A 72089-nucleotide genomic window follows, 5' to 3' on the forward strand; every position below is an offset into this window, starting at 1 on the left:
TTCCTTGTTTACAGATAAGGATTTCCACCACCATTACTAACATGTAGGTAGTGCGTTCACATATATATATACGGTCCGTTTTCTGTAGCCCAAGCGCCGCCGGCTCAATCTCCCGCTTCGCCTCCTACTCCACAACCACACCGCCGGCCGCCGCTGTCTTCGTCCACAATCACACCTTCACTCCGTCCTGCTGATCCTCGTCCTTTACATGAGTAAGCTGCTGCTCTGTGTCGTCAGCATCTTGGTGGTGCTCCAGGCTGTGCTCACCGGCGAGCACCGGCTGGCCGTCGCTGCTCAGATTGGGGACGAGTTTTTGCATCCAGATCCAATCCGGGGACGGGGCAGTGGCCTCATGCTGAGCCATGTCCACGACGAGCTCATCAGCTCCAGCGTTGCTGCTCCTGCCTTTGCTCGAGAGAAAGACGCCGTCATCGATGGAGAAGAGTTCTCCATTGATGAGTATGCAGGTGACGAAGAAAATGAAGAGGTCGGCGACGGACAACACACACCGGAACCTGACAGATCTGTTGATGAGGAAGAGGTTGTAGAGGGTGAAGACGATTCGTTGCTCAGTCCTCAAGAAGGCGATATTGAATCTAGCAGCAATCCAGAAGAGCATGGAAGCAGCGGCGGGGGCGACGTTGAGTGCCCTGAGTGTGGGAAACACTTCAGGAGCAACAAGTCCATGTTTGGCCACCTCCGGAGCCACCCGGGCCGAGGCTACAAAGGCGCGACCCCGCCACCCATGAAGCCAAAGCGTCGGGCCACACCTTCACAGTCGCCGTCTGTCCACGACCACGACCGCCCTGTGGCCAGGTACAGCCAGCGCGACCCCAATCTGAACGCGTTCGAGATGCTGGTCGCCTACATAATGCTGACGCTCAAGCACCGCGACAGCCGGATCGTGCATGACCAGTCTGTCAAAGTCAAGAGAGAACCTGCAGATGTACCACCTGAAGAGGAAGGTTCAGTAATGAGCAGAGCAGGGGACAGCGCCGCGCTCGGCGACAAAAACGACATTTCAGCTGCTGAGATGGCCCTAGCCGACGCAGAGCTCCGTAGCGGAGACAGCAGTTCAGCTGCAGAGATGGCACGAGACGATCAGCAGGTGCTGCGCAGCGAACAAGTTGTCATAGAGACCCCGGCAAAGAGGGTGAGCATGAAGAGGTCGAAAGAGGCGCACAGGAAGGAGAAGGATGTGAGGAGCGAAGGCAAGTCCAGGCGCCCCTACATCTGCAAGCACTGCCAGGCGGTGTTCCCCACGCACCAGGCGCTGGGCGGACACATGGCTGCCCACAACAAGGACAGGAGGGTCCAGGCCCAGAACGAGCAGGCAGCTGTAGCAGCAGTGGAGGCACACCACCTGGTCAGCCTGAATAGGCAAGGCAGCGAGGAGCAGCGTGGGCAGGGCGGCCTGGCAGCATCCACTAGGGAACTGCTCATGGAGCGCTATACCAGGATGTTCAACCAGGGATGGCAGACCAGGCAGGAGACCGGAGGGTACCGGAGGCAGCACACTGAGAGGGAGGATGGCAACACCCTGCCACCGGTCACTGATGGAGATCAGCTCAGGCTGTTTGGCATTGACCTCAATGTCCAGGCTCCACAACAGGAATAGAAAGAAACACAGATCCTTTCTGTGTTTTAGGAAAGAAATCAGGAATAAATGAAGGCATGCTGCAGCCAAGCAAATTATATTATGTATCTTGAGAGAGAAGATTTTACCTTCGCAACGATGCTATGTACTGTCTCTCCAAAGCTATATATACTTGCTGACAATACCAGAGCAAACTATATCAAGTGAACCCAGGTAAGTTTGGCATGGTTGTAAAGTCAAACATGAGAACTATCCTAAGCTACATATAAGCAAAGTTTTATTTAGCACCCAAAACTTAGTAGGAGTATTATCATCCGAATTAGCGTTTGGTATCAAAGATCTAACAGATAAGTCATGTACACATAAATCGTGCATCAACATAATAGTATTATTTGTGAGTATTAAATTCAAAAGCAAACACATAAACACCATAAAATTCTTATTACAGGACATAACTGATATATACATGGAAACACCAAAAGAAGAAAGCTCTGGACCTGACGCTTCCATTTTTCACGGAAATTTGGTTTGGAAGGTGCTAACATGCTGAATTGACAAGTTTTCTCGTAACATAATGTAATATTCCTCCATGATCATAGTAAGACAGTTCCACCTACAAAATCATGTTTACGTTTAATGAAAAACCCTGAGATTATGCATGCATACTACATGGAGAAATAAAATATAACCAAAATAGTATGAAATCATACAGCTAAACCACTAAATGTGCACATTTCACCAGAAATTGGTCATAGAGAACTCAACAGTGTTCTGTAAATATGTATTCTAAGATATATTATAAATAGGGGAATTTTGAGGATGTTAAATGAATCTCGCAAATATTAAAATTATTTTACTAGCATCCAATTCTCATAAGATATTAGAATTGTATCAAGGATCAAAAGAAAATTCTTGTATTTAAGAAAAAATATGAATAGTATTTTAGACTATTTCAAAGATTTTCCCAAGTTATGTTTATCATCCGATACGGCACAAACAGATGCGGGAAGGGTGGTTTTTAGATGGAAGAAAGTAGATTAATCCTACTGTCAAAACCTCGTATAGAAGAGTTTTTTCAGTACAAGAACAACTACAGAATACCACATATAACTTGGTATTTCCTAGATGCAGAAGCAGCTAACTAGCAAGTCTCCTGAAAGAGAAAATTAGTGTACCGAAAATTAAGGGCTTCTAGGGGATTAGATACTTGGAAACCATATGCCTGTGTTTGTATATATCCAGAAATCATCCGCTACGGCACAAACAGATGCGGGTTCAGATGGAAGAAAGTAGATTAATGCTATTCTCAAAACGTGTAGAAGAGTTTTTTCAGTTAAGAACAACTACAGAATACTAGATATAACTTGGTATTTCCTAGATGCAGAAGCAGCTAACTAGCAAGTGTCCTGAAAGAGAAAATTAGTGTATGGAAAATTAAGGGCTTCTAGGGGATTAAATACTTGGAAACCATATGCCTGTGTTAGTATATCTCCAGAAAAAAGTGCTTTCAAAATATGTAATTTGGTTGCAACATACATACATAAAATATGATAGAAATTTGTGGTTAAAGTTGTGTTTTGGAGATTGCATCAATGTCCAATAGTTTTTTTAAGGAAACAAGAGGGAGCATAATAATACTCCGTAAGTAGATGTTCTAATTACCTCAGTGTCAAAGCGAAGTGTACACATAAACGCTTTTCCTGTGCTTGTGGTAACAACAATGTCCTGGCCAGGTCGCATTTCACGCACACTGCTTGGAAGATGAATCGTGTATTGTTCATGCCCAGTCAGACCAATTGACTCCATATCCTCTCCAGACTTGAAGCACAAAGGAATTATTCCCATCCTGACTAAATTGCTTCGATGGATCCTTTCGAAACTCTTGGCAATTACAGACTTAACTCCCTGCAGTGACATTTCACATTATTCGATGAGTTTGCAGAAGCAAGAAAGTGCAAGACCAGGACTTTTATAACGAACTCCTTACCATCAACATAGTGCCCTTTGCATCCCAGTCTCTGGAACTTCCAGTCCCGTATTCAGAACCCGCCAATACAATTGTGTCTTGCCCATCAGTTTTGTACCGCTATGATTAACACAACGAATAGAAGAAACATAAGTAGCAGAACCGTTCTTTTCCATAAAAAAAAGCAAGTCCAAAAGCATTTATCAGCAAGCGAAATAGCCATTAACTGATTCACGAAAATGAATTACAGTCATTTTCTGCAAGGAAACTAACCATGGCAGCATCGTAGACATAAAGCTTCTCCCCTGTTGGGATGTGAATCGTTTTCAGTCCAGGTTCACCGCCCAAAAGCTTGTTGACAATCCGAATATTGCCGAAGGTTCCCCTCATCATAGCTTCATAGTTCCCACGGCGGCTGCCATACGAATTAAAATCCTTGGGCTTCAACCCATGCTCAACAAAATACTTGGCAGCTGGGCTGTCCTTGTGGATGCTCCCAGCCGGTGAAATGTGATCCGTCGTGACACAGTCGCCGAAGCTCAATAAGCAGTAGGCATCGTTAATACTACGAGGCCCTGGTGGATCCATAGTCATGCCTTTAAAGAAAGGAGGCTCACGGATGTAGGTTGAACTGAGATCCCAGGAGTACACTTCTGCAGTTGGAACTACCAGTTGGTTCCACATGGGATTGCCTTTTGTGATCACCTCATAAGTACTTCTGAACATTTCAAGCAGGACATTGGATTGCACAATCTTTGGTTTCGATCGTCAACAGGAACATTTAGAATCACTGTTGATAAGTTAACACATATAATCTGAAGCACCAATAGTCTAACAGGAGTGCAGGTTTATACCTCTGAAACTTCCTCGCTAGATGGTCAGATGTCCCTAAGGAAAACTGGCCTATCGCCCTTTCCAGTTCCAATCGGCTCCTCTTCAAAATTGATGTCAACCTAAACACAACACGAAACATAAGCATCCATCCCTCGTAGGAAAGAGGATTCACCCTTTCTCTTACTACAGTTTCTGAATGTTTGGCATGATTTAACTATAGGATAACCACTAAGCTTGTCATGGATATTAGATTGGAAGCATTGCTAACATAAATGATCTTAAAAGTATCAATTTATGTCGTTACATTAGATTGAATGCACCACTGTAAACACATTATGGAAATGTTCCCACTTACAGTGCCAGCAAGAGCATACACAATGACTAGAGGAGAAGCGAGATAATTAGCTTGAGTAAATGGATGTATCCGCCCTTCAAAGTTACGGTTTCCAGAAAGAATAGCAGCCGCAGTGATCTCTAATAAACACAGAAATTTGTAGTAATAAGTTTCAACATGATACTCTGTAATAGAATTGACGGAACAGGCAAGGTGGTACCATTTTCTGTAATTGCATCTGCAACGATTTGATCAAGATCAGATGAATTTTCAATACAAGTAGTACATCCATACCCCACTAAACTGAAACCGAGGTCGCTTAAGTATCTCAGCAAACCACTGAAATTATTATAGTTGCATCCATGATATTTATGATAATTTCATGAAACAGCAACAATAAGGGACATATGATGCCTTAAAATACTTCCTAAGATATTTGGTAACAACTCCTGATCCAGGTGCAAGACTTGTTTTAAATCATGGTTTGACCTGCCAAACAAAAGAAGACAGTTAAGTACCCTAGCTAGCCAGCAGAACAGAGAAGGAAAGAAGGAAGATGCACACCTACATTAACTAAAAATGTTGGCTACATTTAAACCAAGTACTGACCTCACGGCCCAACTCGTAAGCTTTCTTAGCAACCAACCCAGAGAAATCATAACTGTGGGGTTTTTTGGTGTTTGTGCAGCTTGTGATAGCAGCTATGACAACAGACCCATGTTTAAGCTTTGCAGTTTTCCCATGAAAATCAAACTTAACAACTCTATCCTGCAAATCTTTTGGGACAGCATAACCCTGAAATAAATAGAACAAATCATCCTTGCTTCTGTCTTCCCAAAAAAACAATTACACTGGTAAAACTAAACACTCAGCATGTTTTATTAACTAAACATAGCACATACGTTAGTCAGCACATGTAACCATCCAGAAAAGGAGCAAAATAATTTTCAAATGTGTAAGGACACACGATTTTTTTAAATTCAATTTTAGAATATATAAAATTTGAGGTCAGAGCGCTGGAGTTAGTGTGCAAAGATAGGAAAAGAGGCACACTTACAACTAACAATCTAACATAAGTGAATCTGATGTACTATGTCAACTACTCAGTTACTTGGGAACAGAACTTCAGTATATCATCTTGTCACCAAGAATCCTTTCAATTCGCATGAATAAACACAGTCACATTATCTGCCGATTTACCATACCTTGAAGCCAATTTTATTTTGCAGACATGCATGCCAGTCTGCCTATATTCTTTCAAGATGACTCGATCATGAGGTCTGCAAGTAGCGCTTGTATTAAAAAAAATCAAGAGAATGAAAGTATACCACAAAGGAACAACATAAATTACCTCTTTGGACCTGAAATACATGGCTCAACATCTCTCAGATCCAGTTCTAAGTACGATGAATATGTCGGTTCTATTATCGGCTAAAATCATAATGGAACAGTCAGTGAACCCTCCTGCATGTTGTTTATCGGCAACAGTGAAGAAAAATATACTTACTTCATTGTAATCCACAAACATTCGCGCAGATATATCTCGATTGTTGATACCTAAATGTTGGAACCATTTAGCATGACTAATTAAGAATGTAATTCTCATTGTAAATTGTTCATCATCAGGACGACATGGATAGCCTAGTTCTAAGATTTTGTACCAAACAGCAGCTGCAAAACATGGTACAGGTATATGTATTGTCGTTCATTTTAACAGAACAGTACTCACTGTTTCATCTTCTCTTCCTGTCATTTTAAGATACTCCAAGGTGATATGGTCAACTGGAAAGAATCCAACAGTTGCTCCATACTCCGGTGCCATATTTGCAATCGTTGCTCTATCAGCCAATGCAAGCTCTTCCATACCTCTGCCTACAATTACATGGTAACAAAGCTAAGTTCTTGACAGCTACTTATTCAGATACACTTTATCGAAAAAACTTATTCAGATACAAATTGACTGTTTGTGACAGGGCAAAGGAAATCTGCCACTGATCTAGAATAAAAAAGTTAATACCATAGAATTCCACGAACTTTCCAACAACACCATGTTTTCGCAACATCTGGGTAACCGTAAGAACTAGATCAGTTGCTGTGACCCCATTCCTTAGTGTTCCATGTAGCTTGAATCCGACAACACCAGGTAACACCATGCTCATGGGCTGCTCACGGAAGCCGGAAGAAGTAAAATAGATTTAAAAAAACGCACTGAGTTTGTGGGGAAAGTTAAGACTATGTCAGGCCCATAAAAGTTTAAGCATGTACCTGACCAAGCATAGCTGCCTCAGCATCAATTCCTCCAACCCCCCAACCAAGAACCCCCAATCCATTGATCATTGTAGTGTGGGAATCAGTCCCCAGAACACTATCGGGATAAAAGAGGCCATTTTTGTTGAAAACAACTCTTCCAAGGTATTCGAGATTTACCTAAATTAGACAACATATGGTAAGATTCAAACAGAAACAATAAATTGAACTGTTGATGTTATTTCCTTTCACCTGATGAACAATACCCGAACCAGGAGGTATGATAAGCATATTGTGAAATGCAGAAGACCCCCATTTAAGAAAGGTGAACCGTTCCTTGTTCCTCTCGAATTGCAGTTCCATATCGGTCTGTAGTGCGTTGTCTGACGTCACCACATTAGCAGTCATCAATTACAAGGTTTGCTGGAACCTAAAAGCAGAAACACAGAACTACTGACAACTGGAAAGAAAATGTGGATGGAAATACTCTGAGGCAATAAATACACTAGAAAAGATTTAATACCATTGGATTGATCTTATCAGGGTCGCCACCTAATTCAGACATTGCACCACGCATGCTAGCAAGGTCAACAAGGACAGGTACGCCGGTAAAATCCTAAACACAGGTATCATTATCAAATCCTAAACTGATGATAGGTGCTTGTACACAAATACCTGAAGAAGCACACGCGAGGGCTTAAACGGAATCTCGACGAGCTGCATGGAGGTCTTCTCCCAGCCCATGATCTTTTCTACATCCTCCTTGGTAATTTGGAACTCGTCACAATTACGCACCGCAGACTCAAGAAGAACACGGATGGTGTATTGCAACTTATCTGGAAAAGGCATTACCAAGCAGTTGGTCAAGTAAGGTCTTAAACCGCTAGGATGAACAAGACATATATGCAACATGGAATTATCTTATTAGTGCACAACAATAACAAAATTACCCACTCTCTTGTACCCCGTAAACTTGCCTCCTAATAAAGATGGGCAGTCCACCCACTTATAAAATGTCTTGTACTTAAGGCTTCCTGATTGCAACTTTGACAACAAGTTTTCCATTAAATATTTACAAGACAATTAAAACTGCGATGTGATTAGTTACCATCACAAAATTCTACTTATTTTTTAATGGGTACGGTTGCTAAAACGAGGCACCAGAAAATAGTAGTACTACCCAGTGTGCCACTGGTATGTAACCAGCCTTGTATTGTTACCGATGGCTTTCTAGTTAATACCTTTTTTTTGCTATGATAGCAGCATAAATTTTACTTCAATTATTAGTTTCGGCTGAACATTTTTTACTGAATACAAAATCATGTCACTGCCCAAGAATGTACATTGGTCCGAGTCTTGCTGAAATTAGTATTTTTAATTTTAGGTGAAATGTTGCTATTTTCAGTTCAGACAAAGGCATCAAAGCATGATTACCTATTCGCTGATCTCCGAGGGTGGGTATGCTGTAGTAGCTGCCGCCGCCTTCGAGGTCCAGGGGGAGACTTCTCAGGGCGAAGCTAAACGTATTGCTGCTGGCAGTAGTGCACAAAATCAGCAAAGAAATGCTTGATTTGATTAATCAAGCAAAAGCTCTTCCCCTAGTCGCCTGATTACTACCTAGATAGATGAAAAATTACAGCACCGAGCCACTATAATTCGATATGCGGTCCAAATTCAAACTGCAGGAATCAGAAAGATGCTGGGGCAGACGAACTTACCCATCGCGGAACCGGTGGAAGAAGAGGGGGGCAATGCGGCGCGCGCGGTCGCGTTCTGGGCATGGCGTTGATGAGGTCTAACTCGACACGTGCTTCCGTAGCCGAGGGAGGAGGGCGGCGGACCTCGTGTCGCCGCGCCGCTTCCCCCATCTGGACGGCGGGACTCGTTGCCACGACGACGGGAAGGAAAGACAGCGGCGGCAGCCTTGAGAGTCGAGACAGGGGACACGGACATGTCCCAGCAAAACGCCGCCAAGGCTGGCTGTTGGCCTGGTAAGCTCATGACGAGCCCACCAAAGAAATAACAAACGCACCCGGCGGCCCTGCTAGCCAAGTTAATGCTGCCTTTTTTCTGTTGTTTTTTGCTTGTATTTCATTATTATAATCTCTCTATGTTTTCCTTTTTTTACTTTTATTTTAAAAGAGTAAAGTCTATTTTAAGCCTCGAGTTCATAGGGGTGGTTGGGATCGAACCCTCAACTTCCAATCTCTGAAATCAGCACCCTAAACTTAGGGATCCCGGTCATTCCATACCTGACGCTCGTTTCCGCGGGATTCGCTGATGTGGCAGCAGTAAACACTGTAAAAGATCAGGTAGAGAGGATCTACTCGGATGATCCGAGCCCTCGTGATACGTTTCCTTATATAGAAGATAACAGAGAGATTACAATAAAGGTAAGGGAGAGGAACCCAGACTCTATGTTCCATATTTAAACATAACACAACTCTATCTCTAACACCCTCCCTTAATCACAACTTTCTCAAGTTGAGATTAAATCTAAACTCCTCAAAGTTTCTTACAGGTAGTGGCTTTGTAAAACCATCAGCAATTTGATCCTTGGAAGGAATGAAACGAATCTCCAATTGCTTCTTCAAAACTCGTTCTCTGACGAAGTGAAAATCTATCTCGATGTGTTTGGCTCTGGCGTGGAAAACTGGATTTGCTGACAAATATGTTGCTCCTAAGTTATCACACCACAAACATGGCGGTTGCTTCAACTTGACTCCAAGCTCCTTAAGTAATGACTGCATCCAAATGACTTCAGCTGTAGCATTTGCTACTGACTTATATTCTGCTTCAGTGTTTGACCTGGAGATAGTTGCTTGTTTCTTGGCACTCCAGAAAATAAGGTTGGGTCCAAGGAACACAGCAAAACCACCACATGTCCAGTACTCCATGCGGATGCAAATGATGCCATTCTAAATAGCCATACATGTCTTGTGCCAACAATTTAACATATCGATCATGACATTGTGGATGGCCATATGCGCTTGTGGTGCGGATGGTCAAACCGGATAGGCATCGCTGCAACATATTCAACTGTGCAAATTCTGTTGTATTCTCTTTTTTAATAAAAAAGAATATGTACAACATAATGTATAGATCTAGTCATGATATCAAGGATGCATAAGTGTTAGCAACACCTAGATAGTAAAAGCGACTCTCCAGCAGCACCACTACTGCAGAAAGGCTTATAGCCGCCGAATGATTAGTGACAGGCAAAATTATGCCTATCATTAGTAAGTGTAACGACAGGCATGTATAAACCTGTCACTGGTACAAATACTAGAGACAGGCGTATTAAAGTGGATGTCACTAGAGCTTTTCGTAAAGGCCGGCCAGAACGAGAAATATGCCAGTAACGAGCACTTTTAAGGGCCTGTCGCTAGCTAACCCATCCGCTCGTCCTCCTTCCAGCGCACGTTTCCCTGGGCCGGCCTCTCCCTATCGTTCCTTCCTTCGCACGCGCGTGAGCACCAGCCCACCTCGACAGCACACTTCACAGCGATCGCACGCCCGAGTCAAACAAGAGGGCAGAGGTGATTTCTTTCGCCGTTGACGCAAATCCTGCAAATCCCCAACCGCCGCCGCCGCAGCCAGCCCGCCTGACACCGCCAACCTGTCCAACGCAGTCGCCCGACTCCAAGTCCAGGACGCCTCCCCCGACGCGAGCGACGCCAAAAACAACGTGCGGCCCTGCATCCCCAACGCCGCCGCCCGACGCAACACGCAAGTACGCCGCCCTGCATCCCCCCGAAGCGACGACGCCACCGCCCTGCACCTTATGTCCAGCGTCGTCCACTGCTCCTCGACGCCGAACTACACCTGAAGGTACTCCCTCTGCCTGAGCTCACACCCTAGTGATAGTTAGTTCTCTTGGTCATTTGGAAGAGTAGAAACAAGTACGCGATCTTCTTTTCCTGTGATCCATTCATCATCTTAGAGCATGTCTAACAGACCCCTTAAAAGGACCAAACCCGTATAATAACCGCCGGAATACGGGTTTCGGCTCTACCCGGCCGTCTAGCAGACAACGTAAAAAACGGCCCCCGTGATGACCCACAAGTATAGGGGATCGCAACAGTCTTCGAAGGAAGTAAAACCCAATTTATTGATGAAGGGATTCGTTGCATAGAAAACAAAAAATTTCCTACCGCGAGAACGCAATCCAAGCCAAGATGCAATCTAGAAGACGGTAGCAACGAGGGGATGATCGAGACTCACCCTTGAAGATTTCCAAAGCCTACAAGATGAGGCTCTTGTTGCTGCGGTAGACGTTCACTTGCCGCTTGCAAAAGCGTGTAGAAGATCTTGATCACGGTGCCACGATCGGGCAGCACCTCCGTACTCGGTCACACGTTCGGTGTTGATGAAGTCGACGTCCACCTCCCCGTTCCAGCGGGCAGCGGAAGTAGTAGCTTCTCCTTGAATCCGGCAGCACGACGGCGTGGTGGCGGTGGTGGTGGAGAACTCCGGCGGAGCTTCGCTAAGCGTGCGGGAGTGGTGGAGGAGAGAGGGGGCGGCTAGGGTTTGGGAGAGGGGGGCGCCGGCCACTAAGGGGTGCGGCCACCTTGTGGTCTTGGGGTGATTGTGGTGGCCGGCCCCCTCCCCTATGCCCCTCATTATATAGGTGGATCCCCAAGTGTTGGACTACAAGTCTTCGAATAAGACCCCAACACAAGAACCTTCCATGTAGTAGGGAAACCTACCCAAGGTGGGATTCCCCCCTTCCATGTGGGGGGTTGGCCGGCCCCCTTTGGTGGAGTCCACCTTGGACTCCACCCTCTAGGGTTGGCCGGCCATGGGGAGGTGGAGTCCCTCCGGGACTCCTCCTTCCTTAGTGATTCCTTCCGGACTTTTCTAGAACCTTCTAGAACCTTCCGCAAAATCACCGGATCACTTTAAATCTTATAAAATGACTTCCTATATATGAATCTTATTCTCCGGACCATTCTGGAACTCCTCGTGATGTCCGGGATCCCATCCGGGACTTCGAACAAAACTTCGAACTCCATTCCATATTTCAAGTTCTACCATTTCAACATCAAACCTTAAGTGTGTCACCCTACGGTTCGCGAACTATGTGGACATGGTTGAGTACTCTCTCCGACCAATAACCAATAGCGGGATCTGGAGATCCATAATGGCTCCCACATATTCAACGATGACTTTAGTGATCGAATGAACCATTCACATACGATACCAATTCCCTTTGTCACGCGATATTTTACTTGTCCGAGGTTTGATCATCGGTATCACTCTATACCTTGTTCAACCTCGTCTCCTGACAAGTACTCTTTACTCGTACCGTGGTATGTGGTCTCTTATGAACTTATTCATATGCTTGCAAGACATTAGACGACATTCCACCGAGAGGGCCCAGAGTATATCTATCCGTCATCGGGATGGACAAATCCTTTGTTGATCCATATGCCTCAACTCATACTTTCCGGATACTTAATCCCACCTTTATAACCACCCATTTACGCAGTGGCGTTTGATGTAATCAAAGTACCTTTCCGGTATAAGTGATTTACATGATCTCATGGTCATAAGGACTAGGTAACTATGTATCGAAAGCTTATAGCAAATAACTTAATGACGTGATCTTATGCTACGCTTAATTGGGTGTGTCCATTACATCATTCATATAATGATATAACCTTGTTATTAATAACATCCAATGTTCATGATTATGAAACTAATCATCCATTAATCAACAAGCTAGTTAAGAGGCATACTAGGGACTCTTTGTTGTTTACATATCACACATGTATCAATGTTTCGGTTAATACAATTATAGCATGGTATATAAACATTTATCATAAACATAAAGATATATAATAACCACTTTTATTATTGCCTCTTGGGCATATCTCCAACAGTCTCCCACTTGCACTAGAGTCAATAATCTAGATTACATTGTAATGTACCTAACACCCATGGCATTCTGGTGTTGGTCATGCTTTGCCCTAGGGAGAGCTTTAGTCAACGGATCTGCTACATTCAGATCAGTGTGTACTTTGCAAATCTTTACTTCTCCATCTTCGATGTACTCGCGAATCGAGTGGTAATGCAGCTTGATATGCTTCAGCCTCTTGTGTGACCTTGGTTCTTGTGCATTGGCGATGGCACCCATGTTGTCACAGTAGATGACTAGTGGGTCCAATGCACTAGGAACCACACCGAGCTCTACAATGAACCTCTTCATCCATACCGCTTCTGATGAAGCCTCTGAAGCCGCTATGTACTACGATCTGTTGAAGACTTCGCCACCGTGCACTGCTTCGAGCTTGCCCAGCTTACTGCAGCACCATTCAATATAAACACGTACCCAGACTGTGACTTAGAGTCATCAGGATCAGTGTTCCAACTTGCATCGGTGTAACCGCTTACAACGAGCTCTTGGTCACCTCCATAACAAAGAAACATATCCTTAGTTCTTTTCAAGTACTTCAGGATATTCTTGATTCTGTTCGATGTTCCATTCCTGGATCACTTTGATATCTGCTAGTCAAACTAACCGGCATGTGCTATATCCGGTCTAGTACATAGCATGGCATACATGATAGATCCATCTTTGCCGAGGCATAGGGGATATTACTCATCCTTTCTCTTTCTTCTGCCGTAGCCGGTCCTTGAGTCTTACTCAAGACCTTGCCTGGTAACATAGGTAAGAACCCTTTCTTACTTTCGTCCATTCTAAACTTCTTTAGAATCTTGTCCAGGTATGTACTCTGTGATAGCCCTATTAGGCGTCTTGATCTATCTCTATAAATCTTGATGCCTAATATATACGATGCTTCACCAAGGTCTTTCATTGAAAAACTATTATTCAAATAACCTTTTACACTGCTTAATAGTTCTATATCATTCCCAATCAATAATATGTCATCTACATATAATATCAGGAATGCTACAGAGCTCCCACTCACTTTCTTGTAAATACAGGCCTCTCCATGACACTGTATAAACCCGAAGTCTTTGATCACCTTACCAAAGCGTCGGTTCCAACTTCTTCATGCTTGCTTCAGTCCATAGATTGAACGCTGAAGTTTGCATACTTTATCAGCATTTTTAGGATCGACAAAACCTTTGGGTTGTACCATATACAACTCTTCCTCAATGTCTCCATTAAGGAACGCCGTTTTGACATCCATCTGCCAAATCTCATAATCGAAAAATGCAGCTATTGCTAATAAAATCCTCACAGATTTTAGCTTCGCTACAGGTGAGAAACTCTCATCGTAGTCAACTCCTTGAATTTGTCAGAAACCCTTTGCGACAAGTCGAGCTTTATAGACAGTAATATTACCATCAGCATCTGTTTTTCTCTTGAAGATCCATTTATTCTCGACAGCCTTGCGGCTATAAGGTAAGTCTACCAAAGTCCACACTTTGTTATCATACATGGATCCCATTTCGGATTTCATGGCTTCTTGCCATTTGTTGGAATCTGGGCTCATCATCGCTTCTTCATACGTCGCAGGGTCCTCATCATTGTTGTCCACAATCATGAAATTTAGAAGGATCATACCAATCAGGAGTGGCACGTTCCCTTGTCGATCTGCGAGGTTCAGTAGTTTTCTCGTTCGAAGTTTCATGATCATTATCATTAGCTTCCTCTGTTACCGGTGTAGGCGGTACAGGAACAGCTTCCGGTACTGCGCTACTCTGATCAACGAGTAAAGATTCATCAATCTCATCGAGTTCTACTTTTCTTCCAGTCACTTCTTTAGTGAGAAATTCTTTCTCAAGAAAGGTTCCGTTCTTAGCAACAAAGATTTTGCCTTCGGATCTGTGATAGAAAGTGTACCCTATAGTTTCCTTAGGGTATCCTATGAAGACGCATTTCTCCGCTTTGGGTTCTAGATTGTCCGGTTGTAACTTCTTTACATAGGCTTCGCAACCCCAAACTTTAAGGAACGACAGCTTAGGTTTCTTATTAAACCATAATTCATACGGTGTCGTTTCTACGGATTTTGATGGTGCTCTATTTAAAGTGAATGCGGCTGTCTCTAATGCATAACTCCAAAATGATAACGGCAAATCAGTAGAGACATCATAGAACGAACCATATCTAAGAGAGTTCGATTACGACGTTCGGACACACCGTTTCGTTGTGGTGTTCCCGGCGGTGTCAATTGTGAAAGTATTCCGCATTTCTTTAAATGCTTGCCAAACTCATAACTTAGATATTCACCTCCGCGATCAGATTGTAGAAATTTAATCTTCTTGTTACGTTGATTTTCTACTTCACTTTGGAATTCCTTAAACTTCTCGAAAGTTTCGGATTTATGTTTCATGAAATAGATATACCCATATCTACTCAGATCATCTGTGAAGGTTAGAACATAACGATAACCACCGCGCGATGCTACACTCATTGGTCCGCACACATCGGTATGTATGATTTCCAATAAGTCAGTAGCTCGCTCCATCATACCAGAAAATGGAGTCTTAGTCATTTTTCCCATCAGACATGCTTCGCATCTATCAAGTGACTCAAAGTCAAGTGATTCAAGTAATCCATCGGTATGGAGTTTCTTCATGCGTTTCACTCCAATATGACCAAGACGACAGTGCCACATATAAGTAGAATTATCATTCAATTTAATTCGCTTAGCATCAATGTTATGTATATGCGTATCACTACTATCGAGATCTAACAGAAATAAGCCATTCTTTTCAGGTGCTCGACCATAAAAGATATTATTCATAAAAATAGAACAACCATTATTCTCAGACTTGAATGAATAACCGTCTTGCATTAAACAAGATACAGATATAATGTTCATGCTCAACGCGGGTACAAAATAACAATTATTTAGGCTTAAAACTAATCCCGAAGGTAGATGTAGAGGAAGTGTGCCGACAGCGATCACATCGACTTTGGATCCGTTTCCAACGCGCATCGTCACTTCATCTTTCAGTAGTCTTCGTTTATTCTTTAGTTCCTATTTCGAGTTACAAATATGAGCAACCGAACCAGTATCAAATACCCAGGTACTAGTACGAGAACCAGTGAGATAAACATCTACAACATATATATCAGATATACCTTCTTTCTTCTTCTTGACAAGGCCGTTCTGCAGATCAGCCAGATACTTGGAGCAATTACGCTTCCAGTGTCCCTTCTCCTTGCAGTAATAGCACTCAGCATCAGGCTTAGGGCCGTTCTTAGGTTTCATAGGAGGCGTGGCAGCTTTCTTGCCACCCTTCTTGAATTTTCCCTTAGACTTGCCCTGTTTCTTGAAACTGGTGGTCATGTTGACTGATGACCCACAAGTATAGGGGGTGTATCGTAGTATCTTCGATAAGTAAGAGTGTCGAACCCAACGAGGAGCAGAAGGTGTTGACAAGCAGTTTCGATGAAGGATTCACTGTAAATGCTCACAGACAAGTATTCAGGGGGTTTTGATGTAACAGGTGAATAAAGTACGAGTAAGTAAAGTGCGAGAGTAACAATTGCAGCGAGTGGCCAAATCCTTTTTAGCACAAAGGACAAGCCGGTTTGTTTACTTATAATGACCAAACGTTCTCGAGGACACACGGGATTTTAGTCTAGTGCTTTCGCTACATACGGCTAATTAATCTTCATTGTTTTGATAAGTGTTGTGTGGGTGAACCTGTGCTAATGTACCGCCCTTCCTAGGACTAATACATACTTGTGATTATACCCCTTGCAAGCATCCGCAACTACAAGAAAGTAATTAAGATAAATCTAACCACAGCCTTAAACTCTGAGATCCTGCTATCCCTCCTGCATCGATATACCAACGGGGGCTTAGGTTTCTGTCACTCCGGCAACCCCGCAACTGGCAAACGAGTACAAGATGCATTCCCCTAGGCCCATAAAGGTGAAGTGTCGTGTAGTCGACGTTCACACGACACCACTAGAAGAATAACACCACAACTTAAATATCATAACATTGAATATTACTCAACCATACTTCACTACTAACATTTAGACTTCACCCATGTCCTCAAGAACTAAACGAACTACTCACGAGACATCATATGGAACATGATCAGAGGTGATATGATGATGAATAACAATCTGAACATAAACCTTGGTTCAACGGTTTCACTCAATAGCATCAATAACAAATAGAAATCAATACCGGGAGAGTTTCCCCTATCAAACAATCAAGATCAAACCCAAATTGCTACGGCGGTGACGATGTCCAGCGGTGGAGACGGCGGTGATGATGGTGAAGACGATGATGATGGTGATGGAGATGATGTCCAGCTCAATGACGGTGACGATGGCGTCGATTTCCCCCTCCCGGAGGGAATTTCCCCGGCGGATCTCAGCCCGCCGAAGAGCTCTTTTCTCTCTGGTCTTCTCCGCCTCGCAGAGGCGGCTGTCACTTTTCGCGAGGTATCCTCTGGGGCTTAGGTCTTCGGGACGAAGGATTTCGCGAAGAAAAGGAGGCGAGAGGGGCTGTGGGCCCCCCTCCTCACAGGGCGGCGCGGCCAGCCCTTGGGCCGCGCCGGCCTATGGGGTGGGCCCACCTCGGGTCCCCTCAGCTCCCCCTTCTGGCTCCCTTCGTCATCTGGAAAAATAGGATTTTTGGTATAATTTCCGTCAACTGTTGATCTTCCGAAATATTGCATTCTGACGGTGCTTTTTCCAGCAGAATCCTGGCTCCGGTGCTTGATCCACCAATAATCATGAAACATGCAAAATAGATGAAATAACATAAGTATTATGTCCAAATATGAAATATATCAATGAATAACAGCAAATTATGATATAAAATAGTGATGCAAATTGGACGTATCAACTCCCCCCAAGCTTAGACTTCGCTTGTCCCCAAGCGAAACTGAACTCGGTAAACAGGACCACATGTTTATGGAGTGAAGAGTCGATAAATAAAATACGGACAAGAAGCATCATATTCATTCACACAAGACATTCTAGTAAACAACTTCCTCATATAACTCAACTTGAAACAAGTATAAGGTAATCACAAATAAAGGTGCATAAGAAATCATAGTTGGTGATGGCAAACTTCGTTCTTGGTCAGAGAACAATTAACAGGTTATTCTTATCTTATTGAGCAGCGCTCTCATGTTAAAGTTTACATGGCACAACTTGCATACTCAATCATAATAGTCTCCTCATGATCATTGATAACTTGCAAAGCTATATTCATTCAGATAAAACTTGTACTAAACAAGGAAAAGTAAAAGACATGATGAAGCAAATCACAATATAATGGTTTGATCACAACTACTCAAATGCTTGCTTGAGATGGAGGGAAATAGGTTTACTGACTCAACATAAAGTAAAAGACAGGCCCTTCGCAGAGGGAAACAGGGATTAAATCATGTGCTAGAGCTTTTTCAGTTTTGAAATCATATAAAGAGAATAAAAGTAACATTTTGAGAGGTGTTTGTTGTTGTCAACGACTGGTAGCGGGTACTCTAACCCCCTTGCCAGACAAGCCTTCAAAGAGCGGCTCCCATTTTATTTTTGTGTGGCACTCCTTCCAACCTTTCTTTCACAAACCATGGCTAACCGAATCCTCGGGTGCCTGCCAACAATCTCATACCATGAAGGAGTGCCTTTTTATTTTAGTTTTATTATGATGACACTCCCCCCAACCTTTGCTTACACAAGCCATGGCTAACCGAATCCTTCGGGTGCCGTCCATCAATCACATACCACGGAGGAGTGTCTATTTAGTTTAGTTAATTTGGGACTGGAAATCCCATTGCCAGCTCTTTTTGCAAAATTATTGGATAAGCGGATGAAGCCACTAGTCCATTGGTGAAAGTTGCCCAACAAGATTGAAAGATAAAACACCACATACTTCCTCATGAGCTATAAAACATTGACACAAATAAGAGATAGTAAATTTTGAATTGTTTAAAGGTAGCACACGAAGTATTTACTTGGAATGGCAGAAAATACCATGTAGTAGGTAGATATGGTGGACACAAATGGCATAGGTTTGGGCTAAGGTTTGGATGCACGAGAAGTATTCCCTCTCAGTACAGGTCTTTGGCTAGCAAGGTTAATTAGCAAGCATAAGAGTTGAAGGAAACAAACAAATATACATGTGATAGAAACAATCATGCATCTTCCTTGTAAGCACAAACAATTTTAACTTCAGAATAATAAGCTATGAGCTAACAAGAAAGAAAGACAATGAAACAACTACATGTATTTCTCTTTTCTACTTAAACCTCAAAGTGTTGTTACTATTGACCATTGCTAAGTTTGCCAAAACCAAATAGATTTATTCAATGCTCCCAAAGTGATACCAATACTAATAACAAGATCAATCATATAGTGGAGATTGCAAACTAAAATAAGATGTGCAATATGTAAATGATAAGACTTCTCATTAATATTCCATAACGATAACTCATACCAAGGGATACATAGACAACCAACTAAAGGAGAGATACTTCCACACTGCAACCCATCTTATATGATAACTTCCCTACTCATGATATGACACTACTTGATAGTAAAAAGTAAAAGGTAGTGATGATGTGATACTGCGGCACTCCCCCAAGCTTGGAACAAACCAAGGGGATGCCAATACCGATGATGAATTACTCCTTCGGCGATGGTGGTGATGAATTCCTGACAAGCTTCTCAACAAGCTCCTGAAGCTCATCAATCTTGTACGTGAGGTTGCGAATCATCTCTGAATTGTGCTCGACGCGGTTAAGAAGTATGTCCGACGGCGAGTCCCAACTCTTGGAGTTATTTCCCCACTCTTCACCCTCAGGCTCCATCCTTCCTGCAGTGTTAGAACGATCTATATCCCAATTGCTAGGCAATGCTGCCCTGGGAGTCCTTTCAATTTGACTATTGAAAATTAGATTACGGAAGGGATGGTGAGTGCCTGAGAAAGATGTCTTCGGAGCTAGGTAATGACGTGGAACCCCTCCCCCGGTGCGAATTCTTGCGCTCTTGTTTGCACTAAAAGGGCTGTCCACCACCTTGATGCTTGCAATGGTAGCACGCGGGCGTGCGCGCGAGTCTTCCTCCTCCTCTTCTTCATCCTCTTCCTTGACGCTCTTGTCCACCTCTTTCCACTCGGGATCTTGAATATCTTCATCCGAAAGCTCCTTGCCCTTGTTCTTGGAGACCATGGTGCTTCTAGACTGAAAACAGATCCTGGCAGAAACAGCTCGAAACAAAACACGTCGAGAAAACGATATACGGACCTCCAGGGGTCCGGGGGATTATATAGCAAAAAATTTCACGACAAAAGGAATGTACCAGGTCGAACCAGAGTCGGAAAGGGGCGACGAGGTGGCCAGCTCATAGGGCGGCGCGGGCCAAGGCCAGGCCGCGCCGGCCTATGGGGGCACGCCCTCGTGCGTCTCCTCCACTCCGTTTCGATCTCGTAATTTTTCATATTTTCCAAAAACAGCAAAAATATTGTTCGGAAAGTAAATTGCGAACTTTTCATTACCAGTACTGTTACCTATTCAAAGTCGAGTTCTGGCGGACTATCAATTTGTCCTTTGATGAAGGCCTCCGGTGTTTCCACTCGAATAATATCAACATCTACATTGTAAGAATCACCCGAGATATAATGCTTGAGTCTTTGTACATTCACCACTTGCGTGGCATTGCCTTGGAGAGAGCTAATTTTAATTGCTCCTGAACGATACACCTCCTCAACAACATATGGTCCTTCCCATTTCGAGAGTAATTTCCCTGCAAAGAATCTGAGACGAGACCGATACAATAGGACTTTATCCCCAATATTAAATTCTCTTTTGATGATCCTTCTATCATGCCATTTTTTAACTTTCTCTTTAAAGAGTTTAGCATTTTCATAAGCTTCACTTCTCCATTCATCTAGAGAACTCAATTGTAGCAACCTCTTATTACCGGCAAGTTTAGGATCTTTATTTAATTCTCTAACTGCCCAATAAGCTTTGTGCTCTAGTTCTAAAGGTAAATGACAAGCTTTCCCATAAACCATTTTATAAGGTGACATTCCCATGGGATTTTTATAAGCAGTTCTATAAGCCCATAGTGCATCCTTCAATTTACTAGCCCAATTCTTTCTAGTTTTATTAACAGTCTTTTGCAAGATAGATTTAATCTCTCTATTTGATAATTCTACTTGCCCACTAGTTTGAGGATGATAAGCGGAAGCAATTCTATGATTAATACCATATTTAGCAAGAGTTTTTCTAAAACCACCATGAATAAAATGAGAACCTCCATCAGTCATAATATATCTAGGAACTCCAAATCTAGGAAAAATAATATCTAAAAGCATTCTTAAAGAGGTCTCACCATCAGCACTTTTTGTAGGTATGGCTTCCACCCATTTAGTAACATAATCAACAGCAACAAGTATATGAGTGTTACCTTCTGAAGAGGGAAAAGGTCCCATGAAGTCAAATCCCCAACAATCGAACGGTTCAATAATAAGAGTATAATTCATAGGCATTTCATTGCGTCTAGAGATATTACCAACCCTTTGACATTCATCACAAGATAAGATAAACTTCCTGGCATCTTTGAAGAGAGTTGGCCAATAAAAACCTGATTGTAGAACCTTTTGCGCGGTTCTATCTCCGGCGTGATGTCCTCCATAAGCACTACCATGACATTTACTTAATATCTCTTGTTGTTCATATTCGGGAACACATCTTCGCAGAATACCATCCACTCCTTCTTTATATAAGTGTGGGTCATCCCAGAAATAATGCCTCAAGTCATAAAAGAATTTCATCCTTTGCTGAGCTGAAAAGGTAGGAGGCAAGTACTTGGAAACAATAAAGTTAGCATAATCAGCATACCAAGGACTGTCTCGCGAGCTCACCTTTATTACAGCCAATTGTTCATTTGGAAAACTATCATTAACAGGAACAGGATCATAAGCAATATTTTCCAATCTAGACAAATTATCAGCAACAGGATTATCAGCACCTTTCCTATCTACAATATGTAAATCAAATTCTTGCAACAGAAGTACCCATCTAATAAGCCTTGGCTTAGCATCTTTCTTTTGCATAAGATATCTGATTGCAGCATGATCAGTATGTATAGTAACTTTTGAATCAACAATATAAGATCTAAACTTATCACAAGCAAAGACTACAGCTAACAATTCTTTTTCAGTAGTAGCATAATTTCTTTGAGCAGCATCAAGAGTTTTACTAGCATAATGAATAACATTCAATTTTTTGTTTACTCGCTGTCCAAGAACAGCGCCTACAGCAAAATCACTAGCATCACACATAATTTCAAATGGTAAGTTCCAATCAGGAGGTTCAACTATAGGAGCAGTTGTGAAGGCTTTCTTTAGAGTTTCAAAAGCTTCCTTACAATCATCATCAAAAACAAAAGGTACATCTTTTTGAAGAAGATTAGTAAGAGGCTTTGAAATCTTGGAGAAATCTTTAATAAACCTCCTATAAAACCCAGCATGAGCAAGAACACTACGAATACCTTTAACATCCCTAGGATAGGGCATCTTCTCAATTGCTTCGACTTTAGCTCTATCAACTTCAATACCTCTCTCGGAAATTTTATGTCCCAATACAATTCCTTCATTAACCATAAAGTGGCATTTCTCCCAATTAAGAACAAGGTTAGTTTCTTCACATCTCTGCAAAACTTTATCAAGGTTCCGCAAGCAATTATCAAAAGAATTCCCATAGACAGAAAAATCATCCATGAATACCTCTACAATACTCTCGCAAAAGCCATGAAAAATAGCAGACATGCATCTTTGAAAAGTAGCAGGAGCATTACATAAACCAAAAGGCATACGTCTATAAGCATAAGTTCCATAGGGTCAAGTGAAAGTGGTTTTCTCTTGATCCTTAGTTTTAACAGCAATTTGTGAAAACCCAGAATAACCATCAAGAAAGCAAAAATGAGTATTTTTAGATAACCTTTCTAACATTTGATCAATAAAAGGCAAAGGGTAATGATCTTTTTTAGTAACCTTATTAACTTTACGATAATCAATGCACATTCTATACCCTACAACTACTCTTTGAGGTATGAGCTCATCATCATCATTAGGCACAACAGTCATTCCTCCTTTCTTAGGAACACAATGTACAGGACTAACCCATCTACTATCAGCAATAGGATATATAATACCAGCTTCAAGAAGTCTTAATACCTCATTTCTTACCACATCTTTCATCTTAGGAATTAGACGACGCTGAGTTTAACAACAGGCTTCGCATCATCTTCCATATTAATGGCGTGTTGGCAAATAGAGGGAGAAATCCCCTTCAAGTCATCAAGAGTGTAGCCAATAGCACCTCGGTGTTTCTTCAATATTTCCAATAACCTTTCTTCTTCAAACTCTGAAAGTTTAGAACTAATAATAACAGGATATATTTTCTTATCATCAATATGAGCATATTTAAGATTATCAGGCAAAGGTTTTAAATCGAAGACAGGATCTTCCTTTGGTGGCGGTGTTGTACCCAGATCTTCCACCGGTAAATCATGCTTAAGAATAGGTTGGCGAAGAAAAATTTCATCAAGCTCATCTCTTTCTTTCCTAAAAACTTCACTCTCGCTATTCTCCAAATGTTGCTGCAAAGGATTATTAGGAACAAGAACAATAGATGCACACTGTTCCATTTTAAAATCATCATTAGGAGGATCAATTTTATAAGGAGTTTTGGTAAATTTAGAGAAGTTAAACTCATAAGATTCACCAGCAAATTTAGTCAAAATTTTCTCTTTCTTGCAATCTATAATAGCTCCACAAGTATTTAGAAAAGGTCTACCAAAAATGATAGGACAATATTCACTAGCAGCAGAACCAAGTACCAAAACGTCAGCAGGATATTTAATCTTACCACATAGAACTTCCACATCTCGAACAATACCAATTGGAGAAATAGTTTCTCTATTAGCCAGCTGAATAACCACATCAATATCTTCAAGTTCACAAGAACCAATTTCGTGCATAATCTCCATGTAAAGTTCATAAGGAATAGCACTAATACTTGCACCCATATCACATAAACCATAATAACAATGATCACCAATTCTAACAGATAGCATAGGAACACTAGCTTGTTTGGATTTATTAGGATGTGAAACAATATTAGAAGCATCTTCACAGAAAATAATATGACCATCCTCCACATTTTCAGTCACAAGATCTTTAACTATTGCAACATCAGGTTCAACTTTAATTTGTTCTTCAGGTTCTATAGGTTTCTTTTCACTTTTATGAACCGCACTATTTATAACAGAGTACTCCTTCATTTTAGCAGGGAAAGGAGTTTTTTCAATATAAGCTTCAGGAATAACATGATCAACAGTTTCAACTACAACGCATTTATTAATAGATGAATCAATTTTATCTTTATATGGTTCATGATACTTGTCAAAATTCTTCTTAGGAAATTCATAATGAGAGGCAAAAGCTTTATAAAGATTTGCAGCAACTTGAGAATCAAGACCATAAGTAGCACTCATATTACGAAATTTATCAGTATCCATAAAAGTTTCAATGCATTTATAATCATAATTTATACCTGATTCTCTATCTTTGTCGTTCTCCCATCCTTCAGTATTTTCCTGGATCCGATTAATAAGGTCCCTTTTAAACTCTTCCTTGTTGCGCGTGAATGATCCAGAACAAGAAGTATCCAGCAAGGTCTTGTCTTCAAAAGAAAGTCTTGCATAGAAATTATCAATAATAACATTACCAGGAAGCTCATGAATGGGGCATTTGAGCATTAAAGACTTCAATCTCCCCCACGCTTGGGCAATACTCTCTCCATCATGAGGCCAAAAATTATATATGCGGTTCCGATCCTTGTGAATTTCACTTGGAGGATAGAACTTAGAATAAAACCGGGGCACAATATCATTCCATTCAAGAGAATTCCCATTATCCAGTAATTTATACCAATGCGCCGCTTTACCAGACAGCGATATAGAGAATAGTTTCTTCCTTACTTCATCCATAGCAATACCTGCACACTTGAATAAACCGCATAATTCATGCAAGAACAGTAAATGATCTCCAGGGTGGATAGTTCCATCCCATGTATAACAGTTACCCACTACGCGTTCAATAATTTTCATAGGTATTTTGTATGGTATCTCTTCCTCACCTGGCGCCTCATCCACTACCTTTGCAGTAGTAGTAGATTTCCCAAATAAACATTCAAAAGGAGATCTCTCCATAATGAATTATGGCAGCAGGCAGAAATAAAATCAGCACAAACAGTAGAAGTTTCCCTTACCAATTCCACTTACCAATAGCGCTTCACTCCCCGGCAACGGCGCCAGAAAATAGTCTTGATGACCCACAAGTATAGGGGGTGTATCGTAGTATCTTCGATAAGTAAGAGTGTTGAACCCAACGAGGAGCAGAAGGTGTTGACAAGCAGTTTCGATGAAGGATTCACTGTAAATGCTCACAGACAAGTATTCAGGGGGTTTTGATGTAACAGGTGAATAAAGTACGAGTAAGTAAAGTGCGAGAGTAACAATTGCAGCGAGTGGCCCAATCCTTTTTAGCGCAAAGGACAAGCCGGTTTGTTTACTTATAATGACCAAACGTTCTCGAGGACACACGGGATTTTAGTCTAGTGCTTTCGCTACATACGGCTAATTAATCTTCATTGTTTTGATAAGTGTTGTGTGGGTGAACCTGTGCTAATGTACCGCCCTTCCTAGGACTAATACATACATGTGATTATACCCCTTGCAAGCATCCGCAACTACAAGAAAGTAATTAAGATAAATCTAACCACAACCTTAAACTCTGAGATCCTGCTATCCCTCCTGCATCGATATACCAACGGGGGCTTAGGTTTCTGTCACTCCGGCAACCCCGCAATTGGCAAACGAGTACAAGATGCATTCCCCTAGGCCCATAAAGGTGAAGTGTCGTGTAGTCGACGTTCACACGACACCACTAGAAGAATAACACCACAACTTAAATATCATAACATTGAATATTACTCAACCATACTTCACTACTAACATTTAGACTTCACCCATGTCCTCAAGAACTAAACGAACTACTCACGAGACATCATATGGAACATGGTCAGAGGTGATATGATGATGAATAACAATCTGAACATAAACCTTGGTTCAACGGTTTCACTCAATAGCATCAATAACAAATACAAATCAATACCGGGAGAGTTTCCCCTATCAAACAATCAAGATCAAACCCAAATTACTACGGCGGTGACGATGTCCAGCGGTGGAGACGGCGGTGATGATGGTGAAGATGATGATGATGGTGATGGAGATGATGTCCAGCTCGATGACGGTGACGATGGCGTCGATTTCCCCCTCCCGGAGGGAATTTCCCCGGCGGATCTCAGCCTGCCGGAGAGCTCTTTTCTCTCTGGTCTTCTCCGCCTCGCAGAGGCGGCTGTCACTTTTCGCGAGGTATCCTCTTGGGCTTAGGTCTTCGGGACGAAGGATTTCGCGAAGAAAAGGAGGCGAGAGGGGCTGTGGGCCCCCTCCTCACAGGGCGGCGCGGCCAGCCCTTGGGCCGCGCCGGCCTATGGGGTGGGCCCACCTCGGGTCCCCTCAGCTCCCCCTTCTGGCTCCCTTCGTGTGATCACTAATTTCCGTCAACTGTTGATCTTCCGAAATATTGCATTCTGACGGTGCTTTTTCCAGCAGAATCCTGGCTCCGGTGCTTGATCCACCAATAATCATGAAACATGCAAAATAGATGAAATAACATAAGTATTATGTCCAAATATGAATTATATCAATGAATAACAGCAAATTATGATATAAAATAGTGATGCAAATTGGACGTATCATTGACCATCAACACTTGGTGCTCTTTCTTGATCTCAATCTCAACAGCTTTTAGCATGCCAAAGAGTTCAGGTAACTCTTTGTTCATGTTCTGCATATTGTAGTTCATTACAAAGTTCTTGTAACTTGGTGGCAGTGATTGAAGGACACGATTAATCCCCAGTCTATTAGGAATCACTATTCCCAAGTCACTGAGTTTCTTCGCATGCCCGGTCATAACGAGCATGTGCTCACTAACGGAGCTGCCTTCTTCCATTATACAGCTGAAGAAGTGTTTCGATGCTTCATAGCATTCCACGGCCGTATGAGTCTCAAATATAGCTTTCAGCTCATTGACCAACTCATGAGGATCGTGGTGCTCAAAACGTTTTTGAAGATCTGACTCCGTGCATCGCACAGATGGCACACTGTACTTGAGAGTACCGAGCTTTCCGAGTTGCGTAAACATTCTTTACTTCCTCGGTTTCAGTTTCTGCAGGAGGGTCACCTAGCGGTGCATCAAGCACATATTGCAGATTTCCGCCAGCGAGGAAGATCCTCACATGACGGAACCAGTCGGTGAAGTTGCTACCATTGCTCTTAAGCTTTTTTTTCTCTAGGAACTGGTTAAAATTGATTGGGGACGCCATCTCTACAACATATATTTGCAAAAGTTTAGACTAAGTTTATGACAAATTGAGTTCAAGTTTTAATTCAACATAATTAAAAATCTAGGTGAACTCCCACTCAAAACAATATCCCTCGCATTGTCTTAGTGATCACACAAACCAAATCCATCACACCTAAGTCCGATCATCACGAGACAAGGTGTAATTTCAATGGCGAACATTCAAAGTGTTTATCATATCAACCATATGATTCATGTTCTACCTTTCGGTATCACGTGTTCTGAGACCATGTCTGTACATGCTAGGCTCGTCAAGGCCACCTTAGTATCCGCATGTGCAAAACTGTCTTGCACCCGTTGTATGCACTTGTTGATTCTATCACACCCGATCATCACGAGATGCTTCGAAACGACAAGTCTTGGCAACGGTGCTACTAAGGATGAACACTTTATTATCTTGATATAGTGAGGGATCATCTTATAATGCTACCGTCGCGATCTAAGCAAAATAAGATGCATAAAAGGATTAACATCACATGCAGTTCATATGTGATATGATATGGCCCTTTTGTCTTTGCGCCTTTGATCTTCATCTCCAAAGCACGGACATGATCTCCATCATCTCCGGGCATGATCTCCATCATAGTCGGCGTAGCGTCAAGGTCAATGGCGCCGTCTTCATGATTGTTCACCTCATGTAGCAACTATTACACCTACTTTGAAATACTACTCAACATGAAATTTAAAGACAACCATAAGGCTCCTGCCGATTGCCAAAATACAATAATGATCATCTCATACATATTCATCATCACATTATGGCCATATCACATCACCAAACCCTGCAAAAACAAGTTAGACGTCTCTAATTTGGTTTGCATATTTTACGTGGTTTAGGGTTTTCGAGAGAGATCTAATCTACCTACGAACATGAACCACAACGGTGATACTAATGTTGTCAATAGAAGAGTAAATTGAATCTTCACTATAGTAGGAGAGACAGACACCCGCAAAGCCTCTTATGCAATACAAGTTGCATGTCGAACGAGGAACAAGTCTCATGAACGCGGTCATGTAAAGTTAGTCCGAGCCGCTTCATCCCACTATGCCACAAAGATGCAAAGTACTCAAACTAAAGACAACAAGAGCATCAACGCCCACAAAACCATTGTGTTCTACTCGTGCAACCATCTATGCATAGACACGGCTCTGATACCACTGAAGGGATTCGTTGCATAGGAAACAAAAATTTTCCTACCGCGAGAACGCAATCCAAGCCAAGATGCAATCTAGAAGACGGTAGCAACGAGGGGATGATCGAGACTCACCCTTGAAGATTTCCAAAGCCTACAAGATGAGGCTCTTGTTGCTGCGGTAGATGTTCACTTGCCGCTTGCAAAAGCGCGTAGAAGATCTTGATCACGGTGCCACGATCGGGCAGCACCTCCGTACTCGGTCACACGTTCGGTGTTGATGAAGTCGACGTCCACCTCCCCGTTCCAGCGGGCAGCGGAAGTAGTAGCTTCTCCTTGAATCCGGCAGCACGACGGCGTGGTGGCGGTGGTGGTGGAGAACTCCGACGGAGCTTCGCTAAGCGTGCGGGAGTGGTGGAGGAGAGAGGGGGCGGCTAGGGTTTGGGAGAGGGGGGCGCCGGCCACTAAGGGGTGCGGCCACCTTGTGGTCTTGGGGTGATTGTGGTGGCCGGCCCCCTCCCCTATGCCCCTCATTATATAGGTGGATCCCCAAGTGTTGGACTACAAGTCTTCGAATAAGACCCCAACACAAGAACCTTCCATGTAGTAGGGAAACCTACCCAAGGTGGGAATCCCACTTGAGGTGGGATTCCCCCCTTCCATGTGGGGGGGTGGCCGGCCCCCTTTGGTGGAGTCCACCTTGGACTCCACCCTCTAGGGTTGTCCGGCCATGGGGAGGTGGAGTCCCTCCGGGACTCCTCCTTCCTTATTGATTCCTTCCGGACTTTTCTAGAACCTTCTAGAACCTTCCGCAAAATCACCGGATCACTTTAAATCTTATAAAATGACTTCCTATATATGAATCTTATTCTCCGGACCATTCCGGAACTCCTCGTGATGTCCGGGATCCCATCTGGGACTTCGAACAAAACTTCGAACTCCATTCCATATTTCAAGTTCTACCATTTCAACATCAAACCTTAAGTGTGTCACCCTACGGTTCGCGAACTATGTGGACATGGTTGAGTACTCTCTCCGACCAATAACCAATAGCGGGATCTGGAGATCCATAATGGCCCCCACATATTCAACGATGACTTTAGTGATCGAATGAACCATTCACATACGATACCAATTCCCTTTGTCACGCGATATTTTACTTGTCCGAGGTTTGATCATCGGTATCACTCTATACCTTGTTCAACCTCGTCTCCTGACAAGTACTCTTTACTCGTACCGTGGTATGTGGTCTCTTATGAACTTATTCATATGCTTGCAAGACATTAGACGACATTCCACCGAGAGGGCCCAGAGTATATCTATCCGTCATCGGGATGGACAAATCCCACTGTTGATCCATATGCCTCAACTCATACTTTCCGGATACTTAATCCCACCTTTATAACCACCCATTTACGCAGTGGCGTTTGATGTAATCAAAGTACCTTTCCGGTATAAGTGATTTACATGATCTCATGGTCATAAGGACTAGGTAACTATGTATCGAAAGCTTATAGCAAATAACTTAATGACGTGATCTTATGCTACGCTTAATTGGGTGTGCCCATTACATCATTCATATAATGATATAACCTTGTTATTAATAACATCCAATGTTCATGATTATGAAACTAATCATCCATTAATCAACAAGCTAGTTAAGAGGCATACTAGGGACTCTTTGTTGTTTACATATCACACATGTATCAATGTTTCGGTTAATACAATTATAGCATGGTATATAAACATTTATCATAAACATAAAGATATATAATAACCACTTTTATTATTGCCTCTTGGGCATATCTCCAACAATTGATTCGACACAAGGGGAGTCAAAGAATATTTGTAAGCCTTAACAGCGGAGTTGTCAATTCAGCTGCACCTGGAAACAGACTTGCTCGCAAGAGTTTATCAGTAGCGACAGTTTTATAGCAGTAGCAGTAGTGAAATATCAGCAACAGTGTAAAAAAGACAGCAGTAGTGATTATAGTAAACAACAGGATTAAAATACTTTAGGCACAGGGATAGATGAACGGGCGCTGCATGGATGAGAGAAACTCATGTAACAATCAAGGTAGGGCATTTGCAGATAGTAATAAAATAGTATCCAAGTACTAAACAATCCATAGGCATGTGTTCCGTATATAGTCGTACGTGCTCGCAATGAGAAACTTGCACAACATCTTTTGTCCTACCAGCCGGTGGCAGCCGGGCCTCTAGGGAATCTACTGGAAATTAAGGTACTCCTTTTAATAGAGCACCGGAGCAAAGCATTAACACTCCGTGAACACATGTGATCCTCATATCACCGCCTTCCCCTCCGGTTGTCCCAATTTCTGTCACTTTGGGGCCTCGGGTTCCGGACAGCAATACGTGCATACAACTTGCAGGTAAGATCATAAAGCAATGAATATCATCATGAATTGATAACATGTTCAGATCTGAGATCATGGCACTCGGGCCCTAGTGACAAGCATTAAGCATAACAAGTTGCAACAATATCATAAAAGTACCAATTACGGATACTAGGCACTATGCCCTAACAATCTTATGCTATTACATGACCAATCTCATCCAATCCCTACCATCCCCTTCAGCCTACAGCGGGGGAATTACTCACACATGGATGGGGGAAACATGGCTGGTCGATGGAGAGGTGTCGGTGGTGATGATGGCGATGATCTCCTCCAATTCCCCGTCCCGGCGGAGTGCCAGAACGGAGTTTCTGGTCCCGAGACCGCGATGGCGGCGGTGTTCTGGATGTCTTCTGGCGATTTCGTCTAACCCCCGTGCGTTTTTAGGTCGAAACCCTTAAGTAGTCGAAAGGGGGCGTCAGAGGCTGGCCGAGGCGCCGCCACCATAGGCCGGCGCGGCCCAGGGGCCTGCCGCGCCGCCTGGTGGGGTGGGCGCCTCGTGGCCCCCCTCCTTCTAGTCTTCTGGCTCCGTCCCTCTTCTATGAAAATAGGCCCATTGGAATTAATCCCAGGGATTTTCCTGAAAGTTGAGTTTCTGCACAAAAACAAGACACCAGGGCAATTCTGCTGAAAACAACGTTAGTCCGTGTTAGTTGTATCCAAAATACACAAATTAGAGGCAAAACAATAGCAAAAGTGTTCGGAAAAGTAGATACGTTTTGGACGTATCAACTCCCCCCAAGCTTAGCTTATTCCTTGTCCTCAAGCAATTCAGTTAACAACTGAGTGCGATAAAAGAACTTTCACGAACACATTTGTTCATATGATGTAAATATTCTCATGATATGGGCAAGTACTTAAGCAATTCATAATAAGATACATGCAAATAAAGTCATCGAATAGCTATGTCAATCATGGAAAAGGTACCAACGAATTAATAATAAGCATCATGAATCATGTCTATCATCAAGATTGTAATGTTCATAAAAGGATACGATAAAGTGGTATCTCGCTTGCCCGTATTTGCACAACAAAACATAAATGCTCAGGCACCTTTGAAGTTCATGGAAAGACTGGAAGTAGAGATTATCAAAGATAAAACCATCAAAGTTATACCACAGTTAATCACATTTTGGGACAAGCATATTATACTAAGAATGACAGTTGTGCTCTGAAGAGAGTGCTTAAAGAAAGGATGGTGACTCAATGTAAAGGTAAAAGATTTACCCTTCGCAGAGGGAAAGCAGGGATTAACATGCGCTAGAGCTTTTTATTTTTAAAACAGAAGTAAAATTATTATGAGAGGTGTTTGTTGTTGCCAACGAATGGTAGTGGGCACTCCAACTACCTCATCAACCAGACTTTCAAGAGCGGCTCCCATGAAGGACGTTATCTCTACCAGCAAGGTAAATCATCCCTCTTCTCTTTTGTTTACACACGTAATTTAGTTTCATTATGGATGACACTCCCCCCAACCTTTGCTTACACAAGCCATGGCTAACCGAATCCTCGGGTGTCTTCCAACATTCTCATACCATGGAGGAGTGTCTATTTGCAAATTAAGTTGCTTACTGATAAATCAGGGCAAAACATGTGAAGAGAATTATTGATGAAAGTTAATTAATTGGGGCTGGGAACCCCGTTGCCAGCTCTTATTGCAAAATTATTGGATAAGCAGATGTGCCACTAGTCCATTGATGAAAGTCTGTCAGGAGTAAATGACAAGGTTGAAAGATAAACACCACATACTTCCTCATGAGCTATAAAACATCGACACAAATTGAGAAGCATTTTGAAGGTTTAAAGGTAGCGCATGAGAATTTACTTGGAATGGTTTGAAATGCCATGCATAGGTATTTATGGTGGACACTTTGGAATAACTTGGTTTTCAGGGGTTTGGAAGCACAAGCAGCGTTCCCGCTCAGTACAAGTGAAGGCTAGCAATAGACTGGGAAGCAACAATCAAGAGAGCAATAACTGTCATAATCATGCTTGCAGCAAAATAAATTAACGGAGGCATAAAAGTGATACAAGAACTCTGAGGCAAAGTAAATCATCGAGGCTTAATTGACTTTTGTTCAGTCATATGCATGCGTGAGCATGTGCCAAGTCGATTCAAGTGAATTATTCAGAGGAGGATACCACAATGTCATACCTATTTATGAATAAAACAATGCAAGCAAATATCTATGACATGCTACTCATATTAATAAATTGGAGCTGAAGATGAGAGATCATGAACTACTAGACTTACTTAAATGACATATACCTCACATGAACCAACTAAGCATGCTCACATGGATGAGTATATGTACAAAAATGAAAACAAATAGAGTTCATACCAGCCTCTCACCACAGTCGAATTGTCGTAGATCGTCATTATTGCCTTTCACTTCTGTAGCTTGAATAATATGGAATGAAAACCAAGCTCCAGCCACTGAAGACCGCTGAACTCCATAATGAATTTTACAAAACCAAAGAAGAACAACAAATATTTTTGATATTTTCGAATTGGAAACAAGAACAAAAGGAAACAAGCAAACAAAGCAAAATCTTTTTGGATTTTCTCATAGCAAACCAACGATAGCAAATAAAGCAAAATAGGAGCAAGAAACCAAAATAAACAAATGGTAAAGAGAAACAACAGAAATATTTTTGGTCTTTTTGTGTTTTAGGAAAGAAACAAGGCAAAAACAAAAGAATGAAAACTAAAAGAGTCACATAAACACAAAGTAGCAGAAATTCGTCAAACTTGACAGCAGTACAGTAATCGATTTTTACGAAAATCTTCCGCTGCTCAACTCGAAAAGTGCTCAACTAATGAAAGTTATATAATAACCTGGGAAACATGCAAAAAAATTGGCTTCGCAAAATAACGTTCTGGCTGTTTTTGAGAATTTTTTTGGTATCAGTCCAGAATCTGTTTTCAAACAGCACTTCCCCAAATATCATCTCCCTCTTATTAGAAACCACCTTAAGAAGCTAAACAAGTATGTACAAGTATCCAGCAATTGTAATATGCAATGAATGAGTGATGCCGACATACCTCCCCCCAAGCTTAGGCTTTTGGCCTAAGTGGAGATCAATTCCATGGTGCCCACGAAGTGGCACCTCCGTAGTATGACGAAGAAGGATCCTGTTCTGGGTATGTGCTGGAAGACGCACCAGGATACGTGACGGTGTACCCGTAGGAGGGCTCGGCGTCCTAGGAGTCATGCTGCTGGTGGAAACCATGTATCCTCAGCTGCTCATCCACTTCCTCCTTAGAGCGCGATCACGGTCTCCTGTGAACACTGAACAAATCGGTCTGCGGCAAAGGGATTTCCCTCTCATCCCCGTTAATAAACAACATTTTATAGACAATATTTTCTAAACTAGAGTCGGTTGTAACAAATTGGCGACTCTTCATAGCAGCAATATCAAGCCTTATAGGAGTTAATTTCTCATCACTCGGATCAAGAGGAAGATCTAGATATGTAATAATACGTAAGGCGACAATTCCTCCAAAAATGGGTCCTTTATTAGCTAAGCGACGAGCAACAAGAGCACCAAGATGATAATGTGTCTTTCCAGTAAGTGTAGCAACTAGAAAAGCAAGATGATAACTAGAAATGTTGCTAGTGTTCTCCCTACCAAGAATGCTAGTAGCAAGATAGTAAGCGAAATATCTAATGGCAGGGAGTTGAATGTTTCTTATCTTGCCGCGCTGAATGGTGCGGCTATCATCATTGGTAACTTCTCGATAGAGCTCCGTCAAAGCCTTGGGACTTTTCTAAATCTTCTTCGCTATACCTACAGGAGCAATATCCAATGCAGCACAAAAATCGTTCAACTTCATAGTAATAGGCCTATCATAAATCCTGAATGTGACTGATGGTTGGAAGTGTGTGTTGTTGAACTGAAAGCTTTCAACAAAGATTTTAGTTAGCGTGTAGTATTGACTCCTCTCATATTCCATATAGGTAGATAAGCCCACATTATTGATGAGGAATAAGAAGTCATCAAGCAGCCCTGCATTACGCAAAAAGTCATAACATGGAAAGGATGAAGCATTAGGAACTCCATTATCCTCTTCAACTTCAAAGCTCGGTGCTATGACATCCTCATTATAGGATCGTCTAATTCGAGTGGCTGCCCTTGAGGGCCTCCCCGTGCTTGTCGTCTCTGTTTCGAACATTTCTCCAAAGGTATGGTTATCCATCTTCCTTTTCTGAATTTTTTCAACAAACATTATAAAAGTTGATTTGGAGACATATAATCGAGGGAAACTACTATAGGAACTTGGTAGAGTACTAAACATGCATCAAAACCAATTTTTACAACTTAGAACAAGCATGCAAGCTCACTTAACATGTTACCTACAGCATCAAAATATTCAAGATATACTCAACCAAACAAAATTCTATTTGGATAATCGGAGGAGTCACATACCGGAGAGAAAATGTGCCAAATTTCAGACAGAAATCTGGGCTGAGCAAAGAGATCGAGAAATCCTGAGCTCTTGAGCAAGAACGCGAGTGAGAGAAAGTTGGTACGAGTTTTTTCGGGAGAGAGAGTGAGATGGGAGGAAGAGATGACTTAGTGGGGCAAGGAGGGGCCCACACCACAGGGTGGCGCGCCCCCTCCTTGGCCGCACCGGCACATGGGGGGCAGCCCTGGGGTGCCCCACTGGTCAGCCCCAGGCACTCCCAGGTAGCTCTTCGAAAAATAATACCAACGGTATAATTTTTGTAAATTTTTGAAAACTTTGAAAAATTCACATTTCTGGGTGTTAAAATTATTATTACTGGGCAGAAAAAGATTTTCAAACCTCTAAACAATTAAAGAACCTTGCAAAACAAGTAGTGCTACAGCGAGTAAAACAAGTGGAGGAAGAAAGAAATGTTGTTTAGTTCCTCTATGCATATAAAATGTACTTGTTAACAAGGTTGATCAAGTCTTGCCACCAAATAAATTTTACATAACATAAGAATAAAGAAACTTCAAATCAATCATGTTACCTTGTATTGAATTGATATGGATCCAATCATAATATTTTGATATCCTTCTTTAGGCTCATATATAGGACAATCAATAACTCCCACTTTGATAGTTCTCACATTAGAAATTGTATTAACTCCACATACTTTATCAATCCGCTTGAGAAAATAAATAGTATGCTCCTTGTCATCAACATTGAAAGTAACTTTTCCTTTATTGCAATCAATAACAGCCCCTACTGTGTTAATAAAAGGTCTTCCAAGAATAATAGACATATTATCATCTTCAGGCATTTCCAACACAACAAAATCAGTTAATATTAAGCAGTTATTAGTAACTTGAACAGGAACATCCTCACATATACCAACAGGAATAGCAGTAGATTTATCAGCCATTTGCAAAGATATATCAGTTGGTATCAACTTATCTAAATAGAGTCTTTTATAAAGAGAAAAATGCATAACACTAACACCTGCTCCCAAATCACATAGAGCAGTTCTAACATAATTATTCTTGATGGAACAAGGAATAGTCGGTATACCTGGGTTGCCCAGCTTCTTTGGAACTTTGCCATTGAAAGAGTAATTAGCAAGCATAGTGGAAATCTCCTCATTAGGAATTTTCCTTTTATTAGAGACAATATCTTTCATATACTTTGAATAAGGAGGCAATTTAATAGCATCAGTCAAAGGGATTTGCAAGAACAAAGGTTTCATCCAATCACAAAATTTATTATAGTGTTCTTCTTCCTTTGATTTTAGTTTGTTAGCAGGAAAAGGCATTTGCTTTTGAACCCAAGGTTCCCTTTCATTACCATGTTTTTTAGCAATAAAATCTTCTTTAGTATACTTTTTTATTTTTAGCATGCTTTTCAGGTTCATCTTCAACCTCTTCTTTATCAGAAGCATCATTCTTATCATTATCTTTATCATGTTCATTACCACTTTCAGTTTCAGCATCAGAAATAGAAATACTATTAGGATCATTAACAGGCTCAGAGGATTCTACAACAGTTTTATGTTTCTTCTTCTTTTTCTTAGAAGGAGCACTAGGTTCAGTTCGTTGAGAATCTTGTTCAACTCTTTTGGGATGCCCCTCAGGATATAGAGGATCCTGAGTAGAAACACCGCCTCTTGTTGTTACTTCATAAGCATGTTTTTCTTTAGAACTATTTTTAACAAGTCATTTTGCACTTTAGTGAGTTGATCAATTTGAGTTTGAATCATATGAAAATGTTTAACAAGCATCTTAACATCATTGGAGGTTCTCTCCACAATATCATGCAATTCACTAATAGCTCGAGAATTTTCCATTAAATGATTCTCTACTCTCATATTAAAATTATCTTGCTTAACAACATAATTATCAAACTCATCTAAGCATTGAGCAGGAGGTTTTGAATAAGGAATATCTTCCCTAGTAAAGCGTTGAAGAGAGTGTACCTCAATCATGGATGAAGGGGGAGTTGTCTTACATAAATCTTCTATGGGAGGTAAATTCTTCACATCTTCAGATTTAATACCTTTCTCCTTAAGAGATTTCTTGGCTTCCCTCATATCTTCATCATTTAATTTAATCAAATCCCTCTTCTTCAATATTGGCGTTGGGGTTGGTTCAGGTGTAGTCCAATCATCATGATTTCGGCCTATTCTAGCCAATAATTCTTTAGCTTCGTCCGGAGTTCTTTTCCTGAAAACACAACCAGCACAACTATCCAGGTATGCCCTAGACTCAATGGTTAGTCCACTATAAAATATATCAAGTAAATCATGCTTTTCCAAATCATGTCCAGGTCGAGCTCTGATAAGAGAACAGAACCTTGCCCAAGCTTCAGGCAATTTCTCTCCATCTTCCTGGTCAAAACTATAAATTTTCTGCAAAGCAATGTGTTGGGCACTAGCAGGAAAGTATTTCTGAAAGAAAACATCAAGCAAACCACTTGGACTATCAATAGAATCAGGAGGCAAACTATTATACCAAGTTTTAGCATCATCCTTTAATGAGAAAGGAAAAATTTTAGCAACAAAATAAGTACGCTTCTTGATATCATCAGAAAACAAGCTACTCAAAGTAGACAGCTCAATCATGTGTTCTACAGCACTTTCTTTTTCCGTACCACAAAAAGGTGTTTTCTCAATAATAGATATATGAGAAAAATCAAGAGAAAAATCATAATCCTTATCCTTAATCTTTATAGGAGATGTGGCAAATTTAGGATCAGGAGATAGTTTATATCTAACAGTATGTTGTGCAAGAAGCTTTTTAATATTACTTGTACTAGTAGTAGCATTGCATTTAACAATAAAATCATCATCAAGTTCCACATAATCTTCATCAAGATCATCACTAGAGTATTCAACAGACTCAGGTGAATTAACAGGTGTAACAGTATTTTCATTAGGAGTTTCAGTATTTCAATTTGTCTAGACCTAGCAATTGTAGTATCTAGAAAAGATCCTAACGAACTACTATCATCAAGCACAGCAGAAGCATCATCAAAATTATAAAAAAATTCAGATTCAGCAGAAGTACCAGCATGTGAAGTTTGTGGTGGTGAAACAAGTTGACTTATCACAGATGGTGAATCAGGAGCAGCAGAGGTACTCAGAGTTGTACCTTTTCTTGTAGTGGATGGTAATATGGCGACTTTAGTATCGCGAGGTTTACCCATGATGGAGAATTTGTAGCGAACAATATCAATCCAAGTGAACTTGCAAATAAAGCTATGCTCCCCGGCAACGGCGCCAAAAAATAGTCTTGATGACCCACAAGTATAGGGGATCGTAACAGTCTTCGAGGGAAGTAAAACCCAATTTATTGATTCGACACAAGGGGAGCCAAAGAATATTTGTAAGCCTTAACAGCGGAGTTGTCAATTCATCTGCACCTGGAAACAGACTTGCTCGCAAGAGTTTATCAGTAGCGACAATTTTATAGCAGTAGCAGTAGTGAAATATCAGCAGCAGTGTAACAAAGACAGCAGTAGTGATTATAGTAAACAGCAGGATTAAAATACTGTAGGCACAGGGATAGATGAACGGGCGCTGCATGGATGAAGGAAACTCATGTAACAATCAAGGTAGGGAATTTGCAGATAGTAATAAAACAGTATCCAAGTACTAAATAATCCATAAGCATGTGTTCCGTATATAGTCGTACGTGCTCGCAATGAGAAACTTGCACAACATCTTTTGTCCTACCAGCCGGTGGCAGCCGAGCCTCTAGGGAATCTACTATAAATTAAGGTACTTTGGGGCCTCGGGTTCCGGACAACAATACGTGTATACAACTTGCAGGTAAGATCATAAAGCAATGAATATCATCATGAATTGATAACATGTTCAGATCTGAGATCATGGCACTCGGGCCCTAGTGACAAGCATTAAGCATAACAAGTTGCAACAATATCATAAAAGTACCAATTACGGATACTAGGCACTATGCCCTAACAATATTATGCTATTACATGACCAATCTCATCCAATCCCTACCATCCCCTTCAGCCTACAGCGGGGGAATTACTCACACATGGATGGGGAAAACATGGCTGGTCGATGGAGAGGCGTCGGTGGTGATGATGGCGATGATCTCCTCCAATTCCCCGTCCCGGCGGAGTGCCAGAACGGAGTTTCTGGTCCCGAGACGGAGTTTCGCGATGGCGGCGGTGTTCTGGATGTCTTCTGGCGATTTCGTCTAACCCCCGTGCGTTTTTAGGTCGAAACCCTTAAGTAGTCGAAAGGGGGGCATCAGAGGCTGGCCGAGGCGCCGCCACCATAGGCCGGCGCGGCCCAGGGGCCTGCCGCGCCGCCTGGTGGGGTGGGCGCCTCGTGGCCCCCTCCTTCTGGTCTTCTGGCCCCGTCCCTCTTCTATGAAAATAGGCCCATTGGAATTAATCCCGGGGAATTTCCTGAAAGTTGAGTTTCTGCACAAAAACGAGACACCAGGGCAATTCTGCTGAAAACAACGTTATTCCGTGTTAGTTGTATCCAAAATACACAAATTAGAGGCAAAACAATAGCAAAAGTGTTCGGGAAAGTAGATACATTTTGGACGTATCACCCCGCTCCGATTTTTGCTGTTTTCGATTACGGGGCGGGTCTTCACCCCTTACTTGTACGAGGCGGGAGGCTGAATACAGGGCCAACCCCCCACTCGTGGCGCGCTGAATTTTCAGAAAATCGCGACGGTTGGAGCAGCCAGGCGCGTGTGCAGCCGATGGCGCCGGAGCCAGCACGCGCGGGGAGCGCGCAAGGCGCGGCGCGGTGCAAGCGGCAGCTGCGGGTGCGTCCAAGCCGGAGATGCAGGCGCGCGGGCGTGGTCAACGCGGACGGAGCGATGGCGGGTGGGGGCGGGCGGGCGGGAGCGTGGTCGATGAGGAAGGAGCAGTGGCGGGCGGGCGCGGGCGGGGTCGGGGCGGGCGTGGGCGTGGTCGGTGCGGGCGGGGTCGCGTGGACGGAGCCGTGGCGGGGACGGGGGGGCGCGGGCGTGGTCGGGGCGGGCGGGGCGGGCGGGCGGACGGGGCGGGTGGGCGGACGGGGCGGCCGGCCCATGGCCGATGGCGGCGGGCAGGGGCGGCGGCGGGGGGCGGCGGCCGGCCGAGGCGGGCAGGGCCTGGGGCAGGGGGTGGCTGGAGGTGGAAGAAGGAGAGGAGGAAGAAGAGGAAAAAAAGAAAAAAAATTTGATTTGACATATTCTAGGAATATACCCTTTTACAGTTTAGGGATACAGAGTCTGCTAGCTCGGACGAGTTTTCGGCCGATCAAAATCGAATACAGGGCCCTCTACTCGTGTTATACGGGGCATAAATTTAGGGGGTCTGTTAGACATGCTCTTAGTCAATATCCTGAAACTCAAGCGCAGCCTTGGCATCCCTTTTCATTGCCTTTCCTTTTTAAGTTGTACATCACAAACACAAGATCAATCATCTTATCTTGGTGCAGTCGGTTTCTTCTTTTGGTGTGTACCTTTATAATAAAATAGTTAATTCTTAGTTCGTATGGAAATTATCAAAGCTGGCTGGTTATAATTAGATAAGAAAGGATACAAATGTTATTACCAACTGAAAGGCGCTCCAATTCCTTCCGTATCCTGACGAGCTGCATGTTAAACTCAAGCCTCTAATGTCAAACTTTTTCAGTTCTGGGCATTCATCTCCATACGAATCCCACCAATCAGCTAGTACATTGACACGTATAATTAGAAAACTGAAAACTGCAGTATATTGAAGAGATAGTTGCTTGTGTGCAAATATTAACCTGATGATTTCTTTGATCTAGTCATAACTGCATACTCCATTCCGAAAAGACCCCTGACATTTTTGAATATATCAAGCTGCAAGTCTAATTTTACCCTTTCAGGCCTATAACGGAAATGTGGATTCAGATAATATGCTGCCGAACGAAGAGGCCTTTTAGGAGCTGTGTTTCCCATCTTTCATTAATAATATTCCATACTGGATTATAGCTGGAAAATAAGGTATCCGAATATATTATTAACAAAATTGAATGAAACAAAAATGTTGTGTTACAAATGTAAGTCTTATGTTACTCTGACGTACCTTTTCTCCACTTTGTTTAAATTACCCTTTATCATCTCCTTTGCATGTCCATCGCAGCATAAATAAATGGCAATCAACTTCCTTGAAAAGTTTTCCTCCTTGTCACAAAATGAGCAATCACTTTCTGTTTGCACTTCTGTGATTCCAGCTCTTGATTGTGTGAGGTATGTGCTTCTCCTTCTTCTATAGCAATCACTTTTCTCCTCTTAGCATCATTTGCTTCTACTTGGTGTCCAAGCAGTTTCAACGACTTTTCTCTAACCTCAGTTGGAACTTGAGTACAAGGCTCAACATGGAATCTGGTGCCTGCCAAATGATGCTTAAATCTGTATATGCTGCCGGCCTTACTTAAATTGAAAAACGTTGCATTTCACTGTTTTTGCGCGTGGACAAATCTCCTCACGGTACTGCCAACCTGGGTCAGTACGGTTACCTACCGCATTCTTTCACTTGGGTTTACTAGCAGTTCTACTAATGTTGTTTGGCATGCATGACCCTAGAAATTAATAAAATGAACATATCAGTTTTGAGCTGTAATATAGTACCAGCAAAAATGCTTATCAGTAAAACTTCTGGACTTATAGTTTACAACAAAATATATAGCAAGAAACTTCAAAGAATTAGTTTCTCAGTTTTCCCTGTTAAGCAATATATGTCTCTTGCAGTCTGATATGTTGTAATATTGCTTATAAATTCTTAGTTTCTTTTGCTGTGTACTTTTTGTGCAGCAAGCAGAACAACAAGGTCTTGATTACATATATTGCTTAACAGGGAATAGCAATGAGAAATAAGTGAATGGATGTTTCACGCACAAAGGCGGCTGCAATCCAATTGATCAAGCATGCATGATCATCGGATGAGGTATGGGGCATTTTATTCATCATATATTTCGTCAGCTTGAAATGCATATTTTTTCTTCCTGACTAGTAAGCATGTACGTGCAAATAAGGCACACCTGATGAAAAAATAGTACCTTTACATACACATTGCAGATTACATGTGGTAAAATGCTAGCAATAAGCAAGCTACAACAAAATAAGTCTTTGGCAAACAATGAATAGATAATGTTATAACAACGAACAACTTGATGGATGAAATGCATAAGTGCATAACTGAAATAAGAGAGAAGGAGGTATTCTTCTTTAAGAAGCATATGATTAGCTCAACTATATGAAATATAGCAAAGAAACCTGTATTAATGAAACCTCTTCTCTCAACATATCTAAATTCTGACTCAATTTTACCTCAAGAGCATGGGAAATCTGATAAGGAAGTATAATCGAAGAAACAACGATCCAACTCTGTAGATTTCGTTTCACTGCAAAAGGTTCCACGGTAACATAAGGAAACATGTACTTGTAAACAAAAAAGAGACAAGATGCAGGCAGTGTATCAAAACTGCATACAGACCTATACAGACCTGGACCCAGAATCTACTTGCTTATCGTGACTACCTGCAAAGCTTCAAAATAATTTGCTACTCCGTACTGAAGTAGAAAAGATACACTGCTGTAGTCAATTACCCGGTTACTCTTTCTTCTAGTTGTTGTGAGTTGTGACTACACTAATCTATTTAATCAATTCACATGGGACTGTCTAATTAACAACACACTTTTCTTACCGCCATGTGATCACACAATTCTAGAGTGCAGATTCTCCTTTTCTAACTTATAACTTTGGTACAACCTACCGATTGGCTGAATTAAAGTTGTAAGAGTTTGTAGCCTTATAACCTAGAACTGCATGCAGGGTGAAAAAACTCAAATCAAGATGAGATGGCTATAAGCCTATAAGAAAACTAAAAAACAGCACAACCAAGGAAAACGACCCCGAGTAACAGGAAGAAGAAATCAAACTTGCAGCTTTCATATGGTTGTTTCAAAAGTGCATCCTGTTAGTGAAATGAAGAAATACATTATACACCAAATGTTTTTTTCATTTTTTTTCATTTTCTGCAGATTTCATACCTTCTAGTATTCTGGATACCAATGCTCATGTGTTGCTAGCTATACTCTGTCTAAGCTATTACGGACCCCCTTAATTCCTTAATTTTTCATTATCTATGATGCTTATGTTCCCTTTTGGCATTACAAGACTGGTTAGGATTCATAAGAAGTATGACAAGAGAAACTCGGGCCCTTATCCATCTCCCCTTAATTCAGAATGTGCTGCTTCATGTACCAGCTTGTGAAGGAGTACAAGGCCATGCTCGACTAGCTCCTACCATTGAAGAAACCATCAGTATCAAATGAATATGGAAAAGAAGATATCAACACTGAGACAAGCCTTTGAAGCGCAGTTCTTCCTTGGATAGTAGCGGATGCATTCTAGATCTTGATGATTGAGTTCATGGAGAGCATGTACATGAAGAGCTTTATGAGATAGATTGCAACTTCTGTGCAAATGTTATGTCATATTGGGTGATGTATATGTATCATTGGTGCAACATCTTATTGTGCAATCTGAAATATTCATCGAAAATGCATTTTAATTTTTAACATATTATTGTGCTATCTGGATTATTTGTGGAAAAGCATTTTTTTTATCATCAACATTCAAACCAGTGACAGACAGGTAACAGACCTGTCACTACAACACCTCAACCGCCGCATTCCATTGCAACAAATGACAGGCATCTCCTTTTGCCTATCATTAGTATGCACACACTGGTGATAGGCATCTCTTTTTGCTTGTCATTGGTACGCACACTAGTGACGGGCACTTTGCCTGTCACTAGTAACCTAACACCAGTGACTAGTAATTAGTGACATGCGCTTTGCTTGTCACTAACAACCATTTTGTGCCTTGCCTATAACTAACAACCCTTTTGTGCCTGTCACTAGAGACCTTTTATGCAGTAGTGAGCGACACTTTATGAAGGAAACAATGCCCTAGTGCTATTGTTGCTCGATGTATCCACCATAGAGCATTGGTTTTCATCATGGACAAAGTTGGAGTAATCTCGATATAGTGGCTTCAACAAAGAAGTAGTTAAAAGTCCTCTATTGATAGGTACAACAGATGAAGGTCAGGTCTAACCCTGGAAATCGAGACTGGGTACTTGAAGAGGACCAAGAAAAACGAATTCACCATGATGCTGCCCCACTTGCCGATATTCTCTGTTGTAATGTACCGATCGCCAGGCTCATAATCTCCATGCAACCGGGATTGTGCTCGCATGACAAACCGCGAAGAATCTCTTTGACCTCATTTCACACACCGTGAAGTATCTCTTCAAACTCATTTTCTTGTGCAAGTAAAAGACATCATTGTGGATTGGATGTCCTTGATCTGCTCCAACCGGAAGTGACGTGGAGCAAGATTCATAAAGCAGATGCGGCATGAAAAATTAGAGATTAATTGTCCATCATAGGGGAGTGCTATACATCCCTCGGGGGACCAAACCCCCCGAACCCCGTGTCTTGAGGATGACATGTCCCTCTTTTGCTTCCATGAAGCACAAATGTAGCACAAAAAAAAAACGTTTTGTTCAGGGCAAAAAAATATTGTGCTATTTTAGAAAAAAATCATTCTCACCTTAATCCCACAAATGCTTCCATGAAGCCATCTCTTTCTTCTAAGGGAGCAAAAGCAGTTCGAGAAAAAACAAAATAAAAAGATACCTTGGATATCGTCCTCGCCAGAGACATTGATGGAGATCTTGCCGAACACCTCGTAGCAAAAAAAAGTACTATTCTGGACATCAAAGGAAAAAACATTCCACTATTGTAGGGAAACCACATAATTTTTGTAACAAGAAAATTATGCTATTGTAGCAACGTTGCAGCATTGAGAACGAAATCACAATATATGTCGAGAATCTTTGAAGCATATTTCTCGCGTATTCTCCGCAAAAGAGCAACTTTATAACATTTAATAAATGCCAATGTAGCATCAAAAAATTCGCAAGAACAAAGGATACACAACACAAATTGTGGTAGCATCAGGCACTCTTGATCATTGCAAAAGACATACACACTTGTAGCATTCTAGAAACAGACTTACACCATTAACAAATCATGAAAAAATGGCTTGTACACTAGCACTGACTTCGCCGGAGTCTATTAGGCGCTAGGTCTAGGCATCAAGGACTCGTCCACTTGATATGCGTATCCATCCTCCCAGAGGCACAACTCCTTGAGCGTCCATTGCAACCATGACCTATCATTCCCCTAGGCAAAGATGACGAGCTCGAGACAGTTCGAGCTTGACCTCGACGCCATCCTGAGGGGAATGCAGTAGTGTGCGAGGGAGGTGAGGATCATCACGAGAGAATCTACGATAGAGCACAACGCCAGTCACCATCTACAACCATAGGGATGGCGAGATGCATGCGGCATGTGCCAACGGAGATGACAAGCCCGATCTGGTGGGAGCTTGTCCTCATAGCCGTCTTGAAGGGAAGGAAGTAGGACAGGAGGGAGGTGAGGATACGATGTAGGGAAACCGCCCACAAGAGCATGATGCCATCCATCGATAAAGAGCATAGGGAGGCGCGAAATGTGACGCGACGGGGATTTGGCACCGGCAGCGGGATAAGAGGCGGTCGCGAGCTGACACCGTGAAGGGGACACCGTCAGCTACGCCTATGAATCTTCGGTCACTAGATGGAAGGCCCGAGAGGAGAGACGTGAGGCTCTAGGTGAGGAGGGTGTCTAATTACATGCTCTAGCCAGTTCAACCAACCGACTGGTCTAATGGAAGTGGCTAGGCAATTATATTCAATACCTCCCCTCACATCTAGGGCGGTGGGCCTTTCTTTAGACCTCTCACTGGCCTTAGACATTGTCTATTTAATTTGTTTGAGAGAGCCCACATTTTAATATTGCGTTGGCAAGGATTTAAACCCATGATCTTTTAGGTATGATACCATGTGGAAATTACATACTCTAGCCAGTTTAACAAAACAACCGATCTTATACAAGATACTAAGAAATTATATTCAATAGAAACGACACATTAGAACATGGGTGGCCCCCATACGTTCAGTCGTTTCAGCCTCCACGAAGGCGGAGGAAGGAAATTGTACGATCCCCGGGTTCCCATTTGAATTACTTGCTCTACTACAGGTTTATTTCTTTTGTAGTCATTATAGATAGGCAGTGGCCTCCTTAATTTTTTTTGAGTCGGCTTAATTTTATACTAGGAATGTTCGCGCGGCGGCACACCTGCTCCTGTGGTGTTGACTTCTTGGTGTATATAGTTAGTTTATGATCAATAAAAGAAGATATGAGCCATGCAATAAAAGAAGATAGTAACATTTTCTTGAATAAAAGAGAAGAAGAATGGCGGAGAATCCCCATACAATGATCATAAGGATTAAAAAGAGAAGGTAATAATATTTTTTCCAGATAAAAGAGGCAGCGAATGATCCAATGACGTGACCATAGTAATATTTTCCCGAATAAAAGATGCGACGGATAATGGAGCATCTTTTTATGAAAGGTACGATCCCCCGGTGAACATCAGAGTTTATGAAACATACGATCCCCGAGTAAACATCAGAGTTCTCCTTTTTTTTTTTATAAAAAGAAGGCAATAGTATTCCTGTACAGTGATCGTGAGGCGGAAAATGATTGTTGTGAATTTAGCATCGAAGAATTATGCACCGTCAAATAATTACGGTGGGAAATTGATGCGCGCTGAAGCTATAATTAATGTTTAATACTGTTCACAGTCACTGTTCATGTGCGTGTATTGTTCATGTGCTACTGTTCATATGAATGAACATTGTCCGGAGCATTGTGGTGCCTCTGTTTGGTGCAGCTTAATTTAGTATATATAGATAGATCACGGCCATGTAAAAAAGATGAGGTATAAATATGTTCCTTTAGCTGAATTACACACGTGTAGGCCTACTTGAAACGATCCGTTGGTTGCATCGTGGTCTCTTTTGTAGCCATCGTCCCCGGCCAAGTTTCTGCTCGGCTAGCCCAAGTTGCAGCTCCCTTGCACGCACCGCCATTTGTTCTACATTTTGTGGAACCTGCTTTACCAATCATCCTATATAAGCATCCGAATTACCAAGACCGGCCTAATCATTATAAGACAACCAAATTACTTTGAGCTGGCAAATGGCGTCGTTGTCAGCGGTGCACTGCTTGGTGGTGTTTGTTCTTCTCTGTGGCGGTGCTCTGGCAGCGTCCCCACGGCGCTACCTCTCCGTCACAGTTGACAACCTCATCAGCTCCAAGGCACAAGCCCAAGTCAACTGCTATGATCCCGACAGAACGATGCCAGCTGGTAATTAATTATTTGTTACCATCTTTTTGATGAGGAGAAAGGTTAAATTTGTAGTTATATACACCCTCCGTTCTAAAATAGGATGCACATAGTTTTGATTAAAGACAATTTGTAGGAGTAGTGCATAGGTTCGACCATGTAGAATTTAATGTTGGACTAAAATCTGTAAGGCGTCAACTTTTTGTTGAAGAAACATATTGTAAAACATAATTCTAAAACACCAAAAATAACAATTTCCATTTAGTATACTAAATAAACTTATAGTAACTAAAAGGAAAATAAAATTATCTCTGTTTATAATTACTCTATGTTCTGGGGTTTCTTAGGCAATTCATAAAAAACCAGAGTTCTGCAAAAATATATATGAAAACATGTCAACACGTATAGTACTAGTATATAATTAGAATCATCATAAATATATTTTTATAATATATATATATAATATATATACACACACACATATGCATTTGATATTATGGATGTTGATATCATTTTTAAACTTCAAAAGTTTAACTTTTTCTAACGCAGAATACAATAACGCAGAATTCTTGACTATGAGAAGGTAGAAGAGATTTATGTTAATATACACTGTTGGATGTACAATTAAGAAGCGGAATTAAAGATTGCAGATGTTTCATAGTGTTTACAATTTTTACAATTTTTTGTTAGAAAAGATACTTTTTAAATAAAATTATAAGACACATAGTATATGTTGAAAATTGGTTTTTAGGTGAATCCACCTGCAGATGGAACTATTTTAAATTTGGAAATTGGTATTTCCCAGTATAAGTTGCAGACGAAACTATTTTAAATTTGTAACTCTATGGTGCATTTTATGATTGCTTGACCAGATAGAGTACTCCATAATACTAGTAGTAGATGCATACATGATTATTAACCGATGACATTAATTTAAATGATGATCCGCAGCTGCAACTTCCGGCAACAGGCTTGCCATCCACACTTCTTGCGGCCGCAGGCCCGAGCAATCGATGAGCCAGCGCGACATACTCGTCCACGACAGAACCCGGCTGAGCGCTGTCCTCGAGAGGTCGGCCGCCTCAGGTGCTATGCCTCCGGTTCCAGCTATCTCCTTCCCTCCTATTTCGCTCGCACCTGTTCCAGGGCCGGCAGCGCCACCGTCCGCGACAATCCCCGACCGCCCTGACCTCGAAACGGTGGAGTTCGTCGTCGTTGTCGGCTTCGGCACCCCTGCCCAGCCATCCACCCTCATGTTCGACACCGGCAGCGACGTGTCGTGGACTCAGTGCCAGCCATGCACGGGCCACTGCTACAAGCAGGAGGGTCCTCTCTTCGACCCATCCAAGTCCTCCACCTACGGCGTCGTGCCCTGCGGCGCGGGGGCGTGCAAATTTGCCGGCGGCAGGTGCAACGGCACCACCTGCCTCTACAGCGTCCACTACGGCGACGGCTCGTCCACCGCCGGCGCTCTCTCCGAGGAGACGCTGACGTTCACCTCCTCACGCGCTTTCTCCAGCTTCGTGTTCGGATGCGGCACCACAAACCTCGGCGACTTCGGCGAAGTCGACGGGTTACTCGGCCTCGGCCGCGGCATGCTCTCGTTGCCCTCACAAACCACTGAATCATTCGGAGGCTCATTCTCGTACTGCCTGCCGTCTTTCAACAGCACGCCCGGGTACCTCAGCATCGGCACGACGCCGGTGAAGGGCCAGGTCCAATATACTGCAATGATCAAGAAGGCAATGTACCCGTCTTTCTACTTTGTCGAGCTCACATCCATCAACATCGGAGGCTATGTTCTGCCGGTGCCATCCACCGTGTTCACCAAGACGGGCACCCTGCTCGACTCCGGCACAAGCCTCACGTACATCCCCGCAAAGGCCTACGCCTTGCTCCGCGACAGATTCAAGTACACCATGCAGGGGAACAAGCCCGCGCCGGGATTCGACGAACTCGACACCTGCTATGACTTCTCCGGCCAGAGCGCCATAGTCATACCGGCGGTGTCCCTCATATTCAGCGACGGCGCCATTTTCGACCTCAACTTCTACGGGATCATGATATTCCCCGACCAGACGCAGCCGGCCGTCGGCTGCCTCGCCTTCGTTGGGAGTCCCGCGGGGATGCCCTTCTCCGTCATCGGCAACACGCAGCAGCGTTCCACCGAGGTCATCTACAACGTTGGAGGGCAGAGGATTGGTTTTGTTCCCAACAGTTGCTAATTCAAGTCAGCAAAGTATAGTACTACTCTACTGTATCTTCTTGATTACATGTGTGAGTATATTTGTAATAAAGGTTGAGACCGTGTGTGTAGTTTCAATTTTATCATTTTTTGTTCCTTTCTTTTTTTCATATCTCTCAAACTATATAAAATACGAATTTGATACACTGCATCAACAACCATCCACCTTCTTCTCCTCGCCGACGACAACACCGTGTCTTCTCATCCATGTCGCTCCACCGAGCGACGATCGCACGCCCTGAGGCGCTAGTACAAGTCACCTCCCTGGAGCAAGTAGCTTCAAATCTTCAACCTCGCTCTGATATCAATTATTGGGTTTCGCCATGAATCAATCACATCAAACTAGACGAATACACGTGAATACAAAATTTATCGCCAAGGGTGCGTGTCACACCCTCTAATTTTTGTATCTTTATTTATTTTCTGTATACAATTTTATATAACAAAGTACAGCCTCGACGCGGCTAGCCGAACCGATCAAGAAGAGCTAAACTTACGAACTGGACTCCAACTTAGGCCTCGTTCGGTGCCAGTCTATTTTTGTGTTTTGAGGAGTGTTTTGTGGAGTGTTTTGGGTGAAAACACTAACCACCCAAAACACTACCTAAACCACTACAAAACCCCTTTCACCTAAAACAGCTGTCAAAACACTTGTTTGGAACACTGGTTTTACAAACTAGTGTTTTCAGGTATATTTAACACAAATAGATAAAAAAGACAATTTTTTTGACAGTAGATGTGAATCACAAATAAAAATCAAATATTTGTAGCACACTAGAAGATCATATCTTGCAATCAGTACATAAATGCATTACAACAACAATAGCATCTCTTCATCACAGCTCCATAGCTCCATGGTACAGTTAGCTCATGGCATAAATCTCATAATCTACTTTTCGGAGACATGAAACAAATAGAGAAATTTAAAGTGGATAGGCACATGGTTCTGAGCAAGTACTGAAACTACAAGATGTTGAATAAAGCACCAACTAGGCCCGGGATAGTTCTCTTAAAAACATGGTTGTTCCCTCCAATATTATGTGAAGAAAATCAGTCCAAACGACTTGTTTCCTGCCAACAAACAAGATGTAAACCAACAAATACTAATATACATCCATGCAGGCGCGTCCATAATCCAAGAATTGCAATGCATCAATCCTCAGTAGCCAACAATATAGCAACATTGTTAGAAAAAAAAATGACTACAGTACTTTGGCAGTAGAGGTGCGTACAGATGATCGTTAGCTTGTCTTGGTACTCTATAGCAACAGCGCATCTCCAGCATAAAGTAAGCAACAACGCATCTCAGGTCAGAGATGGGATAAAACACATTCAGTTTTGACATTTGCTTTAGAAAACAGACTGATAATGACTTACAAACGTAGCAATGCAATCAAGAGTTTTGTGATCAAAAAACTGAGGACGTACACGCGATTGATATCATGGACTGCTAACCAGGGATCAAAAGAATTGGTTCCACAGAAATGCCAAATCAACCAGCGATCAAAATCAGCTAACAAGCTACAGGTTATTTTCTGACAAAAACTGTTACAAAATCACTCCTAGGCTCCATGTTGGTTTGAAAAACGGTGTCAAACCAACGAGATCCAAATCAGCTAACAACTACAGATTGGTTATTTTCTGAAATAGTTGGGTTTGAAATTTTTTACTGCTATATACAGGGAATGGTTCACTTCTCGCAAGTGTCAGGAAAAATCACACATTTCAAATGGCTCATACAGATAGTTTCAAATGACCACGACCATAGGTTGATTCCTACAGTACAAGCACAAGGTTGATCAGGCCATGAATGCCAGAAGAACATTGTAGGTATCAGTTCTGTAATAGCGGCTGGATCATTGTAGGTATCAATTCAGAGCGTTGAACTTTTTAGGCAGCATAGTTTAATCTTTTATAACTGTGTACTTCTATATGAGATTAAACCATGTCAAAACCTAGGGAAAAACAAAACAGAACTAAACCTGAACTTCTCAAGAACATACAACAACTATACAAAACTGAACAGGACAAAACAGGACAAAATTGGCAACATTGATAGTGAAAACTGAACTTCTCAAGTTCCTGATGATGATGCAGTTGGCGACATTGATAGTGAAAAGAATAAACTGATTGACAGGCTCAGAGACAGAAAAAGTGCTAACGGTGTTGTCGCCATCCTCGGGGCTAGTGGAATGGGAAAAACTATTTTGGCATGGAAAATACATGATGATCACCGCACAAGAATCCCAGAGGAGAAAAAGACAGGATGAAGCTTGAGGCCATCTTGGCTGCTATGCTTATAGGTAAGAGATTCTTACTGGTGCTTGATGGCCTGTGTGGTCATCATATTTTTGAGCATTCCCTTGATGCTCACTGGCATGTTTTCGTTCACGGAAACCGGATTTTGATCACCACTCAGGATTAAAGTGTTGTGACAAAAGTGAAGCCGGCCTACATCCACCAGGTCAAGGTATTGACATTTCAGGATTGTTGGTCCTTACTTTGCCGTAGTGCACATCTCGGCGAGAGCCGTCATGGGAACAATTTAAGGAATATAGGAATAATGATTATCCAAAAGTGTAACAAGATTCCAATGGCTATTAAGATCGTAGGCGCTATCCTAAGAACGAAGGAGCAAACCAAGCACTGTTCCCTGAAGGCTCTGTCATTAGGCAGCAGTTTGTTGGTCAACTGTGGGTTCAGAGGGAATCATTGAGGAACAAGATAGCTGCAATGTTGAAAAGACTGCAGATGAGTATTACAGGGAGTTGGTATCAAGAAAACTTATGCAACCTGAAATTGGAAACCATAACATAACAAGATGCACTATGCATAAACAGATCAGATCATTTTTACAGTTCTTTTCGAAAGATGAAATATTCTCTGGCAACCTGAAGCCTAATATCAATGGGACTTCCATTGAAGGGCTGCGTCATGTGTGGTTTAGAAGAAATGAGCCAGCTACAAACTTGGAAGAAATAGTAGCTCTATCCAGGTTGAAGACAGTTATTCTGTACAAGAACCCAGTGGGCAATCATGGTTTAGATAAGCTGTTCCAGGGAGTCAAATATTTGCAAGTGTTGGACCTGGTGATACTGAAATTAAGTACATTCAGTCCACATGTTCTAGGTCATAATAGGGCTGAGACCTAGCAAGAAGCAGGTTCTCGTCACCTCGACATGCATTCAATTTTGCTAGTAACTGCAATTCACATACATGGCTAACAATAATAACTATGATAGCAATTGGATTCCAAGCACTGCGACAAGCATGGTATACACTCCAGTTCGGGAAATCAAGAACCCTAGAATTCAACAAGGAACTCAAGAACCCTAAAAATCAAAAAAAGGAGGAGAATCTAGAAGCACATGGAGAGGATGCGGTGGGGTGGATGGTACTCACAATTAGCTCGCAAAAAAACTCCAGCTTCGACGCAGAGGAGGGGCGGCGGCGGCAGAAGCGTCGGCGGTGAGTCAGAGGGAGCGGCAGCCTTGTTCTTGCGGCGAGTCAGAGGGAGCGTCGGCGGCGGCGTCAGCTCGGAATGGCGGCGGCGGCTTCGGCTTGGAACGGCGGCGGCAGCGGCGGCTTCCTCCCTCGTCGTTTGACTACAACCTTTCCAACTAGGACTGCAAACGCGTAGCTACAGTTTTCAGTACTGTCGTTGCACACCCTAACCCCGCCAGAGACATATTCATCGGCCCCATCAGAAGAAAACACAAGGTCGACACCATGTTTGACAACTGGTTCTGATCCAACATGCTATGTTGCCTCAAGGACCTCACATTCGAAGGTGCAACACCAACGCGCTCGCCGCCACTGTCCGCGATCCTTTGTGCAGCCACGCATGGGCATTCCAGCATTATGTCCTACGATTAACCCAATATTGATGTTGCCTCCACGCTTCTTTTGCAGTAACTCAAGGTGCTGAGACTCTAAAACATTTACACACCGAAGGTGGTGAACATCCACACCCCCACTCAACGACGGTATTGGGCACGAGAGAGTTCAGGAGCCTCAGCATTGCCACGCCAGATCTCCCTATGATTGTTGTGGCTAGATTTTGTAAGGATCGTGCTACAAATCCTCCGGAGGATTATTACCCCGCAACCTCCGACTCCAGAAGTCGCCACGTGTCCCATCACCCATGTGTAGCTCCCTGGTCCCCGCACACAAAAAAACAAGAGAAAAATCCTCCGCTGGTATCTCCCGTCGTGGTCTCGCCCTGAGCCTGACCTCCTCAGTTGTCGCCGGCGTTGGAGAAGTCGCCGACGGTGACGCCCCTTGCAGCAGTCGCCGGCATCGGAGAAGTCGCCGGCGGCAGCGCCCCTTGCAGTAGTCACCGGCCTCGCAGCTCGGGCGGGGGGCCTTTGCAGCTCCCAGAGACACTGCTTGCAGCTCGAACGGAAGCCATTTGCAGCTCCCGGCGACACCCCTTGAAGCTTGTGCGGCGGCCCTTCGCAGCTCCCGTCACGGCCCTTTGCAGCTCGAACGGAAGCCCTTTGCAGCTCCCGGCGACACCCCTTGAAGCTCGTGCGGCGTCCCTTCGCAGCTCCCGTCGCGGCCCTTTGCAGCTCCCAATGCGGCCCTTTGCAGCTCGTGCAGTGGCCCTTTGCAGCACCCCGCCGGAAAAGCTTGCAGCTCCGGCCGCCCATGGCAACAGAGCCGGCCAAGCGTGGAGCAGCCCCGCCCGCCCATTGAAGCAGCTCCGGCAGCCCATGGAAGCAGCGTCAGCCGCCCATGGAAGCAACCGCCGCCCGCCCAAGCGAGCAGGTCCGGCCGCCCATCGGAGCAGTGTTGGCCGCCTATGGAAGCACCACGCCAGAACTATGGCGGCAGCACCGTCGTGCCATAGAAGCACCACGCCATTATTATGGCAGCACCGCCACTCACCCCTCGTAGCACCGTCGGCCGCCGTCGAGGTACGAACATAGCCGGTGAGGAAGTCCCTTGCAGCACCACCACCTGCCCTAGCAGCAGCGCCGAGGTGGATGTAGGAGGTGACTTGCATGGCCGGCGAGCAGGAGGTGGAGGGGAGGCTTCCGATGAGGTCGCTGGGCGGCACCCGTCGAGGTGGAGGCGGGTGTCGGCGCTCCCGGTGAGGTGGAAGAGGGTGTCGAGCAGAGGAGCGGCTGCAGCCACGTCGCCGGCCGAGACCAACACCGGCGCTCGGCGGGATCCGGCGGGTAGCGCGGCGGGTGCCATGGGCAGGGGCGCGCAGCAGGGCAGGGACTACGGCGGCTGCGCTACGTCTCTCTTTGGCGGAGATGCAAATCGATGGGATGAGGAAGAGATAAGGTATGTGCTAGGGTCCACCAGGCTATCGTTCACACGTTTCCTACACCACCGACAGGACACGCGTCACTAGTAGAAGCCGGAGGCACGCGCGCGTTCCAGCCTCCGGAGGAAACCAAGCATTTTCCACTTTGTAAGCACAACTCACATATTTTGTTACAGGAGATGGTCATATTGGATGCATCTTGCCTCGAGAGAATGATCATATTTGCGCGAGAGGGTTGACCATCAATCAGGGCCATCAACGCACCAAAATTGATGGTGTTGAGATTTGTCCCGTATCATGACTCCTAACTTGTTATTGGACCCTTAACCTTTCAGATAGAATAGTCTTCTTGTTTAAATAACTCACATCTTTGTTATTTTTCTTGATATGTGTACCGCTGTCTCTAGAGAAAGATCCCGGCAAGTTATAACATGTTGTCTGCGCAGCAGTAGTTGGATTCCTTCAATGCTATGCATGCCCAAAGAAGCTATACATTGAGGTTAAAATTCGGTATTGTTAAATTTTAACCACTTCAATGAAAACTGTAGAGTTACATGGACTTAACCTATTGTGAGCCTGGATCCACAATGGTGTTATATTATTTTGGTAACTTTCTCCACTTTTACAATGACAATAATAGTTGTCAATTCATACATGATGCAACTCACCTGATGTTGATTAGTTGATACCTATTAAGCTCTTTTTTTGTTCTTGTACCCTCTATACTTAATTTTTTCTCTTATTTCAAATTTTCATGTCAGTGTGGATATGAATAATGTGTTGCATTATAACTCGCTCTCTCCCAATAAATGCCTTGATCTCCATCTCAACGAAATTAGGACGAACGCTTACTGAGGCTGGAAACAAGATGTCAAACTAATGAGGTTTGGCATAAAATTGTCACAATAAGATATGGTTGCCTACTGAGCTGAAGCGGCTACAGCTGAATAGCATTGCTTCTTGAGATGTTCACTTTTTTAGTTTGGACGGTGTTAACAGGGACGATGTACATGATTTGTTGGTGGTTGTTCGCTTTGCTAGAGTGTTAGATTGGAGGACATCCCAGCGTTTTTTATGTTACACTAGGAAGTATTGGCACGGTGGCACGCTGTGTCCGTAGGGCTATCATGAGGAGATTAACAAAAAATAGTAACATTTGTTTCGTCAATAAAAGAGGTGATGGATAATGTAATTTTTTTGAAATAGATGTAGAAGAAGGTATTTGTATTCTCATAAGGCAATCGTGAGGCGATTAACAGAAAGTATTAATATCATTGTCAAATAGAAAACGCGATAAATAGTGGAGTATTTTGTTAGTCACAACTACCATAGCAGAACCCTGAATATACTATAGAAGAAGGCAAATTATTGCAAAATATTGCTGCTCATGCACATTTGGAAATTACCGATGAAGGCTGCTTCATGTGCACATTTCGAAAGTGTGATAGCGTGTATACACATGTCCGTTGGGATCCCAAGAGGAAGGTGTGATGCGTATAGAAGCAAGTTTTCCCTCAGTAAGAAACCAAGGTTATCGAACCAGTAGGAGCCAAGAAGCACGTTGAAGGTTGATGGCGGCGGAGTGTAGTGCGGCGCAACACCAGGGATTCCAGCGCCAACGTGGAACCTGCACAACACAACCAAATTACTTTGCCCCAACGTAACAGTGAGGTTGTCAATCTCACTGGCTTGCTGTAACAAAGGATTAGATGTATAGTGTGGAAGATGATGTTTGCAGAAAACAGTAAAGCGAGTATTGCAGTAGATTGTATTCGATGTAAAAGAATGGACCGGGGTCCACAGTTCACTAGATGTGTCTCTCCCATAAGAAATAGCATATTGGGTAAACAAATTACAGTTGGGCAATTGACAAATAAAGAGAGCATAACAATGCACATACATGTTATGATGAGTAGTGTGAGATTTAATTGGGCATTACGACAAAGTACATAGACCGCTATCCAGCATGCATCTATGCCTAAAAAGTCCACCTTCAGGTTATCATGCGAACCCCCTCCAGTATTAAGTTGCAAACAACAGACAATTGCATTAAGTATGGTGCGTAATGTAATCAATAAATACATCCTTAGATATAGAATTGATGTTTTATCCCTAGTGGCAACAGCACATCCACAACCTTAGAGGTTGCTGTCACTCCCTGCATTCAATGGAGGCATGAACCCACTATCGAGCATAAATACTCCCTCTTGGAGTTACAAGCAATGACTTGGCCAGAGCCTCTACTAGCAACGGAGAGCATGCAAGATCATAAACAACACATAGATAGATTGATAATCAACATAGCATAGTATTCATTATTCATCGGATCCCAACAAACGCACATGTAGCTTTACAGATAGATGATCTTGATCATGATAGGCAGCTCACAAGATCAGACAATGATAGCACAATGAGGAGAAGACGACCATCTAGCTACTGCTATGGACCCATGGTCCAGGGGTGAACTACTCACACATCAATCCGGAGGCGACCATGGCGGCGTAGAGTCCTCCGGGAGATGATTCCCCTCTCCGGCAGGGTGCCGGAGGCGATCTCCTGAATCCCCCGAGATGGGATTGGCGCGGCGGCGTCTCTGGAAGGTTTTTTCGTATCGTGGCTCTCGGTACTGGGGATATTATCGACGAAGGCTTAAGTAGGCGAAGAGGTAGGTCAGGGGGCGTCACGAGGGGTCCAGACGCCAGGGCCGCGCGGCCAGGGTCCAGGCCGCGCCGCCCTGTTGTCTGGCCGCCTCTTGGCCCCACTTTGTCTCTCCCTCGGTCTTCTGGAAGCTTCGTGGAAAAATAGGACCCTGGGCGTTGATTTCGTCCAATTCCGAGAATATTTCCTTACTAGGATTTCTGAAACCAAAAACAGCAGAAACAAAGAATCGGCTCTTCGGCATCTCGTTAATAGGTTAGTGCCGGAAAATGCATAATAATGACATATAATGTGTATAAAACATGTGAGTATCATCATAAAAGTAGCATGGAACATAAGAAATTATAGATACGTTTGAGACGTATCAAGCATCCCCAAGCTTAGTTCCTACTCGTCCCGAGTAGGTAAACGATAACAAAGATAATTTCTTAAGTGACATGCTATCATAATCTTGATCAATACTATTGTAAGCACATGTAATGAATGCAGCGATTCGAAGCAATGGTTAATGTAATGAGTAAACAACTGAATCATATAGCAAAGACTTTTCATGAATAGTACTTTCAAGACAAGCATCAATAAGTCTTGCATAAGAGTTAACTCATAAAGCAGTAGTTTCATAGTAAAGACATTGAAGCAACACAAAGGAAGATTAAGTTTCAGCGGTTGCTTTCAACTTGTGACATGTATATCTCATGGATATTGTCAACATAAAGTAATATAACAAGTGCAATATGCAAGTATGTAGGAATCAATGCACAGTTAACACAAGTGTTTGCTTTTAAGATAGAAGGAAATAGGTAAACTGACTCAACAATAAAAGTAGAAGAAAGGCCCTTCGCAGAGGGAAGCATGGATTGCTATATTTGTGCTAGAGCTTTTATTTTGAAAACAAGAAACAATTTTGTCAACGGTAGTAATAAAGCATATGTATCATGTAAATTATATCCTACAAGTTGCAAGCCTCATGCATAGTATACCAATAGTGCCCGCACCTTGTCCTAATTAGCTCGGATTACCTGGATTATCATCGCAATACATATGTTTTAACCAAGTGTCACAATGGGGTACCTCTATGCCGCCTGTACAAAGGTCTAAGGAGAAAGTTCGCATTGGATTTCTCGCTTTTGATTATTCTCAACTTAGACATCCATACCGGGACAACATAGACAACAGATAATGCACTCCTCTTTAATGCATAAGCATTAGCAACAAATAATGTTCTCATAAGAGATTGAGGTTTGTTGTCCAAACTGAAACTTCCACCATGAATCATGGCTTTAGTTAGCGGCCCAATGTTCTTCTCTAGCAATATGCATACTCAAACCATTCAACTCATGGTAAATCGCCCTTACTTCAGACAAGACGAACATGCATAACAACTCACATGATATTCAACAAAGAAATAGTTGATGGCGTCCCCAGGAACATGGTTATCGCACAACAAGCAACTTATAAGAGATAAGATGCATAATTACATATTCAATACCACAATAGTTTTTAGGCTATTTGTCCCATGAGCTATATATTGCAAAGATAAAGAATGGAAATTTTAAAGGTAGCACTCAAGCAATTTACTTTGGAATGGTGGAGAAATACCATGTAGTAGGTAGGTATGGTGGACACAAGTGGCATAGTGTTTGGCTCAAGGATTTTGGATGCATGAGAAGTATTCCCTCTCGATACAAGGTTTAGGCTAGCAAGGTTGTTTAAAGCAAACACAAGTATGAACCGGTACAGCAAAACTCACATAAAAGACATATTGTAAGCATTATAAGACTCTATACCGTCTTCCTTGTTGTTCGACCTTCACAAGAAAATATCTAGACCTTAGAGAGACCAATTATGCAAACCAAATTTTAGCAAGCTCTATGTATTTCTTCATTAATAGGTGCAAAGTATTGAAGGAGATATGCCCTAGAGGCAATAATAAAGTGGTTATTATTTATATCTTTATGTTTATGATAAATGTTTATATATCATGCTATAATTGTATTAACCGAAACATTAGTACATGTGTGATATGTAGACAACAAGAAGTCCCTAGTATGCCTATTAAACTAGCTTGTTGATTAATGGATGATTAGTTTCATAATCATGAACATTGGATGTTATTAATAACAAGGTTATATCATTATATGAATGATGTAATGGACACACCCAATTAAGCGTAGCATAAGATCTCGTCATTAAGTTATTTGCTATAAGCTTTCAATACATAGTTACCTAGTCCTTATGACCATGAGATCATGTAAATCACTTATACCGGAAAGGTACTTTGATTACACCAAACACCACTGCGTAAATGGGTGGCTATAAAGGTGGGATTAAGTATCCGGAAAGTATGAGTTGAGGCATATGGATCAACAGTGGGATTTGTCCATCCCGATAACGGATAGATATACTCTGGGCCCTCTCGGTGGAATGTCGTCTAATGTCTTGCAAGCATATGAATGAGTTCATAAGAGACCACATACCACGGTACGAGTAAAGAGTACTTGTCAGGAGACGAGGTTGAACAAGGTATAGAGTGATACCGAAGATCAAACCTCGGACAAGTAAAATATCGCGTGACAAAGGGAATTGGTATTATATGTGTATGGTTCATTCGATCACTAAAGTCATCGTTGAATATGTGGGAGCCATTATGGATCTCCAGATCCCGCTATTGGTTATTGGTCGGAGTAAGTACTCAACCATGTCCGCATAGTTCACGAACCGTAGGGTGACACACTTAAAGTTGGATGTTGAAATGGTAGTACTTGAATATGGAATGGAGTTCGAATATTTGTTCGGAGTCCCGGATGAGATCCCGGACATCACGAGGAGTTCCGGAATGGTCCGGAGAATAAGATTCATATATAGGATGTCATTTTATGTGAATTAAAATGTCGCGGAAGGTTCTATGGAAGGTTCTAGAAGGTTCTAGAAAAGTCCGGAAGAAACCACCAAGGAAGGTGGAGTCCACATGGGACTCCACCTCCATGGCCGGCCAACCCTAGTGGGGGAGGAGTCCCAAGTGGACTCCCCCTTAGGGGGCCGGCCACCCCCCCAAATGGGAGGTGGAACTCCCACCTCTAGTGGGAGTCCTAGCTTGGCTAGGTTTCCCCTCCATATGGAAGGTTTTGGTTTCGGGTCTTATTCGAAGACTTGGAGTCCAACACTTGGGGTTCCACCTATATAATGAGGGGCAAGGGAGGGGGCCGGCCACCCTAAGACCACAAGCTGGCCACCCCATTGAAGTGGCCGGCCACCCCCTCCCAAACCCTAGCCGCCCCCCTCTCCTCCATATCTTCCGCGTAGCTTTAGCGAAGCTCCGCCAGAGTTCTCCACCGCCACCGACACCACGCCGTCGTGCTGTCGGATTCAAGAGGAGCTACTACTTCCGCTGCCCGCTGGAACGGGAGGTGGACGTCGTCTTCATCAACAACCGAACGTGTGACCGAGTACGGAGGTGCTGCCCTTTCGTGGCGCCGGAACCGATCGTGATCAAGATCTTCTACGCGCTTTTGCAAGCGGCAAGTGAACGTCTACCGCAGCAACAAGAGCCTCCTCTTGTAGGCTTTGGAATCTCTTCAAGGGTGAGACTCGATACCCCCTCGTTGCTACCGTCTTCTAGATTGCATCTTGGCTTGGATTGCGTGTTCGCGGTAGGAAATTTTTTGTTTTCTATGCAACGTTATCCTATAGTGGTATCAGAGCCGTGTCTATGCATAGATGGTTGCACGAGTAGAACACAATGGTTTTGTGGGCGTTGATGCTCTTGTTATCTTTAGTTTGAGTACTTTGCATCTTTGTGGCATAGTGGGATGAAGCGGCTCGGACTAACTTTACATGACCGCGTTCATGAGACTTGTTCCTCGTTCGACATGCAACTTGTATTGCATAAGAGGCTTTGCGGGTGTCTGTCTCTCCTACTATAGTGAAGATTCAATTTACTCTTCTATTGAAAACATTAGTATCAACGTTGTGGTTCATGTTCGTAGGTAGATTAGATCTCTCTCGAAAACCCTAAACCACGTAAAATATGCAAACCAAATTAGAGACGTCTAACTTGTTTTTGCAGGGTTTGGTGATGTGATATGGCCATAATGTGATGATGAATATGTATGAGATGATCATTATTGTATTGTGGCAACCGGCAGGAGCCTTATGGTTGTCTTTAAATTTCATGTTGAGTAGTATTTCAAAGTAGTTGTAATAGTTGCTACATGGAGGACAATCATGAAGACGGTGCCATTGACCTTGACGCTACGCCGACGATGATGGAGATCATGCCCGAAGATGATGGAGATCATGTCCGTGCTTTGGAGATGAAGATCAAAGGCGCAAAGACAAAAGGGCCATATCATATCACATATGAACTGCATGTGATGTTAATCCTTTTATGCATCTTATTTTGCTTAGATCGCGATGGTAGCATTATAAGATGATCCCTCACTAAAATCTCAAGATAATAAAGTGTTCATCCTTAGTAGCACCGTTGCCAAGACTTGTCATTTCGAAGCATCTCGTGATGATCGGGTGTGATAGAATCAACAAGTGCATACAACGGGTGCAAGACAGTTTTGCACATGCGGATACTAAGGTGGCCTTGACGAGCCTAGCATGTACAGACATGGTCTCGGAACACGTGATACCGAAAGGTAGAGCATGAATCATATGGTTGATATGATGAACACTTTGAGTGTTCGCCATTGAAATCACACCTTGTCTCGTGATGATCGGACATAGGTGCGGTGGATTTGGTCCGTGTGATCACTAAGACAATGCGAGGGATATTGTTTTGAGTGGGAGTTCACCTAGATTTTTAATTATGTTGAATTAAAATTTGAACTCAATTTGTCATAAACTTAGTCTAAACTTTTGCAAATATATGTTGTAGAGATGGCGTCCCCAATCAATTTTAATCAGTTCCTAGAGAAAGAGAAACTTAAGAGCAATGGTAGCAACTTCACCGACTGGTTCCGTCATGTGAGGATCTTCCTCTCTGGCGGAAATCTGCAATATGTGCTTGATGCACCGCTAGGTGACCCTCCTGCAGAAACTGAAACCGATGAAGTAAAAGCTGTTTACGAGACTCGGAAAATTCGGTACTCTCAAGTTCAGTGTGCCATCCTGTGCAGTCTGGAATCCGATCTTCAAAAACGTTTTGAGCACCACGATCCTCATGAGTTGATGAAAGAGCTGAAAGCTATTTTTGAGACTCATGCGGCCGTGGAATGCTGTGAAGCATCGAAACAATTCTTCAGCTGCATGATGGAAGAAGGCAGCTCCGTTAGTGAGCACATGCTCGCCATGACCGGACATGCGAAGAAACTCAGTGACTTGGGAATAGTGATTCCTAACAGACTGGGGATTAATCGTGTCCTTCAATCACTGCCACCAAGTTACAAGAACTTTGTGATGAACTACAATATGCAGAACATGAACAAGGAGTTACCTGAACTCTTTGGCATGCTAAAAGCTGCTGAGATTGAGATCAAGAAAGAGCACCAAGTGTTGATGGTCAACAAGACCACCAGTTTCAAGAAACAGGGCAAGTCTAAGGGAAAATTCAAGAAGGGTGGCAAGAAAGCTGCCACGCCTCCTATGAAACCTAAGAACGGCCCTAAGCCTGATGCTGAGTGCTATTACTGCAAGGAGAAGGGACACTGGAAGCGTAATTGCTCCAAGTATCTGGCTGATCTAAAGAGCGGCATTGTCAAGAAGAAGAAAGAAGGTATATCTGATATACATGTTATAGATGTTTATCTCACTGGTTCTCGTTCTAGTACCTGGGTATTTGATATACTGGTTCGGTTGCTCATATCTGTAACTCGAAACAGGAACTAAAGAATAAACGAAGACTACTGAAAGATGAAGTGACGATGCGCGTTGGAAATGGATCCAAAGTCGATGTGATCGCTGTCGGCACACTTCCTCTACATCTACCTTCGGGATTAGTTTTAAGCCTAAATAATTGTTATTTTGTACCCGCGTTGAGCATGAACATTATATTTGGATCTTGTTTAATGCAAGACGGTTATTCATTCAAGTCTGAGAATAATGGTTGTTCTATTTTTATGAATAATATCTTTTATGGTCGAGCACCACAAAAGAATGGCTTATTTCTGTTAGATCTCGATAGTAGTGATACGCATATACATAACATTGATGCTAAGCGAATTAAATTGAATGATAATTCTACTTATATGTGACAACATCGCTGCCTTGGTCATATTGGAGTGAAACGCATGAAGAAACTCCATACTGATGGATTACTTGAATCACTTGACTTTGAGTCACTTGATAGATGCGAAGCATGTCTAATGGGAAAAATGACAAAGACTCCATTTTCTGGTATGATGGAGCGAGCTACTGACTTATTGGAAATCATACATACCGATGTATGTGGACCAATGAGCGTAGCATCGCGCGGTGGTTATCATTATGTTCTAACCTTCACAGATGATCTGAGTAGATATGGGTATATCTATTTCATGAAACATAAATCCGAAACTTTCGAGAAGTTTAAGGAATTCCAAAGTGAAGTAGAAAATCAACGTAACAAGAAGATCAAATTTCTACGATCTGATCGTGGAGGTGAATATCTGAGTTATGAGTTTAGCATGCATTTAAAGAAATGCGGAATACTTTCACAATTGACACCGCCGGGAACACCTCAACGAAACGGTGTGTCCGAACGTCGTAATCGAACTCTCTTAGATATGGTTCGTTCTATGATGTCTCTTACTGATTTGCCGTTATCATTTTGGAGTTATGCATTAGAGACAGCCGCATTCACTTTAAATAGAGCACCATCAAAATCCGTAGAAACGACACCGTATGAATTATGGTTTAATAAGAAACCTAAGCTGTCGTTCTGAAAGTTTGGGGTTGCGAAGCCTATGTAAAGAAGTTACAACCGGACAAGCTAGAACCCAAAGCGGAGAAATGCGTCTTCATAGGATACCCTAAGGAAACTATAGGGTATACTTTCTATCACAAATCCGAAGGCAAAATCTTTGTTGCTAAGAACGGAACCTTTCTTGAGAAAGAATTTCTCACTAAAGAAGTGACTGGAAGAAAAGTAGAACTCGATGAGATTGATGAATCTATACTCGTTGATCGAGTAGCGCGATCGGGAAGTTGTACCAAGATCGCCTACACCGTAATGAGAGGAAGCTAATGATAATGATCATGAAATTTCGAACGAGGAAACCATCGAACCTCGCAGATCGACAAGGGAACGTACCACTCCTGATTGGTATGATCCTTGTCTAAATGTCATGATTGTGGATAACAATGATGAGGACCCTGCGACGTATGAAGAAGCGATGATGAGCCCAGATTCCAACAAATGGCAAGAAGCCATGAAATCCGAAATGGGATACATGTATGATATCAAATTATGGACTTTGGTAGACTTACATGATATCAGAAAGGCTTTCGAGAATATATTGATCTTCAAGAGAAAAACAGATGCTGATGGTAATATTACTGTCTATAAAGCTCGACTTGTCGTAAAGGGTTTCCGACAAATTCAAGGAGTTGACTACGATGAGACTTTCTCACCTGTAGCGAAGCTAAAATCTGTAAGGATTTTGTTAGCAATAGCTGCATTTTTCGATTATGAGATTTGGCAGATGGATGTCAAAACGGCGTTCCTTAATGGAGACATTGAGGAAGAGTTGTATATGGTACAACCCAAAGGTTTTGTCGATCCTAAAAATGCTGACAAAGTATGCAAACTTCAGCGTTCAATCTATGGACTGAAGCAAGCATCAAGAAGTTGGAACCGACGCTTTGATAAGGTGATCAAAGACTTCGGGTTTATACAGTGTCATGGAGAGGCCTGTATTTACAAGAAAGTGAGTGGGAGCTACGTAGCATTCCTGATATTATATGTAGATGACATATTATTGATCGGGAATGATATAGAACTATTAAGCAGTGTTAAAGGTTATTTGAATAATAGTTTTTCAATGAAAGACCTTGGTGAAACATCGTATATATTAGGCATCAAGATTTATAGAGATAGATCAAGACGCCTAATAGGGCTATCACAGAGTACATATCTGGACAAGATTCTAAAGAAGTTTAGAATGGACGAAAGTAAGAAAGGGTTCTTACCTATGTTACCAGGCAAAGTCTTGAGTAAGACTCAAGGACCGGCTACGGCAGAAGAAAGAGAAAGGATGAGTAAAATCCCCTATGCCTCGGCAGTAGGATCTATCATGTATGCCATGCTATGTACTAGACCGGATATAGCACATGCTGTTAGTTTGACTAGCAGATATCAAAGTGATCCAGGAATGGAACACTGGACAGCGGTCAAGAATATCCTGAAGTACTTGAAAAGAACTAAGGATATGTTTCTTTGTTATGGAGGTGACCAAGAGCTCGTTGTAAGTGGTTACACCAATGCAAGTTGGAACACTGATCCTGATGACTCTAAGTCACAATCTGGGTACGTGTTTATATTGAATGGTGCTGTAGTAAGCTGGGCAAGCTCGAAGCAGTGCACGGTGGCGAAGTCTTCAACAGAATCAGAGTACATAGCGGCTTCAGAGGCTTCATCAGAAGCTGTATGGATGAAGAGGTTCATTGTAGAGCTCGGTGTGGTTCCTAGTGCATTGGACCCATTAATCATTTCTTTGTGATAACATGGGTGCCATCGCCAATGCACAAGAGCCAAGGTCACACAAGAGGCTGAAGCATATCAAGCTGCGTTACCACTCGATTCGCGAATACATCGAAGATGGAGAAGTAAAGATTTGCAAAGTACACACTGATCTGAATGTAGCAGATCCGTTGACTAAAGCTCTCCCTAGGGCAAAGCATGACCAACACCAGAATGCCATGGGTGTTAGGTATATTACAATGTAATCTAGATTATTGACTCTAGTGCAAGTGGGAGACTGAAGGACATATGCCCTAGAGGCAATAATAAAGTGGTTATTATTTATATCTTTATGTTTATGATAAATGTTTATATATCATGCTATAATTGTATTAACCGAAACATTAGTACATGTGTGATATGTAGACAACAAGAAGTCCCTAGTATGCCTATTAAACTAGCTTGTTGATTAATGGATGATTAGTTTCATAATCATGAACATTGGATGTTATTAATAACAAGGTTATATCATTATATGAATGATGTAATGGACACACCCAATTAAGCGTAGCATAAGATCTCGTCATTAAGTTATTTGCTATAAGCTTTCAATACATAGTTACCTAGTCCTTATGACCATGAGATCATGTAAATCACTTATACCGGAAAGGTACTTTGATTACACCAAACACCACTGCGTAAATGGGTGGCTATAAAGGTGGGATTAAGTATCCGGAAAGTATGAGTTGAGGCATATGGATCAACAGTGGGATTTGTCCATCCCGATGACGGATAGATATACTCTGGGCCCTCTCGGTGGAATATCGTCTAATGTCTTGCAAGCATATGAATGAGTTCATAAGAGACCACATACCACGGTACGAGTAAAGAGTACTTGTCAGGAGACGAGGTTGAACAAGGTATAGAGTGATACCGAAGATCAAACCTCGGACAAGTAAAATATCGCGTGACAAAGGGAATTGGTATTATATGTGTATGGTTCATTCGATCACTAAAGTCATCGTTGAATATGTGGGAGCCATTATGGATCTCCAGATCCCGCTATTGGTTATTGGTCGGAGTAAGTACTCAACCATGTCCGCATAGTTCACGAACCGTAGGGTGACACACTTAAAGTTGGATGTTGAAATGGTAGTACTTGAATATGGAATGGAGTTCGAATATTTGTTCGGAGTCCCGGATGAGATCCCGGACATCACGAGGAGTTCCGGAATGGTCCAGAGAATAAGATTCATATATAGGATGTCATTTTATGTGAATTAAAATGTCGCGGAAGGTTCTATGGAAGGTTCTAGAAGGTTCTAGAAAAGTCCGGAAGAAACCACCAAGGAAGGTGGAGTCCACATGGGACTCCACCTCCATGGCCGGCCAACCCTAGTGGGGGAGGAGTCCCAAGTGGACTCCCCCTTAGGGGGCCGGCCACCCCCCCATATGGGAGGTGGAACTCCCACCTCTAGTGGGAGTCCTAGCTTGGCTAGGTTTCCCCTCCATATGGAAGGTTTTGGTTTCGGGTCTTATTCGAAGACTTGGAGTCCAACACTTGGGGTTCCACCTATATAATGAGGGGCCAAGGGAGGGGGCCGGCCACCCTAAGACCACAAGCTGGCCGCCCCATTGAAGTGGCCGGCCACCCCCTCCCAAACCCTAGCCGCCCCCCTCTCCTCCATATCTTCCGCGTAGCTTTAGCGAAGCTCCGCCGGAGTTCTCCACCGCCACCGACACCACGCCGTCGTGCTGTCGGATTCAAGAGGAGCTACTACTTCCGCTGCCCGCTGGAACGGGAGGTGGACGTCGTCTTCATCAACAACCGAACGTGTGACCGAGTACGGAGGTGCTGCCCGTTCGTGGCGCCGGAACCGATCGTGATCAAGATCTTCTACGCGCTTTTGCAAGCGGCAAGTGAACGTCTACCGCAGCAACAAGAGCCTCCTCTTGTAGGCTTTGGAATCTCTTCAAGGGTGAGACTCGATACCCCCTCGTTGCTACCGTCTTCTAGATTGCATCTTGGCTTGGATTGCGTGTTCGCGGTAGGAAATTTTTTGTTTTCTATGCAACGTTATCCTGCAAGTATATGATGCAAGAGCTTAAACATGAGCACAACAATTGCCAAGTATCACATTATTCAAGATGTTATACCAATTACCACATGTAGCATTTCCCGTTTCCAACCATATAACGATTTAACGAAGCAGTTCAACCTTCGCCATGAATATTATGAGTAAAGCCTAAGGACATATGTGTCCATATGCAACAGCGGAGCGTGTCTCTCTCCCACACAATGAATGCTAGGATCTAACTTTATTCAAACAAAACAAAAACAAAAACATAAAGATGCTCCAAGTAAAGCACATAAGATGTGATGGAATAAAAATATAGTTTCACTAGAGGAACCTGATAATGTTGTCGATGAAGAAGGGGATGCCTTGGGCATCCCCAAGCTTAGACGCTTGAGTCTTCTTGAAATATGCAGGGATGGACCACCGGGGCATCCCCAAGCTTAGAGCTTTCACTCTCCTTGATCATATTGTATCATCCTCCTCTCTTGATCCTTGAAAACTTCCTCCACACCAAACTCGAAACAAACTCATTAGAGGGTTAGTGCATAACCAAAAATTTCACATGTTCAGAGGTGACACAATCATTCTTAACACTTCTGGACATTGTACAAAGCTACTGAAAGTTAATGGAACAAAGAAATCCATCTAACATAGCAAAACAGGCAATGCGAAATAAAAGACAGAATCTGTCAAAACAGAACAGTCCGTAAAGACGTATTTTTCTGGGGCACCAGACTTGCTCAAATGAGAAAACTCAAAACTAATAAAAGTTGCGTACGTATCTGAGGATCACGCACGTTAATTGGCATATTTTTCTGAGTTACCTACAGAGAATTTTACCCAAATTCGTGACAGCAAGAAATCTATTTTTGCGCAGTAATCCAAATATAGTATCATCCTTCGATTAGACACTTTACTTGGCACAACAATGCAATAAAACTAAGATAAGGAGAGATTGCTATAGTAGTAACAACTTCCAAGACTCAAATATAAAACAAAAGTACTGTACTAAAATAATGGGTTGTCCCCCATAAGCGCTTTTCTTTAACACCTTTCAGCTAGGCGCGGAAAGTGGGTATCAAGTGTTATCAAGAGATGAAGCATTAGCATTCTTACCAGGGGCTTTACACCTACCCTTCTTACTCTTCGGTTTAGGGAATATATGATGGCATCCAAGTATGGAGGAACTTAGAGTGCCTTTTTCCACATCTATGATTGCTCCGAAGAGCTTTAGCAGAGATCTTCCAAGTGTGATTTGTCCTGTACCTACACATTCAACAACGAGATAATCAGTGGATACTGTTTTTCCAAGAAGGGTTGTGAATACTCCTTCAGCTATTCCCTTGGGAATTATAACAGAGTTATCAATGAGAGTTATTCCTTCTCCTCCTTTGGTAAGTCCCTAGAGTGTCAAAGATTTATAAATACTTTCAGGCATAAAGCAAAATTCAGTCATAATATCACAACGAGCATCAAATTTTTTACCATCAATAGTAACTTTAATAGTGGGGTCCCACATTGATAGTTCAGAGTTTATTGGAACACTAGCACAATACCCGTGCGTTGCTACTGATAAACACCAAATGATTGACACATGCTTCTTGCAACCAAACTTCTATAATGATATTCTTTGTTAGATACTTGTATGATGAGTAATCTAATGTTCTGCTTTATTTTTGTCATGCGGATTTATGGTTCGATGGTGCAAATCGACGTATGATAAACAGTATGTATGATAAACAGTGGCGTACGCGTAAATCACATATTTCTTGTATTTCCAAATAATAGTTCATCGATGTCAAAATAAGCTTCCACAGCAAGCAAACTCGTAAACACTTTGTCCAGGATTTACCAATCATCCTGCTGTACCAGAGAAAAAATATAGGAGACGAAAAACTCTGCAGCCTGTCGTGTTAGTCCATCAATAGTACAATATGCTGAGAAACAACCAATTCAATTGTATAGATCTCCATTGTATAGACCAATATCTGATGAAGCACTTATAAAGCATCGTGAGTTTTATACTCCACATTTCCATGTTGGTACCAGTCCGCTCATCTGGCATATGCAGCTGGTTTTTTATAAGCTTTTATAGGTCATACACATCACTGATCAGGTAGCAAATTGATCAGGTATACAAAACCAATGAGCATACGCTTTGGAAAATGGATTAGCCCGTCAGACCAATGTAACCAGGTTGTTTTTAATGGCAGAATCATCACTCATCAGGCTGGAGGTCACGATGCAGCCAGCGATTCCTTCACCTGGGACAGCACAGGGCCACACCACCCTAGATCGGCCGACGCCCTTCCATTCCCAGTCGTGGCGCCGGCGCTGTGGTGCCGTATCCGGACGAAGTGGGGTAGCGGCGGCCAAATCAAGCACATCGCGAGGAGCAGAGCAACTTCATAGCCGAAGGCTGGCTGCTCGACGCATGCGAGCGCCCTGGCCGATGCAGGCGAGCGGTCCGCGATTGGCCGCATCCTATTCTGATGCAATGAATTGGATTAATGAATCAAGCTCTAGACCATTGACTCGAATCAGACCACCCGGATCTGATAAATGAAACAACAAAAAGTCAATGGGCAACATCCAGCCATCCGCACCCATCAAAACGGGAAATAAATTCAAGAGATTTGGGAGGGGAGAGGTGGCGTTGCAGGAGTACATGGCTGCTCGTGCTGGACAAACAGATCTCGAGACCATGGCAGTGACGGCTGTGGAGCAGAGATACTTCCTTCATGCCGCCCGCTTGAGAACGAACCTCCATATCCCCCGCCCCCTTCCCGCAGCCATCGCCTCCGCCTTCCACCCTTCTACTCTTCTCAACAGAGAAGGGGGCTTGTGGCCTCTAGCTGGCGCGGCGGAGCCCTGGGAGGCGTGGGGCAGGTGGCGGCCTAGTTAGAGAAAGAAGAGAATAGGATACGGGAGAGAGGACTGCGGGTTACTTTCATAAATTATGAGGGGTATATTGCAAAACAGGCTGACGTACCACGGTTGCATTCAGATTTAATAGTAAAGATAATCAAAATCCTCACGAATCCGACCATACCCTTCTTTTAAGCAAGATATACTCGTCTCAAGAGTGTTCAATCTATTATAAATGCTAACAAGAGATGGATCAAAATTATTAGCGGAGCTAGATGATGCAACCAATTTTTTTATGGCATTAAAAGCTTGATCCCCATCACAGTGAAGGAAATCTCCTCCCACTACAGCATCTAAGGCATATCTATAGCGAAGAACAAGCCCAAAATAAAAGTTACTAAGAAGCAAACTTAGAGTCATTTTAGGTTCAGTTTTACTATAAGAATCAAAAATTCTAGACCAAACTTCTTTAAAACTCTCTTCACCACCTTGTTTAAAGGTGAAGATCGATTCCTCAGGTGATAGAGTAACAACTACAGGACTAGTCAAGATAATAAAATAAAGTAAATGCAAGTAACTAATTTTTTTTTGTGTTTTTAATATTGCAAACAAGATAGTAAATAAAG

At 42.7% G+C, this 72089-nt stretch overlaps 1 protein-coding gene, 2 long non-coding RNA genes and 1 pseudogene across 4 annotated transcripts; 2 read left to right on the top strand and 2 right to left on the bottom strand.

Annotated features, from left to right (window-relative positions):
• Window positions 1–8556, bottom strand: part of LOC127317140 (putative aconitate hydratase, cytoplasmic) — an 8646-nt pseudogene extending 90 nt beyond the window's left edge.
• Window positions 8557–10750: 2194 nt separating this feature from the next.
• On the top strand, window positions 10751–43984 carry LOC127313019 (uncharacterized). 2 transcript variants are annotated; one of them, XR_011749045.1, is made up of 3 exons: window positions 10751–10809; window positions 42238–42370; window positions 43694–43984. It is a non-coding gene; the product is annotated as an uncharacterized lncRNA (long non-coding RNA). The 2 variants fall into 2 exon arrangements; XR_011749044.1 differs by lacking the exon at window positions 10751–10809 and adding an exon at window positions 41484–41928.
• Window positions 43985–47575: 3591 nt separating this feature from the next.
• On the top strand, window positions 47576–49956 carry LOC127313018 (aspartyl protease family protein At5g10770-like). The gene is made up of 2 exons (XM_051343554.2): window positions 47576–47752; window positions 48683–49956. The coding sequence occupies exons 1-2, from the start codon at window positions 47584–47586 to the stop codon at window positions 49954–49956; spliced, it is 1443 nt and encodes a 480-aa protein (XP_051199514.2). The 5' UTR covers window positions 47576–47583.
• Window positions 49957–70587: 20631 nt separating this feature from the next.
• LOC127313017 (uncharacterized) lies at window positions 70588–71510 on the bottom strand. The gene is made up of 2 exons (XR_007858748.2): window positions 71264–71510; window positions 70588–71150 (listed from the first exon to the last, which is right to left on the bottom strand). It is a non-coding gene; the product is annotated as an uncharacterized lncRNA (long non-coding RNA).
• Window positions 71511–72089: the final 579 nt, after the last annotated feature.

This window comes from Lolium perenne, chromosome 7 (genome assembly GCF_019359855.2).
Source record: "Lolium perenne isolate Kyuss_39 chromosome 7, Kyuss_2.0, whole genome shotgun sequence".
NCBI lineage: Eukaryota > Viridiplantae > Streptophyta > Magnoliopsida > Poales > Poaceae > Lolium > Lolium perenne.

Excerpts from the sequence above, each read along its gene's own strand:
- LOC127313018 (XM_051343554.2), top strand. The coding sequence starts at position 47,584 with ATGGCGTCGTTGTCAGCGGTGCACTGCTTGGTGGTGTTTGTTCTTCTC. Across the intron at positions 47,753-48,682 it reads CGACAGAACGATGCCAGCTG|CTGCAACTTCCGGCAACAGG; the intron begins GTAATTAATTAT and ends GATGATCCGCAG.